Raw genomic sequence first — 71886 nt, 5'->3', positions numbered from 1 at the left:
TCTACCCCTCCCACCTCCCCTAGAAACAAGTAGACTGCTCATCCAGCACTGTACCACAGCCCATTCAGTGCCGGCCTTGTCCACGGCACCGGATCTGCTTCGCCGGTACTCTCGTCAACCGCCACGCATCTGTAGCGGCTCATTCATACTCCCCACCGGAGACGCTTCGTCCACACCCCTCGGAGCCGCCCCACCAACGCCCCCGTCGACAGCCTCTGATCCTCTTCGCCGACATCTTCCTCAACCCTACCGGAGCCGCTTCGCCGACACCTTCCTCAACCCTACCGGAGTAGCTTCGCCTATACCATTCACAACCCTACCGGGGCCGCTTTGCCAACTCACAAGTCCATGGCCTCAGATCCGCTTCCTCGCACCCTCATCCAACCTACCAGAGCAGCTTCTGACGCCCCATCCACGGCCGCAGATCTGCATCGTCGACACCACCCTTAACCCAACCAACGGAGCAGCTTCTGACGCCCCGTCCACGGCCATAGATCCGCATCGTCGACACCATCCTTAACCCAACCACCGGAGTAGCTTCACCTACGCCCTTGTCCACGGCCATAGATCCGCTTTGCCCACACCGTATTCCACCCTACCGGAGCCGCTCCACAAACACCCTACTCGACGGTTCTAGATCTCCTTACCGGACCCCGACAGCCAGCGCAGCGTCATCACCCTTGACATTTCTAACCAGATTCCCACGGTCTAGAGAGATCGGCCTAGGTACTTGTCACCTTTAAACCCATCCAACATCACCTGCCCGATGTACTTCATATATACTAACCGGTCGCTGGTACCTGTTATGCAGCTAGCAAAAACTACAAGGACGATGTTTCTTCTAGATCTAACAGCTTGGCCAACCAAGATCCTGGACTGAGGCATTGCTATGATCTTGTAAGCGCGTCTCTCTCTCTCTTGTATTGTTCTGTGCCTGCCGGCGTGCTTTGCTAGGATTTTCGACCAGTAATCCCTTTGTGTAGACAATGATTTCTACTACTGGCTGCTAAATTAGATATCTAGATGTCATACATGATACTACCTCGCACCTCTGTTCCTAAATATAAGTCTTTCTAGAGATTCCACTATAGGCTACATACGGAGCAAAATAAGTGAATCTACACTCGAAAATGCATCTATATACATCTGTATGTGGTCCATACTAGAATCTCTACAAAGACATATATTTAGGAACAGGGGCAGTACATTACACAAAATCGTAGGTGGCATGTAGGAATTTCAGTGCACTACATTAGGCTCCCTTAGTGTCGGTGAAAACGACACCTATGGGATCATAAGAATCCCTACTACGGTTAGCGGGGCGCGGGGTTGAGAGAAGAGCAGATCAAACAGATAGCACGCGGTTCGTTTATCCAGGTTCGGGCCGCGAGGATGCGTAAAACCCTACTCCTGCTTTGGTGGATGTATATTTGTGTTCTCGAACTAGTTATGGGGCGTGAGGAGCTCCAAAAAGGTGAATCCCTCTCCTGGTTGCCTCAGGCCTCCTTTTATAGGGTAAAGCGGTTGCCACAGTGGCACACGGGAGGTGGAAAGGGCACAGTGTTGTGACGTTATCCCTCACATTACAAGACAAGGCGCATTTAATGTGTCTGCTTAGGTCTCCTCTTGCTTTATCAGGGACGGGGGTGAAGTCCGTCCCGTCCGTCGCCGCTCCTCCTCGTGTTGACATGCGCCCTGGCCAGCGGTGCGTGCGATGCCATGTAGGCAGGCAGGTAGCTGTGGTGGTGCGGTGGTGGGGTCTTCATGAAGATCTGCATGCCGCCACGCAGGTGCCTGCCTAGTTGGTTGGGTCGGCAGCTGCATGTGAATGGCGGTGGAAACTTGGTCGGTGCGGGCCTGGCGGTGGCCCTGTAGATGTCCTCGGCAAGGGCCTTGCCGGGCCCCCGGCAAGGGTCTTGCCATGGCGCCCGCTGTGGTCCCCGGCAAGGTGCTTGCCGGGGCTCTCGTGGTTTTCCTTGGCTGGGATCCCGCCAAGGGTCGTCGTCTTCTAGTGCTCATCTGATCTTGAATGTTTCTTCACAAAGATCTGCATGCCACCACAGAGGTGTCTCCCGAGCCCTTGCCCCAACATAGTAGGCCATGGTGGGGGCTGTGGACTCAAGGGCGACTCGCACCATAGGCGTGGGGCGAGCTGCCGGGGCAAGGGTCTTGCCGGGGCTGCTAAGGCTGACCCCAGCAAGAATCTTGCCGGAGGGAGCCCGCTTCGTCCCTTTGCTCTTTGTGGTCTTGGCCTTGGCGTTGTTCCAGCTACCTTGGACTTCGGTCTTACCCTGGCTCACCTCCCTTGCCCTGCTTGGTGTGGTCGTGGGCGTGGCTCTGACTACCCGTGCACAGTCATAGGGGTACAAAAAGTATACCCCTCTTTTTGTACACCGACAGGAGCCCCCGTGCATGGGCCACACATAAGCGCAACGCGTCTTGGGCTAGGCCCAGAACGGTGCGCGGGCAGGCGGGGCATTTTTCACCGTGGTAAGATTTTTCGCGCGTTGCGCTTCCCATGACCCGCACGCGCGGCGCGGCGTGGAGGGGTGTGCGTGACGTGGGCGGCATGCGTGAGGTTGGTTTCCGCATGCATGCGTTATATTGTAGTAAAGAGGCGGCTCGCGCCTTCCCCGTAAACGGAGGGAGGCGTGGAGGCGCGGCCCATTTACTGAATGGGGCCGAGGTGCGGTCCTCAAGGCGTCCACTCCCCACGATCACGGGGTGGGGAGAGGTCGCCTCACTTGTCCCCCTGGTTCTGCACACCGACCACGCGTCTCCCATGCACTTGGGGTGGCAAACGGTGGAGCCGGGAAACCAGGCCGTCGCTGGTTGGGGCAGCAGGTCGGTCCTGGTTCCCTGCGCCTCCCGTGTCTTGATTGGCCGAGCGGGGCGGCCGATCCCCAACCCCGGTCCTTTATAAAGAGCGGGAAGGGGGGATGGCATCCCACATTCTTCCATCTTCTTCTTCCTTCTGCTTCTGCTCCTTTCTTCCATTCGTCATGGAGAAAGTAATCCCGGTCCTTCAACAGTGGCAGCGAGGGTCGCTGCTCGACAACGCGTCCCTCCTCCGCCTGCGCCCGCGGTGGCAGAGCCGGCCGCGAGGGGAAGGGGGAGGGGGCGAGACCGTGGGCGAGGCCGGGGCAGAGGCCGCAGCGCTCGGGGAAGAGGAGGACGGGGTGGCGCATCGGCCTCGCCCTCGCCAGCAGCTCCTCCTCTGATGGAGGGCCACGTTGGGGACGACCCCTGCGAGTTCTTCGTCAGGCTGCGCCACCCGCCGCGCTGTCGCCTTCGCCTCCCGACTCCATTCGCGCGGGAGATGGAGCTGGATCGGCCGCAGTTGTTGCGGCTGCACATGAGGGGTTGCAGGATCAGTGGCATGCGGGTCTGTGTCGACTTCCCTGCTCCTCACGTGATGTATCTCCGTCGGGGATGGAAAACGTTTGCTCGTATCCACAGCTTGACAGATGGGCTCACTCTCCACTTTAAGCTGATGGAGGGTGGCCTCCTCTCCGTCAAGGTCTTCAGGCACTTCGGGACTCGTGCAAGGTGCTGCGTGGAGAGCTCTTCTGATGACGAAGATTCCTCCTTGAGCGAGAGTGACGAGGAGGATAGCGACAGCGACGACGAGGGAGTTAGGCGGCAGGATGATGGGTCCGACTAGGCTTCGGGCGCCGCTCTGAGTGGTACCAGCGACCCCATCATCCGTGTTGCCGGCTCCTTGAACTTCTCGGGGCCGTCTTCTCGGCGGCTGGCGTTGGGAGGCTGCGGAAGAGGAAGAGGGCGGGGGGCAAGGCCGTCAAGTCGGAGTATGCGGGCACGAAGACGCGTGCTGACGTCCTGCCGCCTCATCTTCGAGCTCTGCTTCCGGCATCACCATGCCACCTAGCCTTTGGACGGCCACCAAGATGTCCTCTTGGTGTCTTCTGTCTCTCGTAGCTCGCCTAGGCGCCCCTTTTGCCCTTCTTGCCTCCTTGACCTGCCTCCTGAGGAGTGGGACAATAAAGGGATTACGGGCACCTTACCTCTTTTTAGTTTGTAAGCCTTCGGGCCTTTGTTGAATTTAAAACTTGTAATCCCCTTGTTCATGTTTTTCATTCCCTACGGACTGTACCTGAACGGGATGTTTTTTTAATGAAAAAGGGATGTTTGCCGGGTTATCTGTTTGCGGGTGGAACCCACGACAAGGAATAAATCCTTGATATCTCTAAGATAAACATTTTCTCACCCGGCAACAGGCCTTGCCGTCCCCCCACTTCGCTCGGCCTTTCTCACGCCTTTGGCAGAGGCAGGGATGAAGTGGGTTTAGGCTCCTTGTTTCACCCTTTCGCTGCCGCGCCTACGACCAAACTCGGTCCCAGGAACGAGCCCTAGGGCCTAGAGTTAGGGGAGCACGGTAGCCTAAGGATAAAACAAGGTTTCACATACCTCAATCCATAAGGGAATGCATGATAAGGGATGGAAAACTTATTTGAATCTGCAGCCCCCGGCAACCTCGGTTAGCCGTGGGTGAATCTTTGCTCTTGCAGTCCCCAGTAATACTGGCTTGCCGGGGACCGGATGCTGGTCTGCCCCTTTTTCTTCCCAAGCGGCTCGGCAAGGATATTTGTGTGTCGTGCGAACCAAAGAAGACAAAGAAGGACAAAGAGACGCACACTCGACCTCTAAGCTAGGGGTTAGCCGCTGCTAAGCACTATCAACCCTAACCAAGGACGAGACTCGACCTAGCATGCATGCTATAACTTAGGGTGCCAGTGCTTCATTTATTTATGCCCAGGGTCTGCGCCTGGCTTTGTACAAAGGGTTACATGCCTTACCGGCAAGGCTTTACAAAAGTTGGCTTGTCGGGGGGGCCGGCAAACCGCGCCTTATGGGTAAAACTTGCGAAGATGCTCAATGTTCCAGGAATTGCTCACTGGAATGGCATCTTCGGTCTCCAGGCGGACTGCGCCGGGCCTGGTGATTCGTATTACCCGATAAGGGCCTTCCCACTTTGGCGTCAACTTGTTGGTATTCTTGGTCGATTGAACGCGCCGAAGAACAAGGTCGCCTTCCTCAAAGCTTCGGGCATGGACCTTGCGGCTATGGTAGCGGCGCAAGGCTTGCTGGTAGCGTGCTGCTCTCACAGCCGCCCGAAGACGATCTTCCTCAAGGAGCGTTGCGTCATCTTGCCGCAGTCACTCTTGCTCAAGCTCATCATAAGCGAGCACTCGAGGTGACCCGTATATGAGTTATGTGGGGAGAAATGCTTCTGCCCCATATACCAGGGCAAAGGGTGTCTGACCGGTGGCTCGATTTGGTGTAGTTCTGATTGACCAAAGAACCGTCGGCAACTCGTCAATCCAGCGCCTTCCACTCTTGTGCAGCCTGTCAAAGGTCTTTGTCCTCAGGCCTCGCAGCACTTCAGCATTTGCCCTCTCAGCTTGATCATTGCTTCGTAGGTGAGCAACGGAAGCGAAGCAGACTTTGCTGCCGAGGTCTTGGATGTATTGCATGAAGGTGCGGCTTGTGAACTGTGTGCCATTGTCGGTGATGACCCTGTTGGGTACACCAAAATGGCATACTAGCCCCTTGAGGAATTTGACGGCTGACTAGGCTGTAACTTTCCTCACTGCTTCCACCTCTGGATACTAACTTGTCGATTGCGACGTACAAGTACTCAAAGCCCTCGACAGCGCGGGGGAAGGGGCCCAGTATGTTGGGCTACTTTTTCCGCTTCTTCCTGCTCCTCAGGAAGTTCCCCTGTTTGGAGGAATCGGACGGTAGGCTGCGCCCATGCCGGAGCCTGAGGCTCGACGGTGAGGACCAAAGGAATTTCTTACATCATAAGGGTGGTTGTCTCTACGGCAAGAGCTTGACGCTCTGCCGGAGCTGATCGCCCTACGACGGGCTCAGCGTCTTCGACAACATCTTCGCTGGTAGCTCCGGGGAGCTCGGCGGGAAAGTACTTGCCGGGCCCTGATTTCCTTCTCTTGCTCTGCTCTGCTGATGGATCAACGGATGGCTGAGTTAGCTGAAGCACAAAGGTACCTGGTTCCACAGGCAGCTTGAGGGCAGCGCGCTTTGACAGGTAATCTGTGATGTCGTTCTCCGCTCAGGGAACGTGCTCTGCCTGTATACCGTCAAAATGCTCTTCCAGCTTTCTCACTTCATCTACGTAGGCCTTCATCAACGGGCTCTGGTAGTCTTTGTTGACTTGCTTGACGACAAGTTGTGAGTCGCCCCTGATGATGAGTTTCTTGATCCTGAGGTCTGCCGCGATCCTGAGACCAGCAAGCAGCCATTCGTACTCGGCAGTATTGTTTGTCGACGCCTCCCTGGGGAAGTGCATTTGGACCACGTACTTGAGGTGCTCTCCAGTGGGCGCGACAAGCAGTACGCCAGCCCCGGCGCCCTGTAAGGAGAAAGCTCCATCAAAGTACATGACCTAGTTGCAACTTGCCTCCTTGTCGGGGAGGACAGTCTCCTGAGCTTCTTCATCAGGCGTCACGGTCCATTCTGCAACGAACTCCGCCAGGACTCGACTTTGGATCATCGTGGTACTCTCAATTTGAGGCCAAAGCTGGACAGCTCCAGTGCCCACTCTACGATCCTTCCAGTCGCGTCTGGATTGTGCAATATCCGTTGTAGAGGGAGGCGAGTGACGACAGTTATTTCATGCGCCTGGAAGTAGTGACGCAGCTTCCTCGAGGCCATAAGAAGGGCGAAGAGCAGTTTCTACACACCGGAGTACCTTGATCTAGCCCCCTGCAGGAGGGAGCTAACAAAGTAGACCGGGTGCTGCATCATTTTCCTCCTCGGCAGCACTCCAACTGGCTGCGTCGTCTCTACACCAATGGCATCAGGCTCTGTTGCTGCTATCACCTCAGCGTCGACTTCTCTCTGCGCCACTAGTGCGGCGCTGACCACCTGGTTCGGTGCCGCCAAGTACAACAGCAACGGTTCTTGTGGTTTAGGCGCAACTAGTATTGGCGTAGAGGAGAGATACCTCTTCAAATCTTGTAATGCCGCTTCGGCTTCTGGTGTCCACTCCATCGGGCCCGCCTTTTTCAAAATCTTGAAAAAGGGGAGGGCGCGCTCGGCGGACTTGGAGATGAACTTGCTCATGGCGGCAACGCAACCAGCAAGGCGACGCACATCCTTTACCCGCTTGGGCGCCTCAATCTGCTCTATAGCCTTGATCTTGTCCGGATTGGCCTCTATCCCACGCGCGACACAAAGAACCCGAGAAGCTTCTCGGACGGGACACCAAAGACGCATTTCTCAGGGTTCAACTTGAGGTTGATCTTGCGTAGGTTTGCAAATGTCTCTTGTAAATCCGGTATGAGGGTCGCCCTATTCTTGGTTTTGACCATTATATCATCCATATAAGCTTCCATATTTCTGTGGAGCTGGGGTTCAAAACCAACCTGGACCGCCCTTGCAAATGTTGAGCCAGCACTCTTCAACCCGAAAGGCATCCGTATGAAACAATACGTACCACATGGGGTGATGAACGCTGTCTTCTCTTCATCTTCTCTCGTCATGAAGATCTGGTGGTAGCCGGAGTAGGCGTCGAGATGACAACAAGTCACATCCAGCCGTGGAGTCAACAATCTGGTTGATGCGCGGCAATGGGAAAGGGTCTTTGGGACAAGCCTTATTGATATCTGGGTAATCAATACACAGCCTCCACTTCCCATTTGCCTTGCGCACTACCACTGGATTGGCCAACCACGTTGGATGGAGCACTCCTCTTACCAAACCCGCTGCTTCCAGTTTCCGGATCTCCACTGTAATGAACTCTTGCCGTCCCAAAGCTTGCTTTCTGGCCTTCTGCTTCACGGGCCGCGCATGAGGACAGACAGCAAAGTGGTGTTCAATCACCTCCCTGGGAACGTCGGGAATGTCGGATGCTTGCCATGCAAATACATCGACATTCGCCCGCAGGAAGGTGACGAGCGCGTCTTCCTATTTGTCGTCAAGGGCGGAGCTTATGGTGAAAGCTCATCCCGTGCCGTTCTCCTTGACGGATACCTTCTTGGTCTCCGACGGCGTGGCCCTGGATTTCTTGTTCCTGCCGGTGGAGCTCTCTGGCATGTCCTCGACGGGAGCACTACACTCCGAAGAGGTGAGCTTGCCAGAGTGGGTGTCCGAGGTCTCACCGGTCTTCTTCTTCTTCCCTCTTGGGGCTCCAGTGGCAGGAGCAACTGCCTTATCGGCAGCGGCTGCTGCAACTGCTTCTTGGTAGAGTTGGTCAGTGCAAATCAACGCATCTTTCATGTCGGAGGGGATGGTGATGATCGTTATAGGCCCTGGCATCTTCAGGGTGTTGTAGGCGTAGTGTGACGCTGCCATGAACTTGGCCAGCGCTGGGCGGCCAAGGATCCCGTTGTAGGGCAAGGGGATCTTGGCAACATTGAACACGATCCTTTCCGTCCTGTAGTTCAGATCACTCCCAAAGGTCACAGGTAGCATGACCTTCCCCTTTGGTTGACTCCTTCCTGGGTTGATCCACTGGAACGTGCCCATTTCTTCAAGGTCTCCGTCGGCAGGCGAGATTAAGTTCAGACCGGCCCAGCCATCCACTAGCATCTTTGTCACCTTGAGGTTGCGTATTGTCGGCGAAACCAACAACGGCAAGCACCCGACCGCAGTAGTGCGATCAGGGTGATCCTCAGTGTCAAAAATGATAGGTGTGCTGGACCACTTCAGCGGCTTTTGGGCATCAAACGACGGCTCTGCTGCTGTAATCTCACGCGCCCACTGTTTAAGCTGGCGGTGAGAGGTATGGAATGAGGCGCCTCCATCGACGCACATGGCCTCTGTAGCTTTCTGAAACTCTTGGTCACCGGACTCGTCGTCCTCTTCGTGATCATCGTCTTCTGGCTTCTTGTCGCGGCCCCAGGTAGGCCTCTCTTGCTGTTTATCCTTACCGCGACGGCCTGCCTGGCCATCACGCTTCTTGCCAGACCCCTCAGCACCATCCTGGCCCTTCTCCTTGTCCCGCCTCTCATATTCAGCTTTTTGCTTCTTAGCAAGCAGCTCAACCTGTCGGCAGTTCTGGAGTTCATGGCCTTTTGTGCAATGGATCTTGCGGTATTGCTTGTCGGAGTTCCCTGGCTTCTCGGCAGCCGCCAAGGCCCGGCAGGTGACACATCCGGCAATTTCCTTGCCGGGGTCATCTGCCTTGGTTTTCTTGGCAGAGCCGGTGTCATCAGATTCCTCGACGGCAAGCACAGCTTTAACCTTGCGCTTCCTGTTGCGGCACCGTCCTTTCTTCGCCGGGGCGGCAATATCCTCGTCTGAAGAGTCGGTTTCCACGCCGGCATCTTCGCCGAGGTACTTCCTTCCTTCTTCAGCCTAGGCACATCTGTCGGCAAGAACATAGAGTTCCGCCACATCCTTCACCTTGTTCATTTCCAGCTCCTCGCGCATCTTGCGGTTGTGCATGTTCTGATGGAACGTGCTGATGATTGCGGCAGGATGAACATCAGGGATATTGTACTGTACCCGGCTGAATCTCTGTATGTACTTACGCAGACTCTCGCCTCCCTTCTGGGGGATGACGTGCAGGTCGCTCGCTTGGCCATGGGCTTGGTGGCCTCCAGTGAAGGCGCCAACAAACTCATGGCACAAATCCGACCAAGAGGAAGTAGAGTCTACCGGCAAGTGCATCAGCCATGACATGGTATTGGGTTTAAGAGCCAATGGAAAGTAATTCGCAAGCACCTTATCGTCGCAGGCTCCGGCAGCTTGCATCGTGATGGTGTAGATGATGAGGAACTCCGATGGGTGGGTCTTGCCGTTGTACTTCTCGCCCACGTCAGGTTTGAAAGTGCGGTGAGTGGGCCACTGGAACTGCCGCAGCTCACGGGTAAAAGCCGGATAGCCTACCTCGTAAGGTACACCTCCAGGGCTCTCCGGTGCTGGGTGGTTCACAGGAGGCTCTGCTCGCCTGTCTGACTGGTGGCGCGCTCCGCGCCGGCGCTCGATGGTGGTTCGAGCGTCTTAATGGGCTCGCTCTCGAAGAACTTGACGCTGGTCATAACTCGCTATGGAGATGTTGTCGCCCGTAATGTCGCGACGAGTCGACATCCTCTGGGGTGCCCCGCGCCGCCTGCGGAGGGCCTGGCTCCATTTTTAGATTTGGTGACGTGCGGCTCATCGCCAAGCACATGAACATCGCCATCTCCCAAGCTCCAGCTGCCGGGGTGGTGTTGGTGCTCACGAGCTGCGCCCCAGGTCCTCTCCGCGACCGGTCCGCTGCTCGCCCGCGTCGGGACGGGCCGACCATCACCGTTGTCTTCTTCTTGGGTGCCATGGGGATGAAGAAGCGCTGAACTAACTGCTAAAGCCAATTCTCACAACTGCAACCCCCTGCTTGGCGTGCCAAAGATGTCGGTGGAAATGACACCTATGGGATCACAAGAATCCCTACTACGGTTAGTGGGGCGCGGGGTTGAGAGAAGAGCGGATCAAACAGATAGCACGCGGTTCGTTTATCCAGGTTCGGGCCGCGAGGATGCGTAAAACCCTACTCCTGCTTTGGTGGATGTATATTTGTGTTCTCGAACTAGCTATGGGGCATGAGGAGCTCCAAAAAGCCGAATCCCTCTCCTCGTCACCTCGGGCCTCCTTTTATAGGGAAAAGGGGTTGCCACAGTGGCACACAGGAGGTGGAAAGGGCACAGTGTTGCGAGGTTATCCCTCGCATTACAAGACAAGGCGCATTTAATGCATCTGCTTAGGTGTCCTATTGCTTTATCAGAGACGGGGGCGAAGTCCGTCCCGTCCGTCGTGGCTCCTCCTCGTGTTGACACGCGCCCTGGCCAGCGGTGCATGCGATGCCATGTAGGCAGGCTGGCAGCTGTGGTGGCGTGGTGGTGGGGTCTTCACGAAGATCTACATGCCGCCACGCAGGTGCCTGCCCAATTGGTTGGGTCGGCAGCTGCATGTGAATGGCGGTGGAGACTTGGTCGGTGCGGGCCTGGCGGTGGCCCTGTAGATGTCCTCGGCAAGGGCCTTGCCGGTCCCTCGGCAAGGGCCTTGCCGGGCCCCCGGCAAGGGTCTTGCCGTGGCGCCCGCTGTCGTCCCCGGCAAGGCGCTTGCCGGGGCTCTCGTGGTTTTCCTTGGCTGGGATCCCGCCAAGGGTCGTCGTCTTCTAGTGCTCATCTGATCTTGAATGTTTCTTCACAAAGATCTGCATGCCACCACAGAGGTGTCTCCCGAGCCCTTGCACCAACATAGTGGACCATGGTGGGGGCTGTGGACTCAAGGGCGACTCGCTCCGTAGGCGTGGGGCGAGCTGCCACGGCAAGGGTCTTGCCGGGGCTGCTAAGGCTAACCCTGGCAAGGATCTTGCCGGGGGGAGCCACTTCATCCCTTTGCTCTTCGTGGTCTTGGCCTTGGCGTTGTTCCAGCTACCTTGGACTTCGGTCTTACCCTGGCTCGCCTCCCTTGCCCTGCTTGGTGTGGTTGCGGGCGTGGCTCTGACTGCCTGTGCACAGTCATTGGGGTACAAAAAGTATACCCCTCTTTTTGTATACCGACACTTAGAGTGCCTGCTAGTCCAGCATACAGAGTCATGGCTAGTTTATGGTACGCACACAATCGTTAATTGGTGGTTTAAATATGCGCAAGGGATATGCAATGTAGTATCATGTAGAGATGTCTGAAATTAGCCGTGTCAACTCGCAGATAGGGTTACACAATGAAAAAGTACAAGATGTATGTGGTAATTTCATGAAACATCGCAAAAAAGGAGAGGCAGCTGTGAGCCTATACAGTGTGCTATGGTACGTCACTCCTCCATTGCAATCATTGTGACATGTTATTTGTATGCCAGTTCTATTAGCCAAGTTTCTTAGGGACTGTTATTACGAGTTATCCTAAGAAAATAAGCACCTGTGAATATAAGCTCCATGTAATAAGCCAACCAGTTCTTTTCATTGCGTTTTCAGCTTATCTTTGGTATGATCAATGGAAAGTCTAGATTGCATTATATTTTTTTTCATTTTGTTGCCCATATGGAAATTAATTTGACTTGCAAACATCACAAATTGAACCCAGTGCAGTAATTAATATGATAGGAAAACAGACCATCACTATTTGCTCAAAATGCAAATACAAAGATACCATCTATTTGGCACAATCTACTTTGGTCAATGTTTTCCATAGAGATCCCATTCCTAATTTAAATGAAGAACGCATGACCCACATTTAAATGAAGAACAGTTATTTATTGAAATTCGATGGTCCAAGTGGCTGGTTATTATCGTATAGCAGCACCACCTGAAAGCATCATATAGCAGCAGCAGCTCATAGCAACTCATCATACAGCAGCAGCAGTCTGCAATTCATCATATACCAGCAGCAGCTCATAGCAATTCATCATATAGCAGCAGCAGCAGCTCATAGCAATTCATCATATAGCAGCAGCAGGAGCAGCTCATAGCAATTCATCATATAGGAGCAGCAGGAGCAGCTTGTAGCAACTCATCATATAGCAATAGCAGGAGCAGCTTGTATCAACTCATCATATAGCAGCAGCAGTAGCTCATAGCAACTCATCATACAACAGCAGCAGCTCATAGCAATTCATCATATAGCAGCAGCAGGAGCAGCTCATAGCAATGCATCATATAGCAGCAGCAGAAGCAGCTCATAGCAATTCACCGTATAGTGGATCAGAATGAAAATTTGGCAGAAAATCAGAGGAGATCCTCACCTTGTTGGATGAGCTCATCCTTTAACAGCACCTCAAGGCCATGGCCTGGGAGGAGGGGAGGGGGAATAAGGTGCTTCTACCGCAGTGTGGCATCAGCCGTAGTTGTGCAGCGCCCGCTGGAGTAGTGCGTTGGACGAACCACAGTGGAGCAGCTGCTGGAGACCATGAGAATGAGGGGCGGCGCCAGAGGGAGGAGAAGCCAGGGAGATTTGCCCCTACCTGCCGGCCATGTAGCCTAGCTGGACATAGCATCGTCGAGGACAAGGCCAGATGGGACCAGTGGCGACGGCTCGCTGGAGGAACCCTAGTGCTGCAGGCAGGGGATCGAGGTAGAGGGAAAGGGGAGATGAGATGCAAGCGGGCAGGGCAATGAATGCTTGCGTGTTTGTTTTTACTTGAGGGTCAGGTGTGACACGGGCGTTAGCAGTTGCATTTTGAGTGTAATATAGGCAGACAACAGAGTCATTTCACTATTCCCCTTCCCTTCAATTTTTAGTGAGGTTCTACCCGAAACACCCCCCCCCCTCCAAAGCGAAATTAGTTAAGCCCAAGCCCATAAGTCAAAAATGACTTCTTTACATCTTCTATGGCTTATTTTGACAATATGCCCTGAAAAGGCGGAATCGAACTGGCCCTTAACCTGCAATTCAATTGTGCGTGCAATGATGAATCACTCATGCCTGCTATCTGTACATTTAGGCATCATCATACATGGCATAACCTAATACATGTGCATTCCATTGTAGAATCTGGAATATGCAATGTTTATGTTAGTTCATACGTTGCACATGATGTTTAAATGCCCCTTAAATCCTTCTTTGCTTCTTTTCTTCATATGTAAGATTTGCTCACACTTCTGTTCAATTGCTTATTTGCATCAGCCAGCCATACTAGGACTGTTTTCTTTGATTACTTGTTGTTCTTGACCTAACACTCTAACAGAGCTTGTCAACGATTTAAACACTAAGGGCTGTTATAGTGGGGCCTTGTCTAACTCATAGGTGACATAAAGGTTTGGCTGTACACTACAGTAGGCTCTCCAAGAGTACTTGGAGATCCAGTTCGAAGGTATGCCTAGTTTTTACATAGTGCAGACATAGTAAATGCTCATTTCATTGTGTGCAAGTGCAAGATATGCGGCATGTTTCATTATGTGGTGTTGTTTTGTTATAATCTCATCCTTTTGTATTCACAGACTGGAAAGTATGCATATTTATCTTCCAAGGAGACGAGTAACTAGTTTGTGTCACCTTGCAGAGGGGATGCAATGAAGATAAGATTGAGGATTTCCATGTACAAGATGTTAGGAAGGAGCCTTGCAAGAGAAGTAGGAGCTGCGCTGAGCCTCTTCAACCTGCTAAGGTAAGTCACTTTATGCAACTCAATAGTTCAATTCCTTGTTTGTTTCAGGCATAGTTAATTTTCTCTTTTCAACTGCTTTATTTGTCCTTAGTTAATGAGATGCCCAAATAATCATGCCTGACGTTCGGTACTTGTATCACTATTAGTTGACATAATTAAAGGCCTTACCATTTAATTACTCTGCCGAAGTGTGCCTGAAGCTTTGAAGTCTATTAACCTACTATTATTGCATGAGGCTCACAATTTAGTTTATAATATGCTAATGATTGCATAGTTTTGCCTGTTGTAGTATGTTTGTATGAAACCCTCTGCTGTTCATTTGCTCCCTAAGACTTTAATTGAGGCACAGAATGGCTAATTGCTTGCTTACTTATACGCAACGTGTTGTCTAAATTTGTAACTTGTCTGTGTTTTCGATTGGGCCCCAATAGCATGCTCCTCTGGTGAGCTAAGAGGGATTTCTGTATGCAGGCTGCACAGACTATCTTTTTTATAATTTTTAAAATATCACCTGCTTATGCTTCATGACGTGTAACATTTTTTTAAAGTGACGTGTAACATTATTGTTAGTCCTGTTTTGCCATGTAGTACAAAATAGTGTCTTGTTCACTTCACTGTTGTAACTATATTTTTGCCCTAGTCATGTGTACTTATAGAAACATTTCAGGATGAAGTGACATCAACACAAAGATCTGCGAGCAGTGCGGCATGGTCGTTACCGAATGATTATGGATTGGAATTGGAATGTGCCGATGTTCTCGAGCATCAACTAGAGGTGGCAAGACAACGTGTACATGATTGTCAACGTATAATCAACAAGTTGAGACTGGACATGCAGGTATTAGATGCAGGAGTCAAAAAATGAAACAAGACACTGAGGTAACCATGAAGGAATTGGAGATTTTGCAGACTGAAATTTGTGTTATCTGAATCTGGCCAATCTGAAGAGATTATAGTTGAAATGGAGTTAAGTTGATGCGCGTCCATGATGTATGAGTTGTATTTGCCCAGTGTATGTAATTTGTTGTTTATGTATGCTTTATTATCACCTATGTCGAACCATAATGCCCAGTGGGTAGAATCGACTCTAATTTCTTTATTGTATAGTGTAGGATTATTCTACCTTTCTATGCCTTGATCTCTTTGTTGTAATAGTGTAGGCTTTTTAGAGGTGATAGTATTGAGTAGGATAATTCTTTGAATATGCTATATCGTTCAAACGGGGGCCAATTCGCCCGACCATGGCCCTTCACGGGCCGTCGGATCCATGGGCCTTCTACGTGTCGTAGGATCCATGGGCCTTCTACGTCTCGTAGGATCCATGGGCCTTCTACATCTCATAGGATCCATGGGCCTTGTATGTCTCGTAGGATCCATGGGCCGCCGACTCATTTATGGGTCTTGTACGGGCCTTTAATGGGCCGTAGACGGGCGTTTAAGGGAAATCGTATGTTTTATGGGCTGACCATAACGGGCAGTTAATAGGCCGTATTTGGTGATGCTATGAAATTGGCCCAACAGACTAACGGTCCACAAACGGGCCGACTGTAACGACGGGCTGAATTTGGCCCACAAGCAGAAAATGACAGTAACAGGCCGTAAGTAACCGAATGTTGCAAATAAGCCCAAGTATAAATGGTCCCTCAGAAGGCCGAAAGTTAACTTGGGCTGGAAACGGCACAATGGAATAACGGGCCGTTAATGGGTATAAAGTGATACACTGTTCATTACGGGTCAGTTTCACCACGGGCCGTTAATGGGTGTAAAGTAATACACTGTTCATTACAGGCCAGTTTCAGCACGGGCCGCTAATGGGCCAAGAGTTACAAAGGGCCTCATATGGGCCGAAAGACGTCATGGGCTATACATGGGCCAGAAGTGAAAACGGGCTGGTATCATATTGGACGGCCCAGATGACGCTACTGGGCCTAATTCGGATTGGGCATAACGGGCCTTGGATTAGCGGGCGGCAAATGGGCTATATGAGAACAGGCCATTAACAGGCTTTCCATGGGCCGGCCCGCCAGCTTTTGACCAAGTCAAACGGGCCGGCCTTTTCACAGGAATGGGCAACTGTTGGGCCGTGCCACATGTCGACGTATCATAGGCGCCTTCTGTCCAGTGAGTGGATGACATCTGTCCCAACAATGAGCCGACATGTTTTTCCTCTAGCCAATGATGATTTTACACTTGGAAAATCCCCATTGGTCGGGGCTGTTAATGGGTTATCGGATCCAAAACCCGACCCGATAGCTTAATGGTGTTCCGTTACGGTGGATGCCACGTGTCGGTCACCCTTGACGAAAGCACTTCTGTGACGCGCGATTTATTGTCATGGAATTGGACACTTCCGTGATGATAATTTTGGTAATGTCATGGAACACTTCTACGACAGCACAGGTATGACTATCTTGATTCTGTCATAAATTTTTCATGGATGTACATGCATGACAAAAAAGCGACCTACTGTGATAAACACGTATCATCACGGAAGTGTATTTTTTTTTGTAGTGCAGTTTTGCAGCAAGCTGGCCCAGATAAGACTCCAACTCGCCATTCTTGGCCTTGATACTCCCAAGTTCGTCGGTCAGTTTCTCCTTGTCCTTCTTCAGTTGCTCGACCTCCCGATTGGCGTCAGAAACAGCAGTCTTTAGCTTGGAGTTTTCTTCTTCTAACTTGCCTACTGAAGCAAGCTTCTTGTCAGCAAGCGTTGTTTTCTCGCGCGCCTCCTTCTGTGCTGCAGCAAGATCCTGATCCTTCTTCTCCAAAGCCTGCTTCATTTTCTTTAAATAAATAACATTCTTCAGACGGGCTTGGAGTTGGCGGTTTTCACTACATACATCTGTTCGAGTGGAGCCACTCGGTTCAAAAAATGGAAAGGAAAAATGCCAGCAGTGGTATATACAGTTGGCAATTGGTTACCTCCCATGGCAGCTACTTCGTCACGGGTGGTCTTGAGATTCTTCTTGGCCAATTCCAGATCAAGGTTGAGGCTGATTTGCTATTTGTTCATTGCAGAAAGCTAAGCCCCAAGATCACGAGATTTCTGCACTTAAAGCCATATCAGTCGACGGAGATAAAATACATCACAATGATAGCTACTCTAAGACTACCACCGAATCAAACATTCAACACCAGTCTTGGAGACTACACCCAGTGGGTGCACTTAGCGTGCCCCCACTGATTTTGTAAGAGAGAGAGGTTCAGATTCTCAGACCACAGTCGACTGCCCGCAGTCACCTATGGTCTCGGGGACTACACCCAATGGGTGCACTCAGCGTGCCCCCACTGGTTTTGGTTCCACTCGGCGTGGTCTGCCCAGCTCGAGTGGAACCAAAAAAAAAGTTCCTAATCTCAGACCACAGTCAACTTCCCGCAGTCAACTATGGTCTCGGGGACTACACCCAGTGGGTGCACTCAGCGTACCCCCACTAGTGCAAAGATTCAGCTCGAATCGACACAAAGAGACATAAAATTTCAAAACAACCACTCCCTAGTGGGTGATCAGACAAGAAATACGGTCGATCAGAAGTCAACTAACCTGGACATTGGCTTGCAGAGCAGCTCCGGCGTTGAAGGCTGCCTGACTAGCCTCATGCACCACATTCATTTTCCCCATCACAAGATTCAACTGATGAAGAGCTTCCTTAGCAGCAGCCGGTGGATCGTCCGGAGTTTGATATGCAGTAAAAAGTGATGAAGGCAGAGCAATCGAAGCAGCCACCAGATCCGACGCAGGGAGTTGTATCGGCGCAGCAGAAGTCTGAGCAGCTGATCCTGAGGGGCAGTCAGTCGACAGCGGAACAGTGAAGGTGACGTTGGTTCGAGCCGGATATGTCGATCGCTCAACCGTCGTCCCAGGCATCATAGTCGACCGAGGAACCTGGACTTCAGGCGCCTTCCCGCCTACTTCCTTGTCCTTCCTCCTCCTCCCTCTCAACGGTACTTCTTCTTCATCGTCCGGGAGCACAACAATGTCTCGTGGAACTGCAACAAACAGAGAAAGCCATAAGGATAACCGACGAACCATCCAGTCGACCAAATGAATTCGAATCGGGCAGACTTACTGGCTTTGGAGGTGACGGCGTCGTCAGCTTCCTCGTCGGCTGGAGTCTTGTCAATATCACTAGTAGAAAAAGGGGCTTTTGTCCCGGTTGGTAAGGCCCCTTTAGTCCCGGTTTTCAAACCGGGACTAAAGGGTCGGTACTAATGCCTCTCCCCTTTAGTCCCGGTTCTTACATGAACCGGGACTAAAGGGCGCGGCCACGTGGAGCTCCACGTTTAGTCCCGGTTGGTGTTACCAACCGGGACTAAAGTAAATTTTATGATTTTTTTTGAAATTTTTTTCAAATTTTTTTATTTTCAAATTTCTGAATTATTTTAACCTCTAGTGTGTAATCACCACCCCTCACCACTGCTCAATTTATCCTCTAATCACCCCTCATCATTCCAAATCATCTAACTTCCCAAACGGTCACCCATCCTCCCACTCCCCCAGCCTGAGCACGCTTAACTTCCGGGTTCTATTCTCTCTCGTTTCCAAGTCTGCATTTGTTGTTTTCCTGACAATAGTAAGATGTCAATCCAATTAACCTTCATGAATTTTGCTTGAGCATGAAGTGACACATTTCACTGTTTGAGTTTGAAACTATTGTTTTAAAAACCAATAATTATTTAGTAGCACTAATATTTCTTGAATAATTAGTTTGACCACAGTTTGACCAGATTTGACCAAGATTCAAAATAACTGAAATAATTATTTAGTAACACTAATATTCTAGAATAATTAGTTTGACCATTGTTTGACGACAGTTTGACCACTGTTTGACCAGATTTGACTAGTAATTTTTTCGATTTTTTCCACTCTAGATCTTAAAAGCCCCGTAACTTTTTTTCTGTTAGGTTTTTGAGGATTCTGAAAATGTTTAACGTGGTTCCCCCTGTTAAATTCGGATGTAACTTTTTGAGTAGATGATTTTTCATATAAAAAAATTTAATCCGAGTTCGTATGCAAAAGTTATGCCCATTTTACAAATTCTAGAGAGATTTTGCAAATAAAGTCAAAATTCATATTTGTAAATTTTCCCAACAAGTAGACCACATATCACATGGGAAACTTATTTTTTTTGACATTTCCATCATTGTCTTTTGTTTTTTCTAAAACTGAAAAGGCAGTCCACGGGGCGGGGGAGAGTTTGAAAATGGGACCTTTAGTACCGGTTCGTGCCATGAACCGGTACTAATGCCTCAAAACCCATTAGTACCGGTTGGTGGCACCAACCGGTACTAAAGGTCTAACCTTTAGTCCCGGTTGGTGCCACCAACCGGGACTAATGGGCATCGCACCCTTTAGTCCCGGTTCGTGGCACGAACCGGGACTAAAGGGCCTAGGTGAACCGGGACTAATGCCTTAGCCGCATGAATTGGGATAAATGCTCATGTTAGTCCCGGTTCTTAACTGAACCGGGACTAATGTGAAAACTGCCCCGTGACCAAAGCCCTGTTTTCTACTAGTGTATCCATATCAGTCGCAGCTGAGGTCGGGCTATACAGGTTCATCACCCACTCGGTCAAAACAAGAAAACCGGTCGGAACAGGAAATTCGGTTGGAACAAGTAAATACGAGAAAAACGTTTACCCAGAAGAAACAGGGACGTCCATCTTGATTCTAGGCAAGGTCTTCCGAGCCTTCGAAGGATTAATTTTGGGCTGCTTGGTGACCTTATCAGTCAATTCTATAGTCGAGGACCGAGTGTGCTTGTGAGATGGAACACTCGACGCCACATCTTTGCCGCGCTTGCTCGCGGGGTCATGGCGCAGCTTGGATCGACGTTCAGAACGAGGAGGTGAGTCGGCCACTTCCTCATCGTCCGATTCATCGCTCTCGTCGTCATCATCGTCAGCTGGGGACTCCCACTCGCCGCTCTCCTCGGTGTTGTCCTCGCCCTCTTGGTCTTGCTCCATAGCTTGTTCACCATTGGGCATCGAATACATCTCCGTCTAGATCTGCAAAACAAGGGATCGATCATTAGTCAGTCGGATCAACAATCAGTCGGAAAATGCATTCAAAAATTCAGTTATGATGACCAGACCTTGCCTGGCAGGTTGCTGTCGCTGAAAGGGTCGACTCTCCTAGCGCCCCTGGGGTTGTCCTTGTTCCCGGTGATCCCCATCAACCACTCGGCCACTATCTTGGCCTCCACCTCCTTCGGATGAACCCGAGCGGTGTCACCAGACCCGGAGTACATCCACATGGAGTGGTCTCGAGCTTGGAGAGGTTGGATCCGCCGACTGAGGAACACCTCGAGCAGATCCATACCGGTGACACCTTGGTTAATCAGTTGGACTACTTTCTCAACTAGCAGTCACTTTCAATGAAGATGGAGTTTGAACACGGTCGAAAGAGAAAGGGGGATCCCGGTCGACTGGCCTGGGGTCGCGATGTCCTGGTAGTAGAACCAGGTCGACTGCCAGCCCCTGACCGACTCCGGAAGAGTCATCGGGGGGAAAGAACTCCTCTTCCTCTTCTGAATGCCCAGACCCCCACACATCTGAATAACGTGGGCCTTCTCGTCATTCGAGTTCGCTTTCTTTACATTTTGGGATTGGGTGGTAAAGATGTGCTTGAAAAGACCCCAGTGCGGTCGTAACCCCAGGAAATTCTCACACATGGAGATGAATGCGGCAAGATATGTGATGGTATTGGGGGTGAAATGGTGGAGTTGGGCACCAAAGAAATTCAGGAAACCTCGAAAGAAAGGATGTGGTGGAAGCGAGAAGCCGCGGTCGACATGGGTGGCGAGTAGAACACACTCACCTGGTCGCGGCTGTGGCTCTGTTTCCCCCCTCGGCAGACACGCAGACTTATGGACAATCAGCCCTAGCTCGGCCATATCATCCAAGTCATCCTGCCGAAGCGAAGATCGGATCCAGTCTCCTTGGATCCAACCCGACGGCAGCCCCGTGCATGATGAAGACCCCTGATTCATCTTATTGTTCTTCGCCGCCCCCGTCGCCTTCTTCGCAGGCTCTAGCTCCGCCGTTTTGTCCTTCCCCATGGCGGCGGAGCAGCGGCGTGGAGAGTGGATATGCTGGACAAAGTGGAGATGCGAGCGGAAGAAGAAGGGAAATGGACGCGCACAGTACAAACGCCTCGGCCTCGCCGCTTTTAAAGGCCTGCTTCCGAGTGGCTGACGCGTGGGCCCGAGCGCTCCTGTCAAATCCACCCCAACAGTCGCACATGGGATACGTGGCGAAAAAGGTGGCGTGGAAATCGGAAAGTCCTATTTATCTACTCCACTTACCGCGGGGCGCTCCGCCTGGCGCGCTTCCACCAAAAATTTGAATCCCGTGAAATCCGGGATCCTACACAATCGATCACGCCAAAGATCTCATGTCAAAGATATCACTCGACGGATGATATCGTTTAAACCAGTCGGCAATTATTGAATCAATCAAGGCAACTGAAGCAAAGCTGAAGTTCTAACAACTGGCATCCACTTGGAGATAAAGACAAGTCAAAGCAAGAGTAAAAGCAAGGTCAACTTCATCCTTCTTTTTCACTCAAACCTCGATCCATTCGAGGGCCGCGAAACCCCACCCTCCTCCGTCCGCCACGTCACCGCTGCCCAGCCGGAGCCTCTTCCCCGACGATGTCGTCCACTGCAATAGATCGACATCCCTCGTCCACCTCCCCAGATGAGGATCCGTCGTCCATCTCGCCGTCTCGCCGGTTCAGCCGCCCCGTCCTCCACCTCCAAGGAGCTGCTCCGATGATGGCCTCGTCTATCTCGGCTGCTCCATCCCCACAGCGCTGCCTTAACCTGCTCCACCGGAACCGCAGCATCCTCACCGACTCCTCGGACGAAGTCGAGGCCTACTCGGCGCCACCAAAGAGGTTGTACACTTATGGCATCGCACATTCTCCTTAACTCAACCTCCCGGCGCCAACAGTGCTCCATCCAGCACCCCCATGGAGCGGCTACCTTGAAGTCGGGGCCACGGGCGACATCTCCACGGCGGCTCTCCCCCAGTGTGAGGCCCCTTCGGCGGCGGTGTCCATACCAGCCGGATCTGCTGCTGCTGCTCCGACTCTCGCTCGATCGCTCGCTCGCCCAGCTGCTGCTGCTGCTCTCCCCCTCGCTCATGCTGCTGCTCTCCTCCAATTAAGCCACACTTCAGTCGACTGAATCGACTTTTGGGTCAGTCGATTTTCAGGGATTGGGGGGGCTCGCTGGAGTTAAGAAAGAACCACCCACAGTGGGGATGGGGGCTCGCCGGAGTGGTACCCCACTATCTATCTTAGGGTTCAGGGTGGGGGGCTAGAGGGCTGGACGGGGCGGCGGTGGTGAGTTGTTTTGGGGCGGCGAGGCGGCACTGGGGCCGGCGGTTCGGCCGGTGGTGGCTGGCGGCTCAGGGGGTGCAGGTTGAAGATGAACTGCAGGCCCTCCCTAAACTACATGTCAAGTGCCTCTCTGCTACCATTGCGTTCAGTTTCGATAATAGCATTCAGATTCCACAGTAAATTTCAGTTTCGACAGTTAAGTTCAGAGTCAACAGTTTTTACCTCATCTATTGTAGTCAGGTGGTTTTTTGTGATGTTAATTTTACATCCATTTTACATCATCTATTGGAGATGCTATTAGAATCCCACTTGAGATTGATGATGTCTGTCTTGTGCTGCTTCAGCCTTGACGTCTTACGGCTCACCGGAGCTGCTCCAACGATAGAACGATCCATCACAACAGAGCAGTGCCCTGGATGCCGTCTATAGATTCCTCAGATATTCCTCCACACCTCCGATAGCCACCTCTGCCTCAACTGCTTCAGCGACCAACCCAATGATGCTGAGGTCGACACGGCTACGGCAAAGAGGTTGTACACTTGTTGCATCACTTATTACATTCACGTCGATCCATTAGGGCTATTTTGGTTCAATGGAAAAACATCGATCCACTGGTTGTTACCATCACTCTAAATTTCTGCATGCTCTTCTTACATAATCTCACCATATTTTTTTCATATGCATGTCAGATATTGTACACAATCATGCTGAACATGTAGAGAAAAAGGAAGAGTTTTGCGCGGCAATACAATGTCATGCAGACATCGCTCCATGGTGGGTTCAATGGCAAACCCTCCCCACCCCTCTCCAGATTGTAATCCAGAGAAAGATATCTGTTCTGAGGCGGATTCGGACACCGCTGACCACTCCTATTTACCCCCCAAGGTGTTTGCTCTACCTTGGCATGATGATGTTAGTCATATCATGCATATGTTGTCTTGCAGTGCCTACTTTTGACATCATATATGTCATCTGCTTAGTTTAGACATGTTCTGTAATGTCACCTGTTTAGTTTCTATATCATATATGGGAATTATGCAGTCTCATGTCTTTTAGCCAGCCATAATATATGTGAAATGTGCAATGCCATCATGTTTAACCAGGCATCATATATTTGAATGATATCTTGCCCATCCTTTTCTTCATTATATTTCCATTTGTCGACAATGTTTGTACATTAAACTACTCTTCCTGTGAATCAGCCATTTGGGTGGGAGATGGAAAAATCTGGAGTGAAAACAAGGCATTCAGAGCAGATAGTGCTACCTGTCGAAGCAGATCTCTTGTTGTGTCCCGATAGCTCCTCGGAGATGGATTCAGAGACAGATGACCAGTCCTATTCCCCCACTGAGGTGTATGCTCTAACTTGGCACGGTTATATTGCTCATATCATGCATACGGTGTCTTGCATTGCATAGTTTAGATATCATATACACAATATTTAACACCATGTTCTTAGTTCAGACATCATATCGAATGCCCTCTGTTTAGCATATAAATCACATATGTGAATTAAATGATGCGATCCTGATTACTTAGATAACATGTACGTGAATTATGTCATGCGATCCTGTTTAGTTATTCATCATATCTTTGAATTATGTTATGCTATGCTATCCAGTTTAGATAGACATCATATATGTAAAATTATGTCATGCTATCCGTTTTAGTTAAACAACTAGCACAAATGCCCGTGCGTTGTGCCGGAAGCAAATTTTGAATTATAAAATGTGGCTCATTTTACAAATCTGCTCGGCGCGCCACGTCTTATATCCAACTCCAACAAATTGTATATGAATAGTTCACTGCATATTTTGTCCTATTCCTCTTTCCTCGAGTAGCGGGTATTACTCGCATTTGTAGTGATATAGTATAAAAATAATGTTATTGCCATCATGTCCACCAGAGTTTAAGTAAAAGAACAAAAAGAAAAATAGCTAGAATGAAGAATGGAGGGAAAAACTTGTGGAACTCACAAATTTTTGTTAATTCCCTCACTTCAGAACTGTTTAATTAAGTTTAAAAAAAGGTGTTGTTCTATTAACACGCTCGATTTTCTGTTTAGAATAAGATTAGTAACAGAAATTTAAATAAAATAACACAGCAGAATGATTAATTTTCCGCAATCCCGTTAAAGTAGGAATCATTTTTTTTGCGCAATGAGCCATGAAATTAACTCTGCCACAATTCCGCTTTAGTTTGGAGTTTTTTTGCGGCCGTTCAATCTAGTTTTCCACATTCCTGCTTTCAATTATACCATGAAATATCCCACAATCCTAGGATGCAGCGTGCAATCAGGCCATGAAATCAACTGTCCCACACAATCCCGCTTTAATCACAGTCCTGAAATTGATCACTCAATTCCTTCCGTTTATCATAATATACTCGAGCATCATGAAGCATGCATGTGCATCTTAGAAGCTTATCTGCTCTCACGTTAACCTTTCTTAGGCAACTTGCTGATCATATAGGAGAAATTCTGGTATATAAAGGGCTACGAATTGATCTAAACGAACGATGTGTGGCTAATCTGGCATAAAATATGGATGCTCACCTGAGTTCGGTCACTCCGCGCTATCTATTTTCCACGCGGCTTGCGGCCAGCAAAGGCCTAGCACTCTATTTGGGTAGGCCAAGCGGTGCAATTTTTCAAGCCTAGCGATGCAGCTCAGCGGCAGGAATATTTCATTAGTACAAATGGCCCGCTATAAACATCATTAACGCTAGTTCAATTGGTTGCACCCGTGGGCACTGAGCTCAGACGGACGGACGAACAACTATTAGTACCACCTCATTTATATTATGATTTTGTCTATATGAATCGTAAAAGCGTATTACGACAGGGCGGAAGCGTATTATGACGGTGAACCCACGGAGTCAATCCGTGCTTTATTATTAGGGAAAATTATGTTATATTATATTATATTATATTATTAGGGAAAGATTAGGGAAATATTTTTTGCAAAATACTATGCATATATAGTACGTACAAATGCGTGTGCGTTGCAATGTGCGAATTTTCTTGAACATGCTCCACATAGCATTACACAACACTTTTTATATCCTAATGGCATTTGTCAGGACCTAATTCCCGTGCGTTGCAACATGCAAAAATATCGTAAAAGCGGCCGTGGGATGGCACGTGCCATTTCTTACAAACAATTCTGATAAACATCATTAATAAGTTTATACTGTTATAGCTTTTCGAAGTATGAAGTGTGGACGTAAAGAAGAGCCACGCTAACATGTTTTAAAATAATTAAAATATTTGGAAATTTTAATCTTTTTTATTAGAATTGAAACATGTTTTGGAAATGAACTTTTCTTAACATATGTTTTTAAAGAGAATTTTTCAATTTTTTTGATCAATTTTAATGTTTTTTTTAAGTTAGAACATTTTTTAGGAATTTTGAGCATTTTTAAAAAGTGTTAATATATTTAAAAGCATTAACTTCTGAAGCAAGAAGATTTGAAACACTCCTATCTCAAATAAAAACACACGCTACGTGTCTGCAATTACAAAAAAGATTGTTGGTGTCCATACCATGTAGTATAAAGTTGAGAAAGTCGTAGGGTTAATAGTGGTGCTTGAGCTTAGCACTATCATCAGGTGGAAGAGCTATGGCGTAATTGTTCATAGCAGGATATACAAACGATGGAATTGTTGTATACTATTTGAGAATTTAATAACTAATCCACAAGTTTTTCTTAGAATTTTCAAAAGACATGCAAAGTAATCATTTTGGATTAGAGTGTAGTGGTGTATTGAAGTGTGATTGTTTATATACAATTTTTCTCTTATATTCGAAATCAAACATGGTTTACTATGTTAGTTATTTTTTAGAAAATGTTGATTATTTGATTTGCAAGATTATATTTCGTTTCTTTTCTTTTGCACTACATTTTTTTTCCAGTATTTCACTCATTTTAAATTATTGTATTTGATAATGTATTTATAAGATGTGGTAGGCATGGAATGGCAGTAACAACAAACAATAGCACTTCCAAGTAATTAGAAGGACATTTTTGCAATGGAAGCGAGCACGCATAGTTCCAGTGGCTTCTCGTCGGTTCACCCATTAAAAAAAGACATCAAAAATCCCCACCGAGCAGCTTCTGTGGACCTTATCCACATCGCCATTCCTTTCTGGCAGCACCGCTTCTCCTTTGTCTTCTCTCTATCCATCCAGCGGCTCTGCTCTCCTTCCTCTCTCTCTCTCTCCGTGCTGCAGCCACACACACGCCCACGGCCCGGCATTCACCTCTCTCTTCTTCCTCCACAATGAACCAAGCACCACTATCTGCTAGACCGTGGCGGCAGAATCGAGCACGGGTGCGCGCGGTTAGCTTCTCCCTCACCGCCCCTGATCCCCTCTTCCTTTGGCGTTCATTCCGTTGACCCCATCTCTCTCGTTCAATTTCCTAGGCCGTCTCACCCGTGACCGGTGGCTGCTTCGCGTTCGTCGACAGATTGCGATGCTGCTGCTGCTCGTATGGGCTCCCGGTGACCAGGCCAGCATGCGCTGGGGCTGCCTGGGCTCCCAGCAGCCGGCCTCCCCGCCGCCTCCAACATCGCCTGGAGAGGAGCTCCTCTGTGCTTCCGAGCCGCCTCCTCGAGCAGGGCAGCCAGAGGTGCCGCCCCTCTCTTTCTCTCTATAATCTCCCCTTCTCCTTCTTCGTCTCTGTCTAATCTCTGTTTTCTCCAGGGAAGGGAGTCAGCACATGGAACACAACTGGAACGCCCCGCCTTGGAGCTCGCTGCCTCCGGCAACCTCTTTGTCGGCCTCGTGCTCCTCTGTCTCGAGCACCCCCTCCTGGCCGCCGTCCATCTCTTGGTGGTGCCTGTTAGGCAGGCGTTGATGCTTATCCTCGGCTCTCTCTCTCTCTGTCAGTTGTCTCCTTCAGGCCGAGGAGGATGAGTGGGGCTCTCGCAGCTGGGCCACTGCGGCCGCGTTGACTGAGGATGAGCGCGCGTGTCCGGCGCATATGGCCCGTCCTCCGCGCCTCCGCTCCTGCTCCTCCTCTCGCCCGGGCAACGTCCCGCTCACGCCCTTCATGTGCTCGCCGCCGTCGTTCTGCGCCCGATCGGATCGGGAGCACCGCAGCTCGATACAGCCCAAAAAGATCTTGAACCGTTTTTTCTTTAACTCACCGAGGACTGCGGGTTGAATAGCCGAAATAGTAGGGGGTTTTCTGCAAACATTCTGACGTACGACCAGAAGCACTCCATGCTTTATTAGTAGGGAAAAGATATACATGTCAACTATTTCATGCCCTCTTTTTTCCACACTATCTATTGCATCTGTCTCTCATACAATGTCTGTACATTCAATTATGTTTCCTGTTTATCAGCCATTTGAAATGGAGCGGGTGATGCCAGTATCTAGCGGACTAAAAACACGGTCTTCAAATAAAACAGTGCTACCTATTGGTGGAGATAGCACCCTAGTTGTACATGTACAAGAACCAGCGCTACCACACATAACTCAAACTCTCGCAGATTGTACCCCTACTACGATGGACAGAGAACCAGCTTCACCCAATCTAACCCCAACCCCAGCCGATAGTAACCTAGTTCTTGTTGACACAGCACCATCTCCACCACAGAGCTCCCAAACAAGAGCAGTTAGTAAGGCAGCTCCAGTGCCCAAAGGGCCAGTACTATCACGGCGAACCCCAACTCCACCAGTTAGTACGCCTATTCCTGTGAGGAAGCACAACCAGCTAGTCGTAGTTTAGCATCTATCGCATTTGATGTTGTTAAATCATATGTGCGTATCTTTACATCTTGGAAATATTATACTAAAGATGAAGGAAAATGCCAGTTGCAGGTGTTTGTCCAGGAGTTATGTGTAAGTAATTTTTTTCATGGCAATTACTTTGCTTCGTCCCATACATCCTACCTCCATGATGGTTATAATACAATAAATTTTCCCATTTTTCTCTATAGAGAAGGACCGATTTGGAAACTCAGGATGAGGTAACTGTGCTAATACCTCTGCTATCTTCAAGAATGCTTGGTGGCAGTATCGGAATTACCTGAAAAAACGTACTTCACCGGCAAAGAAACTCATCAAATTTCCTTACGTTCTCCTGAGACACATTTACTGGACGATGACTGGGAACGCCTTGTTCTGTACTGGTCCCGAACAAGGAATGTGGTAAGGTCTATGAGCTCATTTTCTATTTTTAAGTATTATATTCTTGCGTCTTACTCTACTCTTTTCATGTAGAACAAGTGCCTAAATCTGAAGAACAACTGTTCTAATTTAAGATTCCATTGCTACCATAGGACATAGATATATGTTTGTTTGATGCTTTTATTATGTACTAGTACTTGGCAATAGAAGACTTGATAGTTTAATCCTGTCCACCTTACTAATGAAGTGGTTCACCGAAATGAGTTTCATATACTAGTACATGCTAAACTTGTTATGTGTCTGCTTGTTTCTTCTTTTAGAATGCTGACAGAATATTGGGGAAGAGTGCCTTATTAAGCAACGGTAAAGGAAGTAATGAAGATAAGGTTCAGGATAGTGACACATCCTGTCTTGGTTTAGTGGAGTTATTGGCCACTACCGCTTGCATAAGCTATTCAAACTTACTGTCTGGATCAGTTCGATTTCTTGAGTCTCAACTACAAGCTGAAAGACATCGATCAGCTGGGCTGCGACAAGAAGTGGAAGGACTGCGGAAGCCCCTGGAACATTCAGATGCATACTTTCTGGTGTAATAGCAAGCGTTGGAGGATTTTAGCGCCAAACAGGACAAAGCTAATCAGCTTTTTAAGCTTATTGCCAGCATGGTGGATACCCAGGATAACGTTTCTTGAGCTCTTCTGAAGTTGTTTCAGTTATGCTCTTGTTTTGCTGTCGCGTTTATTTGCACTGGTGGCCAATTTTGACGGCCAGTGTATATGATATGCTGCTTTGTTCCCTATATTTGCACTGGTGGTGAACTTTGGTGCCCAGTGGATGTAATATGTGTAATAGCCATGATAGCCTAGCGTTAGTTGCTTGCTTATTTATTTCCTTGTTGTCTTATTTATTTGTTTGCTTGTAGTCATTGCAGTTCTTTTTCCGTGGTTAACTAGTGTCTGCAATAATCTATTTTTTAAAACTAGGCCACAATAACCATGGGCTAATATTTACTATAGTGACACTGGGCCTCCTACGGGCCGTAGAAACAGTGGGCCTTCTACGGGCCGTAGAAACAGTAGGCCTTCTAAGGGCCGTAGAAACAATGGGCCTTCTACGGGCCGTATCATCAATGGGCCTTATACGGGCCGTATGATCGATTGGCCAAACATGGGCCAATAACAGGCTGCATTATGGCCGTAAACAGGCTAGAGTTGGAATCATCCGTTCATGGGCCGACCATAACGGACCATCGTTAATAGGCCGTATTTGATGACGCTATGAAAACGGCCCAACGAATTAATGGACCACAAACGGGCCGACTGTAACCGCGGGCTGAATTTGGCCCACAAGCAAAAAATAATAGTAACGGGCCGTAAGTAAACGAATGCTGGAAATGAGCCCAAGAATAAATGGGCTCTGAGAAGGCCGAAAGATAACATGGGCTGGAAACGGCCCAACGGAACAACGGGCCGTTAATGGGTATAAAGTGATACACAGTTCATTACGGGCCAGTTTCACCACGGGCCGTTAATGGGTGTAAAGTGGTAAACTGTTCATTACGGGCCAGTTTCACCACGGGTCATTAGTAGGCCAAGAGTTACATAGGGCCTCATATGGGCCGAAAGACGTCATGGGCCATACATGGGCCAGAAGTGAAAACGGGCTGGAATCATATTAGATGGCCCAGATGACGCTACTGGGCCTAATTCGGATAGGGCGTAACGGGCCTTGGGTTAGCGGGCTATAAATGGGCTATACGCGAACAGGCCGTTAACAGGCTTTCCATGGGCCAGCCCGACACCTTTTGACCAAGTCAAACGGGCCGGCCTTTTCACATGAATGGGCCTCTGTTGGGACGTGCCACGTGTCGACATATCATAGGCGCCTATCTGACCGACTGACGAGCTGACACGTGTTTTGTCCGGCCAATAAGAATTTTACACATGGAAATTTCCCATTGGTCGGGGCTGTTAACGGGTTATCGGATTCAAAACCCGACCCGATAGCTTAACGGCGTTCCGTTACGGTGGATGCCACGTGTCGATCACCCTTGACGAAAGCACTTCTGTGACGCGCGATTTATCGTCATGGAAGTGGACACTTCTGTGATGATAATTTTGGTAATGTCATGGAACACTTCTACGACAGCACAGGTATGACTATCTTGATTATGTCATAAATTTGTCATGGATGTACATGCATGACAAAAAAAGCGACCTACTGTGACAAACACGTATCATCACGGAAGTGTATTTTTTTAGTGTATATATACTCCATTCGTTCCTAAATATTTGTCTTTTTCAGATTTCAAATGGACTACCACATACGGATGTGTATGTAGACATATTTTAGAGTGTAGATTCACTCATTTTGCTCCGTATGTCTTTTCAGGAAGGGGTCAGATTTGTCCTTGATTTATTTATGAGGTATCCAGATGGCACTGCACCGCCAAGAAAAGAGGGTAACATCAAAATTATGGACTACTTTTTTGAATATGTTGGTAAGGTCCGGTCATAGTCACTTGTTGAAATCTCTACAAAGACAAATACTCCCTCCGTCCAGAAATACTTGTCATCAAAATGGATAAAAGGAAATGTATCTAAACGTATTTTAGTTTTAGATACATCTCTTTTATCCATTTTGATGACTAGTATTTTCGAACGGAGGGAGTAGAAAAAGTGTTGGTGATGATGGTGTGTGTGCCATCCTGCAATATAGGCCGTCGGATTTATATCTAATGGATAGGAAAGAAACTATGGCAATTTGCAAAAATATACCCACACGTCTCTCCACGTTCGCAAATAAGGCCTTCCCTCGTTCAACCTTTTCTCTCACAAGATAAACTACTCATACAAATGCATCTTGATGTTCCGTGCAACGTACGGGCAGCTAGCTAATTTCTTCTAAAATAGTTGCTGCGATAATTGGGTTGAAGTGATATATTTTATGTCTGCCCCGAATGATTGATTCACTAGTAGTAACAAAGAAAAGGTTGCCTTGTTAATTAACAGAAAATAGGGTGAAAACTATCACATGAGGCCGGTAAAAACAAGGCACACTGGGTTCAGCGTCATCGTCACTACAGTTGTGCGCGCGCGAGAAGTCTACATATTGAGGGGGCTACCGAGCGAGGCACCGAGATACAATGTTTGAGAGAGAAACCAATTGACAGATTATGATCAGATCGAGTTGTCACCCTTCTGCTGTCATTGTTGGGGGGAGAGAAAGACGTATTGAGAGTGTGCGCGGTAGGCACAAAGGCACAACTAGCGAGTGTGTGTGTGTGTGTGTGTGTTTGAAAGAGGAGTAGATAGATTATTATCAAGATCGATGTGCCACCCTACTCCTTCGGTGCCGGGTAGTGTGTGTGTGTATGTTTGAGAGAGAAGCCAGTCGATAGATTAGTATCAAAATTGAGGTGTCACCCTACTCCTTCAGTGTTGGGAAGTGTGGGTGTGTGTGGGGGGGGGGGGCAGTGACACTCACATATATCTCTACTCTTATAAAAAACAGAGTTGGTGATGATGGTGTTCCTGCCATCCTGCAATATAGGCCATCCGATTTATATCCGACGGATAGGAAGGAAACTATGGCAATTTTGCAAAAAGATACCCACACCCCTCTCCGCATTTGCAAATAAGGCATTCCCTCGTTCATCCTTTTCTCCCACAAGATAAACTTCTCATACAAATGCATCATCATGTTCCGTGCAACACATGGGCATCTTGCTAGTAGGGAGAAGGAGTTTGTGTAACACATATCTAGCTATATTAAGGGATAAGTAGATAGCATATGTGTGAGAGACATTAGTGGCTGTGGGTGGGCGGAATTAAAGGGGTGGGCATGTTAGACATAGAGAGCGTGTGTGTTTCTGTGTGAGAGACTTGTAGGATGGGGTAGAAAGACGAATTTAACCCTGGCGGAGGGAGAGAAATACACGAAGTGCGCGTGTGTGATTGCGATGCCCACAGGGAAATGAGATATGTATGTGTGTGAGAGAGATTGCACAATTCATTCACGTATCACTATCTAGCGATCATGGACGTGCATCGCTTGAACATAAGTCAATATCTACTTCGTATCGTGGCCAAAGGTACAATATCGATTCAACGCTATAAAGATTGGACACTCACATATCACATTTTTTCCATTTAAATAAGCCTTTTTAGTTGTGCATGCCAAAGTTACAGTGATGTTTCTTCAAACAACCAATGTAGCTATCATGAACATGCACCATTGTTACTCTTGCATTCAAATTCATTAGTCTTGGATGATTTAAGTTTCTATTTTGAAGTAATATATGTAATATTCATATATGAATTCAACGGGTACGCAATTTATGAAATGGAGGCTATGTAATCATATGAGGTAACACTTTTAAGTAGTTGACTACAATACCCATTTTTTTTGTGCGCCTCTACACTAACACGTCAATGCATTATGTTTACAGTAAATAACCAATGGCACTAAATTATCTATTTACACGAGAAATACATAGGCTGAGCGTTTGATCCCTTTTTTGTGAACGCGCCACTACACCCGTACGATTGGCCGTGCCCGTGTGAACGTCCAAGTTATCGGCGCATCATCTCGAGTTATTGTCTTTTTTCTGGGGTGAACTTCACACCAGTTATTAACTGCTGACGCGTGCCCCATGTACATAGTCTAGCATGACCTTCCCGCTAGCACGGTCCAAAACTAGTTGAAACTGGATAGGAACGATCCCGCGAGCGGCAAAATCTCCCGCCTCCTTCTAAAATTTCCGCCACCTTAGTCTTTAGCATGTGAAATCCCCCTTTTTTCTTTGGTGCACGGAGACCAACAGTTACAATACCGGCCTCATCTACATGATAGGTCGGGGATGCTTTGGTAACTTCCGGTTCCCCCACTACATGGCACCCCCATTTCCTCTCCCCCTCCCGCAAAAACGACTAACTCCACAGCACCAGAGCATCTTACATCACGCCGTCCGTACTTCATCGCCCTCCCCCCCCTCTCGAAACCCTAGACTCCTCATCCACCAGCGTACCATAGCCCATTCACTGCCAGCGGCGTCCACCTCACAGATCTGCTTCTGCGGCCGCATCTACCCCTCCCACCTCCCCTAGAAACAAGTAGACTGCTCATCCACCACTGTACCACAGCCCATTCAGTGCCGGCCTTGTCCACGGCACTCGATCTGCTTCGCCGGTACTCTCGTCAACCGCCGCGCATCTGCAGCGGCTCATTCGTACTCCCCACTGGAGACGCTTCGTCCACACCCCCCGGAGTAGCCCCACCGACGCCCCCATCGACGGCCTTTGATCCTCTTTGCCGACACCTTCCTCAACCCTACCGGAGCCGCTTCGCCGACACCTTCCTCAACCCTACCGGAGTAGCTTCACCTATACCATTCTCAATCCTACCGAGGCCGCTTTGCCAACTCACAAGTCCACGGCCTCAGATCCGCTTCCTCGCACCCTCATCCAACCTACCGGAGCAGCTTCTGACGCCCCATCCACGGCCGCAGATCTACATCGTCGGCACCACCCTTAACCCAACCACCGGAGCAGCTTCTGACGCCCCGTCCACGGCCGTAGATCCGCATCGTCGACACCATCCTTAACCCAACCACCGGAGCAGCTTCACCTATGCCCTCGTCCACGGCCATAGATCCGCTTCGTCCACACCAGTCCACCCTACCGGAGCCGCTCCACAAACACCCTACTCGACGGTTCTAGATCTCCTTACCGGACCCCGACAGCCAGCGCAGCGTCATCACCCTCGACATTTCTAACCTGATTCCCACTGTCTAGAGAGATTCCAAGCACCCGCCACAGCCTAGGTACTTGTCACCTTTAAACCCGTCCAGCATCACCTGCCCGATGTACTTCAAATATACTAACCAGTCGCTGTTACCTGTTATGCAGCTGGCAAAAACTACAAGGACGATGTTTCTTCTGGATCTAACAGCTTGGCCAACCAAGATCCTGGACTGAGGCATTGCTATGATCTTGTAAGCGTGTCTCTCTCTCTCTCTTGTATTGTTCTGTGCCTGCAAGCGTGCTTTGCTAGGATTTTCGACCAGTAATCCCTTTGTGCAGACAATGATTTCTACTACTGGCTGCTAAATTAGATATGTAGATGTCATACATGATACTACCTCGTACCTCTGTTCCTAAATATAAGTCTTTCAAGAGATTCCACTATAGGCTACATACGGAGCAAAATAAGTGAATCTACACTCGAAAATGCATCTATATACATCTGTATGTGGTCCATACTGGAATCTCTACAAATACATATATTTAGGAACAGGGTCAGTACATTACACAAAATCATAGGTGGCATGTAGGAATTCCAGTGCACTACATTAGGCCCCCTTAGTGTCGATGGAAACGACACCTATGGGATCACAAGAATCCCTACTACGGTTAGCAGGGCGCGGGGTTGAGATAAGAGCGGATCAAACAGATAGCACGTGGTTCGTTTATCCACGTTCGGGCGCGAGGATGCGTAAAACCCTACTGCTGCTTTGGTGGATGTATATTTGTGTTCTCGAACTAGCTATGAGGCGTGAGGAGCTCCAAAAAGGCGAATCCCTCTCCTGGTCGCCTCGAACCTCCTTTTATAGGGTAAAGGGGTTGCCACAGTGGCACACAGGAGGTGGAAAGGGCACAGTGTTGTGAGGTTATCCCTCACATTACAAGACAAGGCGCATTTAATGTGTCTGCTTAGGTCTCCTCTTGCTTTATCAGGGATGGGGGTGAAGTCCGTCCCGTCCGTCGCTGCTCCTCCTCATGTTGACATGCGCCCTGGCCAGCGGTGCGTGTGATGCCATGTAGGCAGGCAGGTAGCTGTGGTGGTGCGATGGTGGGGTCTTCACGAAGATCTGCATGCCACCACGCAGGTGCCTGCCCAGTTGGTTGGGTCAGCAGCTGCATGTGAACGGCAGTGGAAACTTGGTCGGTGCGGGCCTGGCGGTGGCCCTGTAGATGTCCTCGGCAAGGGCCTTGTCGGGCCCCCGGCAAGGGTCTTGCCATGGCGCCCGCTGTCGTCCCCGGCAAGGCGCTTGCCGGGGCTCTCGTGGTTTTCCTTGGCTCGGATCCCGCCAAGGGTCGTCGTCTTCTAGTGCTCATCTGATCTTGAATGTTTCTTCACAAAGATCTGCATGCCACCACAGAGGTGTCTCCCGAGCCCTTGCCCCAACATAGTGGACCATGGTGGGGGTTGTGGACTCAAGGGCGACTCGCTCCGTAGGCGTGGGGCGAGCTGCCGCGGCAAGGGTCTTGCCGGGGCTGCTAAGGCTGACCCCGGCAAGAATCTTGCCGGGGGGAGCCCGCTTCGTCCCTTTGCTCTTTGTGGTCTTGGCCTTGGTGTTGTTCCAGCTACCTTGGACTTCGGTCTTACCCTAGCTCACCTCCCTTGCCCTGCTTGGTGTGGTCGCGGGCGTGGCTCTGACTGCCCGTGCACAGTCATAGGGGTACAAAAAGTATACCCCTCTTTTTTTACACCGACAGGAGCCCCCGGGCGTGGGCCACACATAAGCGCAACGCGTTGTTAGGCTAGGCCCAGAACGGTGCGCGGGCAGGTGGGGCGGTTTTCACCATGGTAAGATTTTTCGCGCGCTGTGCTTCCCATGACCCGCGCGCGCGGCGCGGCGTGGAGGGGTGTGCGTGACGTGGGCGGCATGCGTGAGGTTGGTTTCCGCATGCATGCGTTATATCGCAGTAAAGAGGCGGCTCGCGCCTTCCCCGTAAACGGAGGGAGGCGTGAAGGCGCGGCGCATTTACTGAATGGGGCCGAGGCGCGGTCCTCATGGCGTCCACTCCCCACGATCACGGGGTGGGGAGAGGTCGCCTCACTTGTCCCCCTGGTTCTGCACACCGGCCACGCGTCAGGCCGTCGCTGGTTGGGGCAGCGGGTCGGTCCTGGTTCCCTGCGCCTCCCGTGTCTTGATTGGCCGAGCGGGGCGGCCGATCCCCAACCCCGGTCCTTTATAAAGAATGGGAAGGGGGGATGGCATCCCGCATTCTTCCATCTTCTTCTTCCTTCTGTTTCTGCTCCTTTCTTCCATTCGTCATGGAGAAAGTAATCCCGGTCCTTCGACAGTGGCGGCGAGGGTCGCCGCTCGACAACGCGTCCCTCCTCCTCCTGCGCCCGCGGTGGCAGAGCCGGCCGCGAGGGGAAGGGGGAGGGGGCGAGGCCGTGGGCGAGGCCGGGGCAGAGGCCGCAGCGCTCACGGAAGAGGTGGACGGGGTGGCGCATCGGCCTCGCCCTCGCCAGCAGCTCCTCCTCTGATGGAGGGCCACGTTGGGGACGACCCCTGCGAGTTCTTCGTCAGGCTGCGCCGCCCACCGCGCCATCGCCGTCGCCTCCCGACTCCATTCGCGCGGGAGATGGAGCTGGATCGGCCGCAGTTGTTGCGGCTGCACATGAGGGGTTGCAGGATCAGTGGCATGCGGGTCCGTGTCGACTTCCCTGCTCCTCACGTGATGTATCTCCATCGGGGATGGAAAACGTTTGCTCATATCCACAGCTTGACGGATGGGCTCACTCTCCACTTTAAGCTGATGGAGGGTGGCCTCCTCTCCGTCAAGGTCTTCGAGCTCTTCTGATGATGAAGATTCCTCCTCGAGCGAGAGTGACGAGGAGGACAGCGACAGCGACGACGAGGGTGGTAGGTGGCAGGATGATAGGTCCGACTAGGTGTCGGGCGCCGCTCTGAGTGGTACCGGCGACCCCATCATCCGTGTTGCCGGCTCCTTGAACTTCTCAGGGCCGTCTTCTCGGCGGCTGGCGTTGGGAGGCTGCGGAAGAGGAAGAGGGTGGGGGGCAAGGCCGTCAAGTCGGAGTATGCGGGCACCGGCGTCTTCGATGCGTGCTGACGTCCTACCGCCTCGTCTTCGAGCTCTGCTTCGGGCGTCGCCACGCCACCTAGCCTTTGGACGGCCACCAAGATGTCCTCTTGGTGTCTTCTGTCACTCGTAGCTCACCTAGGCGCCCCTTTTGCCCTTCTTGCCTCCTTGACCTGCCTCCTGGGGAGTGGGACAATAAAGGGATTACGGGCATCTTACCTCTTTTTAGTTTGTAAGCCTTCGGGCCTTTATTGAATTTAAAACTTGTAATCCCCTTGTTCATGTTTTTCATTCCCTACGGACTGTACCTGAACGGGATGTCTTTTTAATGAAAAAGGGATGTTTGCCGGGTTATTTGTTTGCGGGTGGAACCCACGACAAGGAATAAATCCTTGATATCTCTAAGATAAACATTTTCTCACCCGGCAACAGGCCTTGCCGTCCCCCACTTCGCTCGGCCTTTCTCACAACTTTGGCGGAGGCAGGGATGAAGTGGGTTTAGGCTCCTTGTTTCACCCTTTCGCTGCCGCGACTACGACCAAACTCGGTCCCAGGAACGAGCCCTAGGGTCTAGAGTTAGGGGAGCATGGTAGCCTAAGGATAAAACGAGGTTTCACATACCTTAGTCCATAAGGGAATGCATGATAAGGGATGGAAAACTTATTTGAATCTGCAGCCCCCGGCAACCTCGGTTTGCCGTGGGTGAATCTTTGCTCTTGCAGTCCCCGGTAATACTGGCTTGCCGGGGACCGGATGGTGGTTTGCCCCTTTTTCTTCCCAAGCGGCTCGGCAAGGATATTTGTGTGTCGTGCGAACCAAAGAAGACAAAGAAGGACAAAAAGACGCACACTCGACCTCTAAGCTAGGGGTTAGCCACTGCTAAGCACTATCAACCCTAACCAAGGACAAGACTCGACCTAGCATGCATGCTATAACTTAGGGTGCCAGCGCTTCATTTATTTATGCTCAGGGTCTGTGCCTGGCTTTGTACAAAGGGTTACATGCCTTATCGGCAAGGCTTGTACAAAAGATGGCTTGCCGGGGGGCCCGGCAAACCACGCCTTATGGGTAAAACTTGCGAAGATGCTCAATGTTCCAGGAATTGCTCACTGGAATGCCATCTTCGGTCTCCAGGCGGACTGCGCCGGGCCTGGTGATTCATATTACCCGATAAGGGCCTTCCCACTTTGGCGTCAACTTGTTGGTATTCTTGGCCGATTAAACGCGCCGAAGAACAAGGTCGCCTTCCTCAAAGCTTCGGGCATGGACCTTGCGGCTATGGTAGCGGCGCAAGGTTTGCTGGTAGCATGCTGCTCTCACAGCCGCCTGAAGACGATCTTCCTCAAGGAGCGTTGCGTCATCTTGCCGCAGTCGCTCTTGCTCAAGCTCATCATAAGCGAGCACTCGAGGTGACCCGTATATGAGTTCTGTGGGAGAAATGCTTCTGCCCCATATACTAGGGCAAAGGGTGTCTGGCCGGTGGCTCGATTTGGTGTCGTTCTGATTGACCAAAGAACTGTCGGCAACTCGTCAATCCAGCGCCTTCCACTCTTGTGCAGCCTATCAAAGGTCTTTGTCCTCAGGCCTCGCAGCACTTCAGTGTTTGCCCTCTCAGCTTGACCATTGCTTAGTGGGTGAGCAACGGAAGCGAAACAGACTTTGTTGCTGAGGTCTTGGATGTATTGCATGAAGGTGCGGCTTGTGAACTGCGTGTCGTTGTCGGTGATGACCCTGTTGGGTACACCAAAACAGCATACTAGCCCCTTGAGGAATTTGACGGCTGACTAGGCTGTAACTTTCCTCACTGCTTCCACCTCTGGATACTAACTTGTCGATTGCGACGTACAAGTACTCAAAGCCCCCGATGGCGCGGGGGAAGGGGCCCAGTATGTCGAGCCCCCAGACTGAGAAGGGCCAGGAGAGATGAATGGTTTGAAAGGCTTGAGCTGGCTGATGAAGCTTCTTTGAATGGAACTGACATGCTTCACACTTGGTGACTAGCGTCATCGCATCCTGGAGGGCAGTGGGCCAGAAGAAGCCCTGCCGAAATGCCTTGCCGGCAAGGGCTCTCGACCCTATGTGGGATCCACATATGCCTCCATCTATCTCCGCCAACAGCCCCAGTCCTTCCTCTCGAGGGATACACTTCAATTTCACACCGTTCGGCCTTTTCCTATACAGGACGTCATTGACGAGCTGATACATAGCAGACCGGCGGGCTACTTTTTCCGCTTCTTCCTGCTCCTCAGGAAGTTCCCCTGTTTGGAGGAATCGGATGGTAGGCTGCGCCCATGCTGGAGCCTGAGGCTCAACAGTGAGGACCAAAGGCATTTCTTCCATCATAAGGGCGGACGTCTCTACGGCAAGAGCTTGACGCTCTGCCGGAGCTGATCCCCCTACGACGGGCTCAGCGTCTCCGGCAACATCTTCGCCGGCGGCTTCGGGGAGCTCGGCGGGAAAGTGCTTTCCGGGCCCTGATTTCCTTCTCTTGCTCTGCTCTGCTGATGGATCAACGGATGGCTGAGTTAGCTGAAGCACAAAGGTACCTGGTTCCACAGGCAGCTTGAGGGCAGCGCGCTTTGACAGGTAATCTGCGATGTCGTTCTCCGCTCAGGGAACATGCTCTACCTGTATACCGTCAAAGCGCTCTTCCAGCTTTCTCACTTCATCTACGTAGGCCTTCATCAACGGGCTCTGGTAGTCTTTGTTGACTTGCTTGACGACAAGTTGTGAGTCGCCCCTGACGATGAGTTTCTTGATCCCGAGGTCTGCCGCGATCCTAAGACCAGCAAGCAGCCATTCGTACTCGGCAGTATTGTTTGTCGACGCCTCCCTGGGGAAGTGCATTTGGACCATGTACTTGAGGTGCTCTCCAGTGGGCGCGACAAGCAGTACGCCAGCCCCGACGCCCTGTAAGGAGAAAGCTCCACCAAAGTACATGACCCAGTTGCAACTTGCCTCCTTGCCGGGGAGGACAGTCTCCTGAGCTTCTTCATCAGGCGTCGCGGTCCATTCTGCAACGAACTCTGCCAGGACTTGACTTTGGATCATCGAGGAACTCTCAAATTTGAGGCCAAAGCTGGACAGCTCCAGTGCCCACTCTATGATCCTTCCAGTCGCGTCTGGATTGTGCAATATCCGTTGTAGAGGGAGGCGAGTGACGATAGTTATTTCGTGCGCCTGGAGGTAGTGACGCAGCTTCCTCGAGGCCATAAGAAGGGCGAAGAGCAGTTTCTGCACATCGGAGTACCTTGATCTAGCCCCCTGCAGGAGGGAGCTAACAAAGTAGACCGGGTGCTGCATCATTTTCCTCCTCGGCAGCACTCCAACTGGCTGCGTCGTCTCTACACCAATGGCATCAGGCTCTGTTGCTGCTATCACCTCAGTGTCAACTTCTCTCTGCGCCACTAGTGCAGCGTTGACCACCTGGTTCGGTGCCGCCAAGTACAGCAGCAACGGTTCTTGTGGTTTAGGCGCAACTAGTACTGGCGTAGAGGAGAGATACCTCTTCAAATCTTGTAATGCCACTTCGGCTTCTGGTGTCCACTCCATCGGGCCCACCTTTTTCAAAATCTTGAAAAAGGGGAGGGCGCGCTCGACGGACTTGGAGATGAACCTGCTCATGGTGGCAACGCAACCAGCAAGGCGACGCACATCCTTGACCCGCTTGGGCGCCTCAATCTGCTCAATAGCCTTGATCTTGTCCGGATTGGCCTCTATCCCACGCTGCGACACAAAGAACCCGAGAAGCTTGCCGGACGGGACGCCAAAGACGCATTTCTCAGGGTTCAACTTGAGGTTGATCTTGCGTAGGTTTGCAAATGTCTCTTGTAAATCCGGTATGAGGGTCGCCCTATTCTTGGTTTTGACCACTATATCATCCATATAAGCTTCCATATTTCTATGGAGCTAGGGTTCAAAACCAATCTGCTCCGCCCTTGCAAATGTTGAGCCAGCACTCTTCAACCCGAAAGGCATCCGTATGAAACAATATGTACCACATGGGGTGATGAATGTTTTCTTCTCTTCGTCTTCTCTCGTCATGAAGATCTGGTGGTAGCCGGAGTAGGCGTCGAGGAATGACAACAAGTCACATCCAGCCATGGAGTCAACAATCTGGTTGATGCGCGGCAATGGGAAAGGGTCCTTGGGACAAGCCTTATTGATATCTGTGTAATCAATACACAGCCTCCACTGCCCATTTGCCTTGCGCACTACCACTGGATTGGCCAACCACGTTGGATGGAGCACTCCTCTTACCAAACCCGCTGCTTCCAGTTTCCGGATCTCCTCTGTAATGAACTCTTGCCGTTCCAAAGCTTGCTTTCTGACCTTCTGCTTGACGGGCCGCGCATGAGGACAGATAGCAAAGTGGTGCTCAATCACCTCCTTGGGAACGTCAGGGATGTCGGATGCTTGCCATGCAAATACATAGACATTCGCCCGTAGGAAGGTGACGAGCGCGTCTTCCTATTTGTCGTCAAGGGCGGAGCTTATGGTGAAAGCTCCTCCCGTGCCGTTCTCCTTGACGGATACCTTCTTGGTCTCCGGCGGCGTGGCCCTGGATTTCTTGTTCCTGCCGGTGGAGCTCTCTGGCACGTCCTCGATGGGAGCACTACACTCCGAAGAGGTGAGCTTGCCAGAGTGGGTGTCCAAGATCTCACCGGTCTTCTTCTTATTCCCTCTCGGGGCTCCAGTGGCAGGAGCAACTGCCTTAGCGGCAACGGCTGCTGCAACTACTTCTTGGTAGAGTTGGTCAGCGCAAATCAGCGCATCTTTCTTGTCGGAGGGGATGGTGATGATCGTTACAGGCCCTGGCATCTTCAGGGTGTTGTAGGCGTAGTGTGACACTGCCATGAACTTGGCCAGCGCTGGGCGGCCAAGGATCCCGTTGTAGGGCAAGGGGATCTTGGCAACATTGAACACGATCCTTTCCGTCCTGTAGTTCAGATCACTCCCGAAGGTCACAGGCAGCGTGACCTTCCCCTTTGGTTGACTCCTTCCTGGGTTGATCCCCTGGAACGTGCCCGTTTCTTCGAGGTCTCCGTCGGCAATCTGCAGCATCTTGATCACGGCAGGCGAGATTAAGTTCAGACCGGCACCGCCATCCACTAGCATCTTTGTCACCTTGAGGTTGCGTATTGTCGGCGAAACCAACAACGGCAAGCACCCGACCGTAGTAGTGCGATCAGGGTGATCCTCAGTGTCAAAAATGATAGGTGTGCTGGACCACTTCAGCGGCTTTTGGGCATCAAACAACGGCTCTGCTGCTGTAATATCACGCGCCCACTGTTTAAGCTGGCGGTGAGAGGTATGGAGTGAGGCGCCGCCATCGACGCACATGGCCTCTGTAGCTTTCTGAAACTCTTGGTCATCGGACTCGTCATCCTCTTCGTGATCATCGTCTTCTGGCTTCTTGTCGCGGCCCCGGGCGGGCCTCTCTTGCTGTTTATCCTTACTGCGACGGCCTGCCTGGCCATCACGCTTCTTGCCGGACCCCTCAGCACCGTCCTGGCCCTTCTCCTTGTCCCACCTCTCATATTCAGCTTTTTGCTTCTCAGCAAGCAGCTCAACCTGTCGGCAGTTTTGGAGTTCATGGCCTTTGGTGCGATGGATCTTGCAGTATTGCTTGTCGGAGTTCCCTGGCTTCTCAGCAGCCGCCAAGGCCCGGCAAGCGACACATCCAGCAATTTCCTTGCCGGGGTCATCTGCCTTGGTTTTCTTGGCGGAGCCGGCGTCATCAGATTCCTTGACGGCAAGCACAGCTTTACCCTTGCGCTTCCTATTGCGGCGCCGACCTTTCTTCGCCGGGGCGGCAATATCCTCGTCTGAAGAGTCGGTTTCCACGCTGGCATCTTCGTCGGGGTACTTCCTTCCTTCTTCAGCCCGGACACATCTGTCGGCAAGAACGTAGAGTTCCGCCACATCCTTCACCTTGTTCATTGCTAGCTCTTCGCGCATCTTGCGGTTGCGCATGTTCTGATGGAACGCACTGATGATTGTGGCAGGATGAACATCAGGGATATTGTACTGTACCCGGCTGAATCTCTGTATGTACTTACGTAGACTCTCGCCTCCCTTCTGGGGGATGACGTGCAGGTCGCTCGCTTGGCCATGGGCTTGGTGGCCTCCAGTGAAGGCGCCAACAAACTCATGGCACAAATCCGACCAAGAGGAAATAGAGTCTACCGGCAAGTGCATCAACCATGAAATTGCGTTGGGTCTAAGAGCCAATGGAAAGTAATTCGCAAGCACCTTATCATCGCGGGCTCCGGCAGCTTGCATCGCGATGGTGTAGATGATGAGGACTTCGACGGGTGGGTCTTGCCGTTGTACTTCTCGCCCATGTCAGGTTTGAAAGTGCGGTGAGTGGGCCACTGGAACTGGCGCAGCTCACGGGTAAAAGCCGGACAGCCTACCTCGTAAGGTACACCTCCAGGGCTCTCCGGTGCTGGGTGGTTCATAGCAGGCTCTGCTCACCTATCTGACTGGTGGCGCGCTCCGTGCCGGCGCTCGATGGTGGTTCAAGCGTCTTAATGGGCTCGCTCCCGAAGAACTTGACGCTGGTCACAATGGGTCCGTGGGTCAGACGATGCTATGGAGATGTCGTCACCCGTAATGTCACGACGAGTCGACATCCGCGGTACCGGGCGAGGAGGGGGGGATGCACCGTGGCCGCGGCGCCGCCGGTCCTCCCGCCGCTGGTGCGTGGAACTCCATCGGAGTGTCGACCCGGGGGCCACATTGGACTTGGTTCGTCCTTGTTGGCGACGGCAACAAGGCTTCGGATGGTAGTCTCCATTCGTCGAGTTTCCTCGTAGCGGGAGGAAAGTCGAGGAGCAACTGCGCGCGCGCCAGGGCCTCTGCTGGCGTCAGCGGCAGTGAAACCTGCACGGACCGCGACGCGCTTCGACTTCTAACCATGTCAGAAGAAGCTCGATCATGGTCCCGCGGTCGCATGCCATTTTCGCCAGTGCTTCAGCAAGCGCGCAGGTCTTCTGCGTCCCGGGAGTGGTGCTCGGGGCTCTTCCCGTGGCGGCGTCCGGGATCTTCGGCTTGACGACGCCGTTCGTCGCGCGCAGCTTGAGAGGAGTGCACCGTGGGCGCCAGCGTGGGAGTCTTCGAGGCCACCGCGCCGCCTTCGGGCGGTGCGACGGCGCCTCTGGGGTGCCCCGCGCTGCCTGCGGAGGGCCTGGCTCCATTTTTAGATTTGGCGATGTGCGGCTCATCACCAAGCACGCGAACGTCGCCATCTCCCAAGCTCCGGCTGCCGGGGTGGTGTTGGTGCTCGCGAGCTGCGCCCCGGGTCCTCTCCACGACCGGTCCGCTGCTCGCCTGCGTCGGGACGGGCCGACCATCACCGTTGTCTTCTTCTTGGGCGCCATGGCGATGAATAAGCGCTGAACTAACTGCTAAAGCCGATTCTAACAACTGCAACCCCCTGCCTGGCGCGCCAAAGATGTCGGTGGAAACGACACCTATGGGACCACAAGAATCCCTACTACGGTTAGCGGGGCGCGGGGTTGAGAGAAGAGCGGATCAAATAGATAGCACGCGGTTCGTTTATCCAGGTTTGGGCCGCGAGGATGCGTAAAACCCTACTCCTGCTTTGGTGGATGTATATTTGTGTTCTCGAACTAGCTATGGGGCGTGACGAGCTCCAAAAAGCCGAATCCCTCTCCTGGTCGCCTCGGGCCTCCTTTTATAGGGAAAAGGGGTTGCCACATTGGCACACAGGAGGCGGAAAGGGCACAGTGTTGCGAGGTTATCCCTCGCATTACAAGACAAGGCGCATTTAATGCATCTGCTTAGGTGTCCTGTTGCTTTATCGGGGACGGGGGCGAAGTCCGTCCCGTCCGTCGTCGCTCCTCCTCGTGTTGACACGCGCCCTGGCCAGCGGTGCATGCGATGCCATGTAGGCAGGCAGGCAGCTGTGGTGGCGCGGTGGTGGGGTCTTCACGAAGATCTGCATGCCGCCACGCAGGTGCCTGCCCAGTTGGTTGGGTCGGCAGCTGCATGTGAACGGCGGTGGAGACTTGGTCGGTGCGGGCCTGGCGGTGGCCCTTTAGATGTCCTCGGCAAGGGCCTTGCCGGGCCCCCGGCAAGGGTCTTGCCGTGGCGCCCGCTGTCGTCCCCGGCAAGGCGCTTGCCGGGGCTCTCGTGGTTTTCCTTGGCTGGGATCCCGCCAAGGATCATCGTCTTCTAGTGCTCATCTGATCTTGAATGTTTCTTCACAAAGATCCGCATGCCACCACAGAGGTGTCTCCCGAGCCCTTGCCCCAACATAGTGGACCATGGTGGGGGCTGTGGACTCAAGGGCGACTCGCTCCGTAGGCGTGGGGCGAGCTGCCGCGGCAAGGGTCTTGCCGGGGCTGCTAAGGCTGACCCCGGCAAGGATCTTGCTGGGGGGAGCTGCTTCGTCCCTTTGCTCTTCGTGGTCTTGGCCTTGGCGTTGTTCCAGCTACCTTGGACTTTGGTCTTACCCTGGCTCACCTCCCTTGCCCTGCTTGGTGTGGTCGCGGGCGTGGCTCTGACTGCCCGTGCACAGTCATAGGGGTACAAAAAGTATACCCCTCTTTTTGTATACCGACACTTAGAGTGCCTGCTAGTCCAGCATACAGAGTCATGGCTAGTTTATGGTATGCACATAATCGTTAATTGGTGGTTTAAATATGCGCAAGGGATATGCAATGTAGTATCATGTAGAGATATCTGAAATTAGCCGTGTCAACTTGCAGATAGGGTTACACAATGAAAAAGTACAAGATGTATGTGGCAATTTCATGGAACATCGCAAAAAAAAGGAGAGGCAGCGGTGGGCCTATACAGTGTGCTATGGTACGTCACTCCTCCATTGCAATCATTGTGACATGTTATTTGTATGCCAGTTCTATTAGCCAAGTTTCTTAGGGACAGTTATTACGAGTTATCCTAAGAAAATAAGCACCTGTGAATATAAGCTCCATGTAATAAGCCAACCAGTTCTTTTCATTGCGTTTTCAGCTTATCTTTGGTATGATCAGTGGAAAGTCTAGATTGCATTATATTTTTTTTCATTTTGTTGCCCATATGGAAATTAATTTGACTTGCAAACATCACAAATTGAACCCAGTGCAGTAATTAATATGATAGGAAAACAGACCATCACTATTTGCTCAAAATGCAAATACAAAGATACCATCTATTTGGCACAATCTACTTTGGTCAATGTTTTCCATAGAGATCCCATTCCTAATTTAAATGAAGAACGCATGACCCACATTTAAATGAAGAACAGTTATTTATTGAAATTCGATGGTCCAAGTGGCTGGTTATTATCGTATAGCAGCACCACCTGAAAGCATCATATAGCAGCAGCAGCAGCTCATAGCAACTCATCATACATCAGCAGCAGTCTGCAATTCATCATATACCAGTAGCAGCTCATAGCAATTCATCACATAGCAGCAGCAGGAGCAGCTCATAGCAATTCATCATATAGCAGCAGCAGGAGCAGCTCATAGCATTTCATCATATAGCAGCAGCAGGAGCAGCTTGTAGCAACTCATCATATAGCAGCAGCAGGAGCAGCTTGTAGCAACTCATCATATAGCAACAGCAGCGGCTCATAGCAATTCATCATATAGCAGTAGCAGCAACTCATAGCAACTCATCATACAGCAGCAGCAGCTCATAGCAATTCATCATATAGCAGCAGCAGGAGCAGCTCATAGCAATGCATCATATAGCAGCAGCAGAAGCAGCTCATAGCAATTCATCGTATAGTGGATCAGAATGAAAATTTGGCAAAAAATTAGAGGAGATCCTCACCTTATTGGATGAGCTCATCCTTCAACAGCACCTCAAGGCCATGGCCTGGGAGGAGGGGAGGGGGAATAAGGTGCCTTCTGCCGCAGTGTGGCATCAGCTGTAGTTGTGCAGCGCCCGCTGGAGTAGTGCGTTGGACGAACCACAGTGGAGCAGCTGCTGGAGACCATGAGAATGAGGGGCGGCGCCAGAGGGAGGAGAAGCCAGGGAGATTTGCCCCTACCCGCCGGCCATGTAGCCTAGCTGGACATAGCATCGTCGAGGACAAGGCCAGATGGGACCAGTGGCGACGGCTCGCTGGAGGAACCCTAGTGCTGCAGGCAGGGGATCGAGGTAGAGGGAAAGGGGAGAGGAGATGAAAGCGGGCAGGGCAATGAATGCTTGCGTGTTTGTTTTTACTTGAGGGTCAGGTGTGACACGGGCGTCAGCAGTTGCATTTTGAGTGTAATATAGGCAGACAACAGAGTCATTTCACTATTCCCCTTCCCTTCAATTTTTAGTGAGGTTCTACCCGAAACACCCCCCCCTCCAAAGCGAAATTAGTTAAGCCCAAGCCCATAACTCAAAAATGACTTCTTTACATCTTTTATGGCTTATTTTGACAATATGCCCTGAAAAGGCGGAATCGAACTGGCCCTTAACCTGCAATTCAATTGTGCGTGCAATGATGAATCACTCCTGCCTGCTATCTGTACATTTAGGCATCATCATACATGGCATAACCTAATACATGTGCATTCCATTGTAGAATCTGGAATATGCAATGTTTATGTTAGTTCATACGTTGCACATGATGTTTAAATGCCCCTTAAATCTGGTCAGTCAAGTGATGGTCTTTAAGCCTCCTTCTTTGCTTCTTTTCTTGATATGTAAGATTTGCTCACACATCTGTTCAATTGCTTGTTTGCATCAGCCAGCCATACTAGGACTGTTTGCTTTGATTACTTGTTGTTCTTGACCTAACACTCTAACAGAGCTTGTCAACGATTTAAACACTAAGGGCTGCTGTAGTGGGGCCTTGTCTAACTCATAGGTGACATAAAGGTTTGGCTGTACACTACAGTAGGCTCTCCAAGAGTACCTGGAGATCCAGTTCGAAGGTATGCCTAGTTTTTACATAGTGCAGACATAGTAAATGCTCATTTCATTGTGTGCAAGTGCAAGAGATGCGGCATGTTTCATTATGTGGTGTTGTTTTGTTATAATCTCATCCTTTTGTGTTCACAGACTGGAAAGTATGCATATTTATCTTCCAAGGAGACGAGTAACTAGTTTGTGTCACCTTGCAGAGGGGGTGCAATGAAGATAAGATTGAGGATTTCCAAGTACAAGATGTTAGGAAGGAGCCTTGCAAGAGAAGTAGGAGCTGCGCTGAGCCTCTTCAACCTGCTAAGGTAAGTCACTGTATGCAACTCAACAGTTCAATTCCTTGTTTGTTTCAGGCATAGTTAATTTTCTCTTTTCAATTGCTTTATTTGTCCTCAGTTAATGAGATGCCCAAATAATCATGCCTGATGTTCGGTACTTGTATCACTATTAGTTGACATAATTAAAGGCCTTACCATTTAATTACTCTGCCGAAGTGTGCCTGAAGCTTTGAAGTCTATTAACCAACTATTATTGCATGAGGCTCACAATCTAGTTTATACTACGCTAATGATTGCATAGTTTTGCCTGCTGTAGTATGTTTGTATGAAACCCTCTGCTGTTCATTATGCTCCCTAAGACTTTAATTGAGGCACAGAATGGCCAACTGCTTGCTTACTTATACGCAACGTGCTGTCTAAATTTGTAACTTGTCTGTGTTTTCGATTGGGCCCCAACATCATGCTCCTCTGGTGAGCTAAGAGGGATTTCTGTATGCAGGCTGCACAGACTATCTTTTTTATAATTTTTAAAATATCACCTGCTTATGCTTCATGACGTGTAACATTTTTTTAAAGTGACGTGTAACATTATTGTTAGTCCTGTTTTGCCATGTAGTACAAAATAGTGTCTTGTTCGCTTCACTGTTGTAACTATATTTTTGCCCTAGTCATGTGTACTTACAGAAACATTTCAGGATGAAGTGACATCAACACAAAGATCTGCGAGCAGTGCGGCATGGCCGTTACCGAATGATTATGGATTGGAATTGGAATGTGCTGATGTTCTCGAGCATCAACTAGAGGTGGCAAGACAACATGTACATGATTGTCAACGTATAATCAACAAGTTGAGACTGGACATGCAGGTATTAGATGCAGGAGTCAAAAAATGAAACAAGACACTGAGGTAACCATGAAGGAATTGGAGATTTTGCAGACTGAAATTTGTGCTATCTGAATCCGGCCAATCCTATTTTCTGAAGAGATTATAGTTCAAATGGAGTTAAGTTGATGCGCGTCCATGATGTATGAGCTGTATTTGCCCAGTGTATGTAATTTGTTGTTTGTGTATGCTTTATTATCACCTGTGCCGAACCATAATGCCCAGTGGGTAGAATCGGCTGTAATTTCTTTATTGTATAGTGTAGGATTATTCTACCTTTCTATGCCTTGATCTCTTTGTTGTAATAGTGTAGGCTTTTTAGAGGTGATAGTATTGAGTAGGATAATTCTTTGAATATGCTATATCGTTCAAACGGGGGCCAATTCACGCGATCATGGCCCTTCACGGGCCGTCGGATCCATGGGCCTTCTATGTGTCGTAGGATCCATGGGCCTTCTACGTCTCGTAGGATCCATGGGCCTTCTACATCTCGTAGGATCCATGGGCCTTGTACGTCTCGTAGGATCCATGGGCCGTCGGCTCATTTATGGGTCTTGTACGGGCGTTTAATGGGCCGTAGACGGGCGTTTAAGGGAAATCGTACGTTTTATGGGCTGACCATAATGGGTCATTAATAGGCCGTATTTGGTGATGCTATGAAATTGTCCCAACAGACTAACGGTCCACAAACGGGCCGACTGTAACGACGGGCTGAATTTGACCCACAAGCAGAAAATGACAGTAACGGGCCGTAAGTAACCTAATGCTGCAAATGAGCCCAAGTATAAATGGGCCCTCAGAAGGCCGAAAGTTAACTTGGGCTGGAAACGGCCCAACGGAATAACGGGCTGTTAATGGGTATAAAGTGATACACTATTCATTACGGGTCAGTTTCACCACGGGCCGTTGATGGGTGTAAAGTAATACACTGTTCATTACGGGCCAGTTTCAGCACGGGCCGCTAATGGGCCAAGAGTTACAAAGGGCCTCATATGGGCCGAAAGACGTCCTGGGCTATACATGGGCCAGAAGTGAAAACGGGCTGGTATCATATTGGATGGCCCAGATGACGCTACTGGGCCTAATTCGGATTGGGCGTAACGGGCCTTGGGTTAGCGGGCTGCAAATGGGCTATATGAGAACAGGCCGTTAACAGGCTTTCCATGGGCCGGCCCGCCAGCTTTTGACCAAGTCAAACGGGCCAGCCTTTTCACAGGAATGGGCAACTGTTGGGCCGTGCCACGTGTCGACGTATCATAGGCGCCTTCTGTCCAGTGAGTGGATGACATCTGTCCCAAGGATGAGCCGACACGTGTTTCCTCTAGCCAATGATGATTTTACACATGGAAAATCCCCATTGGTCGGGGCTGTTAACGGGTTATCGAATCCAAAACCCGACCCGATAGCTTAACGGCATTCCGTTACGGTGGATGCCACGTGTCGGTCACCCTTGACGAAAGCACTTCTGTGACGCGTGATTTATTGTCATGGAAGTGGACACTTCCGTGATGATAATTTTGGTAATGTCATGGAACACTTCTACAACAGCACATGTATGACTATCTTGATTCTGTCATAAATTTGTCATGGATGTACATGCATGACAAAAAAGCGACCTACTGTGACAAACACGTATCATCATGGAAGTGTATTTTTTTGTAGTGCAGTTTTGCAGCAAGCTGGCCCAGATAAGACTCCAGCTCGCCATTCTTGGCCTTGATACTCCCAAGTTCGTTGGTCAGTTTCTCCTTGTCCTTCTTCAGTTGCTCGACCTCCCGATTGGCGTCAGAAACAGCAGTCTTTAGCTTGGAGTTTTCTTCTTCTAACTTGCCGACTGAAGCAAGCTTCTTGTCAGCAAGCGTTGTTTTCTCGCGCGCCTCCTTCTGTGTTGCAGCAAGATCCTGATCCTTCTTCTCCAAAGCCTGCTTCATTTTCTTTAAAGAAATAACATTCTTCAGACGGGCTTGGAGTTGGCGGTTTTCACTACATATATCTGTTCGAGTGGAGTCACTCGGTTCAAAAAATGGAAAGGAAAATGCCAACAGTGGTATATACAGTTGGCAATTGGTTACCTCCCATGGCAGCTACTTCGTCATGGGCGGTCTTGAGATTCTTCTTGGCCAATTCCAGATCAAGGTTGAGGCTGATTTGCTGTTTGATCATTGCAGAAAGCTGAGCCCCAAGATCACAAGATTTCTGCAATTAAAGCCATATCAGTCGACAGAGATAAAATACATCACAATGATAGCTACTCTAAGACTACCACCGAATCAAACATTCAACGGCAGTCTCGGGGACTACACCCAGTGGGTGCACTTAGTGTGCCCCCACTGATTTTGTAAGAGAGAGAGAGGTTCAGATTCTCAGACCACAGTCGACTGCCCGCAGTCACCTATGGTCTCAGGGACTACACCCAGTGGGTGCACTTAGCGTGCCCCCACTGGTTTTGATTCCACTCGGCGTGGTCTGCCCAGCTCGAGTGGAACCAAAAAAAAGTTCCTAATCTCAGACCACAGTCGACTTCCCGCAGTCAACTATGGTCTCGGGGACTACACCCAGTGGGTGCACTCAGCGTGCCCCCACTAGTGCAAAGATTCAGCTCGAATCGACACAGAGACATACAATTTCAAAACAGCCACTCCCCAGTGGGTGATCAGACAAGAAATACGGTCGATCAGAAGTCAACTAACCTGGACATTGGCTTGCAGAGCAGCTCCGGCGTTGAAGGCTACCTGGCTAGCCTCATGCACCACATTCATTTGCCCCATCACAAGATTCAACTGACGAAGAGCTTCCTTGGCAGCAGCCGGTGGATCGTCCAGAGTTTGATATGCAGTAAAAAGTGATGAAGGCAGAGCAATCGAAGCAGCCACCAGATCCGACGCAGGGAGTTGTATCGGTGCAGCAGAAGTCTGAGTAACTGATCCTGAGGGGCAGTCAGTCGACAGCGGAACAGTGAAGGTGATGTTGGTTCGAGCCGGATATGTCGATCGCTCAACCGCCGTCCCAGGCGTCATAGTCGACCGAGGAACCTGGACTTCAGGCGCCTTCCCACCTAGTTCCTTGTCCTTCCTCCTCCTCCCTATCAGCGGTACTTCTTCTTCATCGTCCGGGAGCACAACAATGTCTCGTGGAACTGCAACAAACAGAGAAAGCCATAAGGATAACCGATGAACCATCTAGTTGACCAAATGAATTCGAATCGAGCGGACTTACTGGCTTTGGAGGTGACGGCGTCGTCAGCTTCCTCGTCGGCTGGAGTCTTGTCAATATCCATATCAGTCGCAGCTGAGGTCGGGCTATACAGGTTCATCACCCACTCGGTCAGAACAAGAAAACCGGTCGGAACAGGAAATTCGGTTGGAACAAGTAAATACGAGAAAAACGTTTACCCAGAAGCAACAGGGACGTCCATCTTGATTCTAGGCAAGGTCTTCCGAGCCTTCGAAGGATTAATTTTGGGCTGCTTGGTGACCTTCTCAGTCAATTCTGGAGTCAAGGACCGAGCGCGCTTGTGAGATGGAACACCCGACGCCACAGCTTTGCCGCGCTTGCTCGCGGGGTCATGGCGCAGCTTGGATCGACGTTCAGAACGAGGCGGTGAGTCGGCCACTTCCTCATCGTCCGATTCATCGCTCTCATCGTCATCATCGTCAGCTGGGGACTCCCACTCGCCGCTCTCCTCGGTGTTGTCCTCGCCCTCTTGGTCTTGCTCCATAGCTTGTTCACCATTGGGCATCAAATACATCTCCGTGTAGATCTGCAAAACAAGGGATCGATCATTAGTCAGTCGGACCAACAATCAGTCGGAAAATGCGTTCAAAAATTCAGTTATGATGACCAGACCTTGTCTGGCAGGTTGCTGTCGCTGAAAGGGTCGACTCTCCTAGCGCCCCTGGGGTTGTCCTTGTTCTCGGTGATCCCCATCAACCACTCGGCCACTGTCTTGGCCTCCACCTCCTCCGGATGAACCCGAGCGGTGTCACCAGCCCCGGAGTACATCCACATGGAGTGGTCTCGAGCTTGGAGAGGTTGGATCTGCCGACTGAGGAACACCTCGAGCAGATCCATACCGGTGACACCTTGGTTAATTAGTTGGACTACTTTCTCAACTAGCGGTCACTTTCAATGAAGATGGAGTTTGAACACAGTCGAAAGAGAAAGGGGGGATCCCGGTCGACTGGCCTGGGGTCGCGATGTCCTGGAAGTAGAACCAGGTCGACTGCCAGCCCCTGACCGACTCCGGAAGAGTCATCGGGGGGAAAGAACTCCTCTTCCTCTTCTGAATGCCCAGACCCCCACACATCTGAATAACGTGGGCCTTCTCGTCGTTTGATTTCGCTTTCTTCACATTTTGGGATCGGATGGTAAAGATGTGCTTGAAAAGACCCCAGTGCGGTCGGCACCCCAGGAAATTCTCACACATGGAAACGAATGCGGCAAGATATGTTATGGTATTGGGGGTGAAATGGTGGAGTTGGGCACCAAAGAAATTCAGGAAACCTCGAAAGAAAGGATGTGGTGGAAGCGAGAAGCCGCGGTCGACATGGGTGGCGAGCAGGACACACTCACCCGGTCGCGGCTGTGGCTTCGTTTCCCCCCTCGACAGACGCGCAGGCTTATGGACGATCAGCCCTAGCTCGGCCATATCATCCAAGTCTTCCTGCCGAAGCGAAGATAGGATCCAGTCTCCTTGGATCCAACCCGACGGCAGCCCCGAGCGCGATGAAGACCCCCGATTCATCTTCTTGTTCTTCGCCGCCCCGTCGCCTTCTTCGCAGGCTCTAGCGCCGCCGTTTTGTCCTTCCCCATGGCGGCAGAGCAGCGGCGTCGAGAGTGGATAGGCTGGATGAAGTGGAGATGTGAGGGGAAGAAGAAGGGAAATGGACGTGCACAGTACAAACGCCTCGGCCTCGCCGCTTTGAAAGGCCTGCTTCCGAGTGGCTGACGCGTGGGCCCGAACACTCCTGTCAAATCCCCCCCAACAGTCGCACATGGGATATGTGGCGAAAAAGGTGGCGTGGAAATCGGAAAGTCCTATTTATCTACTCCACTTACCGCGGGGCGCTCCGCCTGGCGCGCTTCCACCAAAATTTTGAATCCCGTGAAATCCGGGATCCTACACAACCGATCACACCAAAGATCTCATGTTAGAGATATCACTCGACGGATGATATCATTTAAACCAGTCGGCAATTATTGAATCGATCAAGGCGACTGAAGCGAAGCTGAAGTTCTAACAACTGGCATCCACTTGGAGATAAAGACAAGTCAAAGCAAGAGTAAAAGCAAGGTCAACTTCATCCTTCTTTTTCACTCAAACCTCGATCCATTCGGGGGCTAATGATGAGGACATAAACCTGGGGTAGGGTCATAGGCCTGACCTATACGTCCTACCTAAGGTCCTTGTCCTAAGAACAAAGAAGTTCAAGAATCAGAAGAAGGGATCCAGCAAAGGTGTCGAGTGAAGTCCAATCGACCTACCATCCACTCGGAGACCCCACTTTATCCAGGTCACTCGACCATCAAACCACTCGACAATAAGAAGACCTAAAGCCGCTCTGTGCGGCAATGGTCGGGCATTTACTCGTGTATTAAATGATCATTTGTAGCACTTCAATACAGGCGTTACCTGTAACGCCACCTCTTTATGTACATTGAATCCTATGTAACGGAGGGGGGTGGGGTCCTGGCGCACTCTATGTAAGCCACCCCCTCCTCTAGGACAAGGGTTCACACCCCATGTAACTCACACGCTTATAATCCAGTCAACCGCCTCCGGGCTCCGAGACGTAGGGCTATTACTTCCTCCGAGAAGGGCCAGAACTCTTAAAAGTTGCGTGTACAACTCCTCCATAGCTAGGATCTTGCCTTTACATTCCTACCCCCCTATTCTACTGTCAGACTTAGAACCAGGACACCTCCGGCAGCAGCCGCGTCGGTAAAGGAGTCTGTTGTGGATGGAGGCCCGCAGGATCTGGCCATCGCGGCATTGGACAATGACAAGGAGACAGTCGCTGATGGAAGCTTGGACAGCAACGACAACGATGCAGAGCAGGATGCAGCTATGGATGCTCTAGTCCTCGAGATTTTCGCCTTCTCCAATGATAGGAGCGAGGACGAGGAGGGAGAGGAACATTTGGCGAAGGGGGTCGAAGTCTGCTAAGCGGGAGCCGAGGAGTCAAAGTCCATCGAGCGGGAGAGACGGAGAGGTAGTAGATAGCAGAAGCCTAGGAGAGAAGGACCGGAGATGCTTGCCTCTGATACCAAGTTAGGCTATGCAAACACAGACAATGATGTATTCTATGTATCCGGCTGTACATAGTGTTACATGAAAATGAGAGAGAGAGAGAGGGAGAGGGAGAGAGCAAAGAGATCGTGTGTAGTTACAACGGCATGAGCTAGCTATCCCTGAAATGTATAGATGGATGCAAAAAGACATTGAGGCCCCGGAGAAGCAGTCTGCATGGTTAGCCACCTGGCCAGTGAAGTGTTGGTCCAACAGTCCAATCTCTTTCACTACCAGAATTTACCTAGTTGCCGACGGCCTCATCTATGCCGACAGCGCCCGACGGCATATGTATATCTATGCCGACGGGGGCGGTCGGCATAATACGACCGTGGGGACAGCTCGCGGTACGCCTACGGGGGCCGACGGCATAGACGAGGCCGTCGGCATAGAACGGGCCCACTACGACGACCGCTTGACGGCGTCGAAACTACGCCGACGAGGGCTAACGGCGGCCGTCGGCATAGATTTGCTGACATTACCGATCCGCGCCGTCGCCACATCATCGGCAACGAGGAAGGTCATACTTAGAGGAAAGTGTGGGGGAGGCCTATATCCACTCATATCATCTTCATCTTCATCATGGTCGAATAAACAAGCGTGGAGTGTCACCAAACCCTCTTCGGCAAAGTGGCACAGTCGTCTTGGTCATCCCTCTTCAGTCATAGTTAAGCATGTCATTAGCAAGAATAATCTTCCCTATGAGTCTAGTGTTGAGTCAATTTGTGATGCTTGTCAGCAAGCTAAGAGTCATCAGCTACCTTATCCCATATCTACAAGTGTGTCCACTGCTCCATTGCAGTTAGTTTTTTCAGATGTATGGGGACCAGCTCCCACATCAGTTGGCACATTTTCTTAGTATGTTAGTTTCATTGATGACTATAGCAAGTTCACTTGGATATATTTGCTAAAGAAACGATCTGATGTTTTCCAAGTGTTTCTTAATTTCCAAAACCTTGTTGAGCGCCAACTAGACTCAAAAATTCTTGCCATGCAAACAGACTGGGGTGGTGAGTATGAAAAATTAAACTCCTTCTTTCAAAAGATTGGAATCTCCCACCATGTTTCTTGTCCCCATGCTCATCAACAGAATGGGTCAGCTGAACGGAAACACCGTCATATTGTTGAGGTAGGACTAGCTCTGCTAGCCAATGCTTCCATGCCCTTAAAGTTCTGGGATGAAGCTTTTCTCACTGCCACATATCTCATAAATATTCGACCAAGCAAAGTCATCAAATTTGAGAGTCCTATCACACGTCTTTTTGGTACTAAACCAGACTTCAAATCTCTTCGAGTATTTGGTTGTGCATGTTGGCCCAACTTAAGACCATACAACACACGCAAACTTGCGTTTCGTTCCAAAAAATGTGTATTCTTGGGGTATAGCCCCATGCACAAAGGAGTAAAATGTCTAGATATTCCCACAGGTCGAGTTTATATATCTCGTGATGTTGTGTTTGATGAATCAGTCTTTCCATTTGGAACTCTTCATCCTAATGCTGGCGCTCTCCTTCGCCAAGAGATCCTACTTCTTCCATCTACACTTCGAGATTTTGATCACGGGGGAAACAATTGCAATAACCAACATGATGATAGTATTCCTACTGGAACCAGTCCTTGTCTTCCGTGTGTGCAGGTTCCTGAAGAAAATGGTGTTCAAAACGATCAAAATGATCAAAATCCCATTAAAAATGAAGTTGTATTTCATGTGGAAGAAGAGGACGAAGTTGGCGCGGCGAACGAGGAGGATCCGGCGGCGCCTGCGACTCCTACGCGCCGATCTGTCTCGGATCAGGCGCGGATCCGATCTGCCTCGGATCAGGCGCCGGTCGACCAGGCGCGGGCAGCGCCCGACACGTCCCCGCCAGGCCCACGCGGAGAATCTCCTTCGGCTGGCGTGCGCATGCAGCCAATCGCGAGGCGCGACTCGCGCGCGTGTCTGCCTGGTTCAGCTGGCGCGGGATCTTCTGCAGCAACAGGCAGTGAGGCACAAGGCGAAGAAGCCACATCCGTGGCCACTGGATCCGGTGCGGCATCTACTGATTCCTCTCCAGGATCTTCTGCAAACAACAATGCAGTGCGCCAGCGTGTACAGCAGCCTCTGCAAACCACTTCAAGAGTTGCAACTCGACTACAAAAAGGTATTAAGAACCCCAAAATCAGAACTGATGGCACTATTCGGTATGGCATGTTGTGTATTTCAGGCGAGCCAACAAAATTGGATGATGCACTTGGTGATAAAAAGTGGAAAAGGGCTATGGATGAGGAATACACGGCTTTGATGAGAAACAAGACATGGCATCTGGTGCCAAACAAGAAAGGTAAAAATGTTATTGATTGCAAATGGGTGTATAGGATCAAGAAAAAGGCAGATGGCTCCATTGACAGGTATAAAGCACGTCTCGTAGCTAAGGGTCTTAAGCAACGCTACGGTATTGATTATGAGGATACATTTAGCCCTGTGGTTAAAGCTGCAACAATCAGACTTGTACTTGCTATTGTCGTGTCTAAGGGATGGAGCCTAAGGCAGCTAGACGTACAGAATGCGTTTTTGCATGGTGTTCTGGAAGAGGAGGTCTATATGAGGCAACCACCAGGTTATGAAAACAAACAAAAACCTCATTATATATGCAAGCTTGACAAAGCTATTTATGGTTTGAAACAAGCACCTAGAGCATGGTATGCTAGGTTAAGTATGCAGTTAAAACGGCTTGGCTTCATTGCATCAAAGGCTGACACGTCACTTTTCATATATAACAAGGCAAACACTGTTATCTTTTTGCTCATATATGTGGATGACATTGTAGTTGCAAGCTCTTCTCAGAAAGCTACTGATGCCCTTCTGCATGATCTAAGCTCAGAGTTTGCTTTAAAGGATCTTGGTGATCTGAATTTCTTCTTGGGCATTGAAGTTAAAAAGGTTCAGGATGGTATAATATTGAAACAAGAAAAATATGCAAATGAACTCTTGGCTCGGATGGGAATGAAGGATTGTAAGGTATCACCTACACCGTTATCTTCATCAGAACAATTGTCAGCATATGAAGGGGAGCCACTTAAGGAAGAAGAAAGCACCAAATACAGAAGTGCTGTTGGTGCCTTGCAATACTTAACCTTAACACGACCAGATATCTCCTTTGTTGTTAACAAAGTATGTCAATACTTACATTCTCCCACTTCTGCTCGTTGGACAGCTGTCAAAAGAATTATACGGTATGTAAAGCATACTGTAGGTTTGGGACTTCAGTTCAGAAGGTCAAATTCTACACTTGTTAGTGCTTTTTCTGATGCGGACTGGGCAGGCTGCAGTGATGATAGAAAATCAACAGGTGGTTTTGCTGTTTTCTTTGGTTCTAATCTTATTTCATGGAGTGCCAGGAAACAAGCAACAGTGTCAAGGTCAAGTACTGAAGCTGAGTATAAATCTTTGGCCAATGCTACTGCTGAAATTATTTAGCTTGAATCTTTGCTTGAAGAATTGGGAGTAAAGCAACGTCGTGTTTCATGTTTATGGTGTGATAATCTGGGTGCTACTTATTTAAGTGCAAATCCTGTCTTCCATGCTAGGACCAAGCATATTGAGATAGACTTTCACTTTGTACGTGAAAGGGTTGCAGAGAAGAAGCTGAAGATCCGCTTCATTCCTTCAAGAGATCAAGTGGCTGATGGGTTTACTAAAGCTCTACCATACAAGCCATTTGAAGCATTCAAGAACAATCTTAATTTAGGTTAAGATAGTTCAGATTAAGGGAGGGTGTTAGAGTTAGAGATATTTACGTCATGTAATCTTAACTACCTCGTAATTCTATCTCTTCCTCTCTCCCGTGTAAATCTCTGGCTCCTCTCGCTGTATCCTTGCGATCGGCAAGTGCTTGTACTCCAAGGCAAGTTTCTGCCACAGATCAATAAATACCACGCGGCTCCTCTACGGAGGAGTAGGAACGCTTCCATCGATCCAATCTAACAGTTAGTTACTGTATCTAACTTCTACGTAATTTGTAAAGGAAATAGCAGTGCCATAAATTTCTTAGTGAAATAAACTATTTTTGTTTGCATGGCCAGCTTCCTTCTGCGAAACCTGCTTCAGGGCATTATCAAGATGGGAAGGCTTCTGCTTTGAGGGAAATCAAGAAGAAGAGAGAAGAGTTGTTTGATCTGATTGCTGACACAGAAAGGCGATACGACACCCGGCTTACCAAGGAAGGCTGTCAAAACACACGCATGCTCCAGCAGCTTGCGGTGCAAATCGAGCCTAGACCCAATGACCCCTTGTGGTATCTACTCAGAACATATCCTGTCCTTTTCATGTTCCCTTTTCCTTGGAATAATCTGTTAACAAATTTTATTACATCTCTGAACTTGCAGGCGGTTGAAACGGTTTTCGAAGAGACTCAATGATTTTCTGGGGCTAGCCGGGGCTGTTATATCATCCTATATGCTTACGCGGAAGTGGCTTCACTTGGACCAAGAGGCAGATCCAAAAGGGGAGAAGACCTAACCAGCAATAATGGCTTCAGTTGGAGAACGAGGCAGAAGATCTAACTAGCTGTCTGGGAATCGAAGTGTAGTTTCACTAGTATAGAAATGCTCGAGGATGAAGTTATTAGTGCTCTTTTTGGGCATTCCTCAGCTTTTGTACCAGCAACTGTGAAAAATAGTAATGCATTTTTATATGGTTCTGGCTTCAGTTTCCTTTGACCTGACGTGCGATCACTATTTATGGCAAACTGTTTATGCCAATCACACCAGTATGATTTAGGGGAAGCTTGTAGTATTATGTATGCCAGCTCGTGTGTTTTATACAGGGATGAAAACGCTCTCTCTCCGCGTTTACCCAATGGAATCAGTTTCCACTGCTAACAGGCTGCCGCGGTGCTGCTCTGCTGGTTTCGTGAGCCAGCACCTTGCCGGCAGCGGATCCACAGCGCTCGCCGGTGGTGCCATGACGGGGCCTCCGGACGGTGTAGGGTGTGCTCGACGCCGCATCGGTCATCGGAGTCTGAAGTGCTGCTCCATCGGGTGTTGGGTCAAGCTGAAATCTTAAGAAAAAGTATTGCTCCACTGAAGAAAGGCAGCTACAGATATGCAGTCATTTGTATTGCTTTGTGTTCTACTCCAAATGTACTATAATACGTTTGGGCAAGTTCAATTATATATTTTTGCAACTTTTTTGCGGAAAAAATTCAAATATATTACAAAAGTTCATCAGAAGTACAAAACACCTCAAACATAACAAAATTTTCATCAGTGTCTCTAGACCTCCGAGTGACCACTACCGAAGTTAGAACGAGCCACCGACGCACTATTGTGGCCCTATCAAAGCTGACTTGACCTTGTCGTTGACAGCTGGAAAGTCTTCATACACGTGCCCTTAAGGACCAGTACCCTGTAACGTCGTCGTACACGCATGACGAGAAACCCTGACCTCGCCACCCCAAGGAGACGGCAAAAATCTACGCCGGAGGTCCGTCAACTACGTCCAGATGGACAAACTCGAGGAGAATCGAAGTCCAAAAAACAAACTCTAAGAAGAAGCGCTACCATAAGCCCGAACGCCGTACCTGCGAGAACTAAAAAAAAATCTAACCTAATAAATTGCTAGTCGGAACAAAAGGCACCGGGATTCTCCTCCATGCGACCGACCGCTAAAGCGGCAGACAGAGGGAAGGCGAATCCACGAGTTCGCGGGAAGTTTGGAAGGAAGAAAAACTTTGATCAAAGACGGATCATTTTGATAGTTTCACTCAAATACATGGCAAAACAACAGCAGTGTTTCTAGATAACATATCCAACCTCGTGGAAACAAACATGAGTTCATATCACATTATTTGGGCAACGAAATATCACTTCAAAATCCCAATACCTACGCTAGTGAGCCATGGGAGGCTTAACGCTTTTTGTGTCCGGCTGTATATTGCTCATGGCGAGCAAGAAGCGTTGTGTCACTCGCGTGCCTCAAGTCGGCAACTGCTGCATGAGCCCGACCCATGTGCAAGAGTCTCCTTCAGCGAGCGAGCGTAGGTCAGCCTTTTCTGATTTGTTTCATTTTTTCAACTAATAAAAGGTATGTATTTGAAAACAGTTTCACCAATTTAAAAAATGTTCTTGAATACAAAAAAGTATATCAAAAATGTTCACGATTTAGAAATACTGTTCACCAATTCAAGAAATGCTCAAGAATTCAAAACATGTTCCAGAATTCAAGAAATGTCTGCGAACAATTATTAAAAACGTGGACAATTCTTGAAATACCAAAGAATGTTATGAAATGTGAATATATTTGAAATTTATGAATATTTGTTGAATTATGAAGATTTTGGAAATTCTAAAAAATGAAGTTGTGAGCAATCTTTTAAATTTATTTTATTTCCAAACAATTGAAATTTTCGAGAATATGAACAACTCTTTAAGATTTTTCAAAAATATGATATTTTTTAAAAAGAAAAAGGAGAAAAGAAACAAAAAAACAAGGACCCTGATAAGTGCGAGCCGTGTGGCACGGACACATGGAAGCATTTTTTATATCAAGTTTAGTGAGGCGTGACAATTTCCTTTTTGGATGGCAAGTTTTGGTCTTTTTTTGTTTGGTTTTTCTTTCCGAATGACATTTTTAGTTGTAAAAAACGTTAGACCCTGTGCTTCACACATGTCGCCCTTATCATTTGGAGAAAAAAAAGGAAAACCAAATAGAACATTACAAGGTACTCCAAAACAAGTCACAAATCTTTGGAGAAGATTCCTAAAACCACTCGTAATGATTCGCTCACTTGCTTTCCTAATGGACCGGCGTATGTCCAACGCTGGAACGTGATCGCTCCCTTAACGCTCACAGTAAGCACGCGACAACTATATCTTGCTCAAAGCGAGATATATGTTGCCCTCGCCGGATATGTTTTTTCCCACACATAGCCATTCGGCCGGCCCAGTTTGGTCTATTTTTTTCGTTCCATCAGGTTTCGATTGAGACGGGGCTGTATTCACTCTGATTTCTTCGATTATTTTCTTTCTTTTTTACTTTTGTTTTCTTTTGTTTCTTCGGTTTTTTTGTTGTTCTATATGTTCAATAGATTTTCTTTGTTTCTTCTCTGTTTTACTTTTTTTCTCTTTTTGTTTCCTTTCTAGGTTTTCTTCGGGTTTGTTGCTTCCTTTTATTTTTGGCACCTCATTTTTTTTGGATTTCTTGTTTTATTTTTTTTGTTGGTTTTCTTTTATTTCTCACCCAGGTTTTTTATTTTTCCTCGTTATACTTCTGTTTTCTATGCTTTTCTAATCTGTCTTTTTTGTCTTATTTATGTTTCTTTGTCAGTATTTATAATTTTTTCTTTTACTTTTTCTAACTTTTTTTATGTCTGCGTTCAGATTTTTTTCCATTTTTTGTGGTTTTCTTATTCTTCTTTGGTTTTCTTTTTTTTTGTCCTTGGACTTTGGTTTTTATTTTTTATTTCGTTTTTACTTGGTTTCTCTTTTGTTTCTTTCATGGTTTTCATCTCTTTTTCTTTTCTTTCTCATTTTTTCCTTTTTTGTTTCTTTCTTGGTTTCCAATGGGTTTATTTTCTTTGTTTCTTTATCGGTTTTCACTGTATTTCATTCCTTTTGCATTTGTTTCTTTGGTGTTCTTTTTTGTTTCCTCTTCTTTGGTTTCTATTGTTTCTTTTTTGGTTTTTGTTAGTTTTTTTATTTTTCTTTGCTTCTTTTGCTTTTCATTCAATATTTCTTGTATACATCAATAATATTTTTCTTGTACGTGTTTAGCATTTTTAAATAAAATTTACATTTTCAATTTAGGAGGACGCTAGCGGGTAACAGGTGGGACGCCTGGCTCCATCTTGTGAGACGTTTGATGGATGTTCAGTTGTCTCAACAGTTTGATCAGTTGTGCTAGAAGTTAACTAAGAATGAAGAGTTCTCGGTTAAATCCATGTATCTGGATATTATCAACTCTAGCGTTGTTCCTCGTTCGAAACATGTTTGAAAAGTCAAAGTTCCTTTGAAATCAAAGTGTTTATGTGGTTTGTGCATAAACAACTCATTTTAACTAAGTATAATTTGGCAAAACGCAACTGGACAGGATCTACAAGATGTAGTTTCTGCTACCATGATGAATCCATCAAACACCTCTTTCTTGATTGCCCTTTGGCAAAAAATTTGTGGTGGACGGTTCACATAGAATTTAATATTACTCCTCCGAATACTATCAACACGTTATTTGGGACGTGGTTACATGGGATAGACTCTGAGACATCGAGACATATTCGTGTAGGAGTATGTGCTTTATTATGGGCAGTCTAGAACTGCAGAAATGATTTGGTCTTTAACAGAACAACAAATATTCATTTTTTGCAGGTTATTTTATGAGCCACTACGTTGATCCGTATGTGGTCGCTACTCACTCCGACGGAGGCCAGGGAGCGTATGGTTACTGGATCTACCCGATGGGAGATGGTAGCACGGGCTATTTTCAACCGGTTTGGATGGCGGTCATGTAATAGGATAGGCAATTAGTTTTCCTATCTCTTATTGCCAGCCGGTTGTGGCTTCTCTTTTACTTTTTTGGCTCTTTGTGAGCCTTTTTCGTTGTTTGTTTGAGACATGAAGACTTTGTGTTGCACACTTTGCTCATTAATAATTATGGCCGTATGCATCGTTCTGATGCAGAGGCCGGGGATAACCCTCATTTCAAAAAAACAAATATAACATTTTTATTCGAAGTTCAACATTTTTCTATGCACATTTCTAGTAGTTTTAAATGCTTGGTTACCATCTTTTTAATTACTAGATTAACATTTGTTGAATACATGGTCGACATTTTCTCTATACATACTTCAACATTTGCAAATGCTTAATTAATATTTTTCATTTATAAGATTAACATCTTTTAACACATTGCTTTCTTTCTGTAAACACTTTCCATATACATGAGGAAACATTTTCTTCATACTCATTTACCATTTTTGCAAATGCTTTGTTAACAATGAATCAATCTGTGATTGAATGGTTAGGAGGAAAGTGGTATCCCCAACCCACCAAGATTCAAATCCTTGTGCTCGCATTTTCCTTGGCGAAACAAAAAATTTCCAAGGACATCATTAAGCATATACACCTATTCTCCATTCAAATGTCCGTGCACGTGTTCGTGGACACGCCCATACACACTCCTACTAGTCCGCTAAAAATGTCGGGCATGTATGGTTGGTGGCTAACTTTGCCAATAGTTTCCCACACCATTTTTTCAAACTTGCATTACTTTAGGTGGTCAAATTCTTAGCCACAATTGATAGACCTTGCGGATCGAGTAGGTCAGATAATCCGTGGTCCTACCTTCTGCTTGTGGCTGGAGGAGCTCCCGGTGCCGGCCATGGTGCCGGTGATGGCAGAGAGTAGTGGTGGCGGTGTTTCCCGTCAGCAATGCACTAACCCTAGATCGGTAGGGGATTAGGTGGGGTGTACGGCGTTGCGACAAACCTAATGTTGCGAGCCGCCGGCCACCACCTCTTTATATAGTGCAGGTGATAGGGGCCCGTCACCCATAGTGGGCTGAGCGCCCCTGATCAGGGCGCGGGGTGGGCCGTTGGGCCCACACGGTGGAGATCATCCTAACATTCTCCTCCTTGATCTCAACTTTTACTTTACTTGTTTTGTTGGAAATATGCCCTAGAGGCAATAATAAAAATATTATTATTATATTTCCCTGTTCATGATAACTGTCTTTTATTCATGCTATAACTGTATTATCCGGAAATCGTAATACACGTGTGAATACATAGACCACAATATGTCCCTAGTGAGCCTCTAGTTGACTAGCTCGTTGTGATCAACAGATGGTCATGGTTTCCTGACTATGGACATTGGATGTCGTTGATAACGGGATCACATCATTAGGAGAATGATGTGATGGACAAGACCCAATCCTAAGACTAGCACAAAAGATCGAGTAGTTCATTTGCTAGAGCTTTGCGAATGTCAAGTATCTCTTCCTTTGACCATGAGATCGTATAACTCCTGGATACCGTAGGAGTGCTTTGGGTGTATCAAACGTCACAACGTAACTGGGTGACTATAAAGGTGCACTACAGGTATCTCCGAAAGTATCTATTGTTTTATGCGGATCGAGACTGGGATTTGTCACTCCGTGTAAACGGAGAGGTATCTCTGGGCCCACTCGGTAGGACATCATCATATGCGCAATGTGACCAAGGATTTGATCACGGGATGATGTGTTACGGAACGAGTAAAGTGACTTGCCGGTAACGAGATTGAACAAGGTATTGGATACCGACGATCGAATCTCGGGCAAGTAACATACCGATAGACAAAGGGAATTGAATACGGGATTGATTAAGTCCTTGACATCGTGGTTCATCCGATGAGATCATCGTGGAACATGTGGGAGCCATCATGGGTATCCAGATCCCGCTGTTGGTTATTGACCAGAGAACATCTCGGTCATGTCTACATGTCTCCCGAACCCGTAGGGTCTACACACTTAAGGTTCGATGACGCTAGGGTTATAAAGGAAGCTTGTATGTGGTTACCGAATGTTGTTCGGAGTCCCGGATGAGATCCCGGACGTCACGAGGAGTTCCGGAATGGTCCGGAGGTAAAGATTTATATATGGGAAGTCCTGTTTTGGTCACCGGAAAAGTTTCGGGCGATATCGGTATTGTACCGGGACCACCGGGAGGGTCCCGGGATCCACCAAGTGGGGCCACCTGCCCCAGAAGGCTGCGTGGGCCAAGTGTGGGAGGGGACCAGCCCCTAGGAGGGCTGGTGCGCCCCCCACAAGGAGTCCAAGGCGCAAGAGAGAGTGGGAGGGGGCAAACCCTAGTCCAGATGGGCCTTAAGGCCCGTATTGGTGCGCCTCCCTCTCCTCTCCCCCCTTGGCCGCCTCCCCTTTGCCATCTAGGGCTGGCCGCACCCCTTGGGGGTGGGAAACCCTAAAGGGGGCGCAGCCCCCCCCCCCTTCCCCCTATATATAGATGAGTTTTGGGGCTGCCATACACATGAGTTCTCTCCCTCTTGGTGCAGCCCTACCTCTCTCCCAACTCCTCCTCTCCCATGGTGCTTGGCGAAGCCCTGCGGGATTGCCACGCTCCTCCACCACCACCACGCCGTTGTGCTGCTGTTGGATGGAGTCTTCCTCAACCTCTCCCTCTCTCCTTGCTGGATCAAGGCGTGGGAGACGTCACCGGGCTGTACGTGTGTTGAACGCGGAGGTGCCGTGCGTTCGGCACTTGATCATCGGTGATTTGAATCACGACGAGTACGACTCCATCAACCCCGTTCACTTGAACGCTTCCGCTTAGCGATCTACAAGGGTATGTAGATGCACTCCCTTTCTACTCGTAGCTGGTCTCTCCATAGATAGATCTTGGTGATACGCGTAGGAAAATTTTGAATTTTTGCTACGTTACCCGACAGTGGCATCATGAGCTAGGTCTATTGCGTAGATTCTTTGCACGAGTAGAACACAAAGTAGTTGTGGGCGTTGATGTTGTTCAATATGCTTACCGTTACTAGTCCAATCTTGTTTCGACGGTATTGTGGGATGAAGCGGCCCGGACCGACCTTACACGTACTCTTACGTGAGACAGGTTCCACCGATTGACATGCACTTGGTGCATAAGGTGGCTAGCGGGTGCCAGTCTCTCCCACTTTAGTCGGAACGGATTCGATGAAAAGGGTCCTTATGAAGGGTAAATAGCAATTGGCATATCACGTTGTGGTCTTGCGTAGGTAAGAAACGTTCTTGCTAGAAACCCATAGCAGCCACGTAAAACATGCAACAACAATTAGAGGACGTCTAACTTGTTTTTGCAGGGTGTGCTTTGTGATGTGATATGGCCAAGAAGAATGTGATGAATGATATGTGATGTATGAGATTGATCATGTTCTTGTAATAGGATTCACGACTTGCATGTCGATGAGTATGACAACCGGCAGGAGCCATAGGAGTTGTCTTTATTTATTGTATGACCTGCGTGTCATTGAAGAACGCCATGTAAACTACTTTACTTTATTGCTAAACGCGTTAGTCATAGAAGTAGAAGTAGTCGTTGGCGTGACAACTTCATGAAGACACGATGATGGAGATCATGATGATGGAGATCATGGTGTCGTGCCGGTGACGATGATGATCATGGAGCCCCGAAGATGAAGATCGAAAGGAGCAAAATGATATTGGCCATATCATGTCACTATTTGATTGCATGTGATGTTTATCATGTTTATGCATCTTGTTTACTTAGGACGACGGTAGTAAATAAGATGATCCCTTACAAAATTTCAAGAAGTGTTCTCCCCTAACTGTGCACCGTTGCTACAGTTCGTCACTTCTAAGCACCACGTGATGATCGGGTGTGATGGATTCTTACGTTCACATACAACGGGTGTAAGACAGTTTTACACAGCGAAAACACTTAGGGTTAACTTGACGAGCCTAGCATGTGCAGACATGGCCTCGGAACACGGAGACCGAAAGGTCGAGCATGAGTCGTATGGTAGATACGATCAACATGAAGATGTTCACCGATGATGACTAGTCCGTCTCACGTGATGATCGGACATGGCCTAGTTGACTCGGATCATGTGATCACTTAGATGACCAGAGGGATGTCTATCTAAGTGGGAGTTCATAAGATGAACTTAATTATCCTGAACATAGTCAAAAGACCTTTTGCAAATTATGTCGTAAGCTCGCGCTTTAGTTCCACTGTTTAGATATGTTCCTAGAGAAAATATAGTTGAAAGTTGATAGTAGTGATTATGCGATCAGTAGAAAGCTTATGTCCTTAATGCACCGCTCAGTGTGCTGAACCCCAACGTCGTTTGTCGATGCTGCGAACATCGGACATACACGTTTTGATAACTACGTGATAGTTCAATTAAATGGTTTAAGTAGAGGCACCAAAGACGTTTTCGAAACGTCGCGGAACATATGAGATGTTTCGAGGGCTGAAATTGGGATTTCAGGCTCGTGCCCACGTCAAGAGGTATAAGACCTCCGACGATTTTCTTAGCCTGCAAACTAAGGGAGAAAAGCTCAATCGTTGAGCTTGTGCTCAGATTGTCTGAGTGCAACAATCACTTGAATCGAGTGGGAGTTGATCTTCCAAATGAGATAGTGATGTTTCTCCAAAGTCATTGCCACCAAGCTGCTAGAGCTTCGTGATGAACTATAACATATCAGGGATAGATAAGATGATCCTTGAGGTATTCACGATGTTTGACACCGCGAAAGTAGAAATCAAGAAGGAGCATCAATTGTTGATGGTTGGTGAAACCACTAGTTTCAAGAAGGGCAAGGGCAAGAAGGGATACTTCATGAAACGGCAATTCAGCTGCTGCTCAAGTGAAGAAACCCAAGGTTGAATCCAAACCCGAGACTAAGTGCTTCTGTAATAAGGGGAACAACCACTGGAGCAGCATTACCCTAGATACTTGGTAGATGAGAAGGCTGGCAAGGTCGATAGAAGTATATTGGATATACATTATGTTAATGTGTACTTTACTAGTACTCCTAGTAGCACCAGGGTATTAGATACCGGTTCGGTTGCTGAGTATTAGTAACTCGAAATAAAAGCTACGGAATAAACGAAGACTAGCTAAAGGTGAGCTGACGATATATGTTGGAAGTGTTTCCAAGTTTGATGTGATCAAACATCGCACGCTCCCTCTACCATCAAGATTAGTATTAAACCTGAATGGTTTATTGAATCTCGATCGTAGTGATACACATTTTCATGCCAAAAGATATAAGATAGTAATGATAGTACCACTTACTTGTGGCACTGCCATGTAAGTCATAATGGTATAAAACGCATGAAGAAGCTCCATGTTGATGGATCTTTGGACTCACTCGTTTTTGAAAAGTTTGAGACATGCGAACCATGTCTATTGGTGTATATGCATGAAGAAACTCCATGCAAATGGACCGTTTAGACTCACTTGATTTTGAATCACTTGAGATATGCAAATCATACCACATGGGCAAGATGACTGAAAAGCCTCGTTTTAAGTAAGATGGAACAAGATAGCAACTTGTTGGAAGTAACACATTTTGATGTGTCCAATCCAATGAGTGCTGAGGCATGCAGTGAATATCGTTATGATCTTACTTCACAGATGATTCGAGTAGATGTTGAGAATATTTACTTGATGAAACACAAGTCTGAATTATTGAATGGTTCAAGTAATTTCAGAGTGAAGTAGCAGATCATTGTGACAAGAGGATAAAATGTCTATGATATGATCATAGAGATGAATATCTGAGTTACGAGTTTTGGCACACAATTAAGACATTGTGGAAATTGTTTCGCAATTAATACCGCCTGGAACACCATAGTGTGATGGTGTGTCCGAACATCATGGTTGCACCCTTTTGGATATGGTGCGTACCATGATGTCTCTTATCGAATTACCACTATCGTTCATGGGTTAGGCATTAGAGACAACCACATTCACTTTAAATAGGGCACCACGTAATTCCGATGAGATGACACCGTATGAATTATGGTTTAGAGAAACCTAAGTTGTCGTTTCTTAAAAGTTTGGGGCTGCGACGCTTATATGAAAAAGTTTCAGGATTGATAAGCTCGAACCCAAAGCGGATAAAATGCATCTTCATAGGACACCCAAAACAGTTGGGTATACCTCCTGTCTCAGATCCGAAAGCAATAAGGGATTGTTTCGAGAATCAGGTCCTTTCTCGAGGAAAAGTTTCTCTCGAAAGAATTGAGTGGGAGGATGGTGGAGACTTGATGAGGTTATTGAACCGTCTCTTCAACTAGTGTGTGGTAGGGCACAGGAAGTTGTTCCTGTGGCACCTACACCAATTGAAGTGGAAGCTTATGATAGTGATCATGAAGCTTCGGATCAAGTCACTACCGAACCTCGTAGGACGACAAGGACACGTACTACTTCGGAGTGGTAAGGTGATCCTGTCTTGAAGGTCATGTTGCTAGAAAACAATGAACCTACGAGCTATGGAGAAGCGATGGTGGGCCCGAATTCCGACAAATGGTTAGAAGCCATGAAATCCGAGATAGTATCCATATATCAGAACAAAGCATGGACTTTGATGGACTTGCCCGATGATCGGCAATCCATTGAGATAAATGGATCTTTTAAGAAGAAGACGGACGTGGATGGTAATGTCACCATCTATGAAGCTCGACTTGTGGCGAAGTGTTTTCCGACAAGTTCAAGGAGTTGACTACGATGAGATTTTCTCACTCGTAGCGATACTTAAAGTCCGTCGGAATCATGTTAGCATTAGCTTCATTTATGAAATCTGGCAGATGGATGTCAAGACAAGTTTCCTTACTAGTTTTCGTAAGGAAAGGTTGTATGCAATACAATCAGAAAAGTTTTGTCAATCCTGAGGATGCTAAAAGGTATGCTAGCTCCAGCGATCCTTCTAAGGACTGGAGTAAGCATCTCGGAGTTGGAATGTATGCTTTGATGATGATCAAAGATTTTGGGTTTGTACAAAGTTTATGAGAAACTTGTATTTCCAAAGAAGTGAGTGGGAGCACTATAGAATTTCTGATGAGTATATGTTGTTGACATATTGATGATCAGAGATGATATAGAATTTCTAGAAAGCATATAGGGTTATTTGAAATGTGTTTTTCAATAGAAAACCTGGATTAAGCTACTTGAGCATTGAGCATCAAGATCTATAAGGATAGATCAAAATGCTTAATAATACTTTCAAATGAGCACATACCTTGACATGATCTTGAAGGTGTTCAAGATGGACCAGTCAAAGAAGGAGTTCTTGCCTGAGTTGTAAGGTACGAAGTTAAGACTTAAAGCTCGACCACGGCAGAATAGAGAGAAAGGACGAAGGTCGTCCCCTATGCTTTAGACGTAGGCTCTACAGTATGCTATGCTGTGTACCGCACCGAAAGTGTGCCTTGCCATGAGTCAGTCAAGGGGTACAAGAGTGATCCAAGAATGGCTCACAGGACAGCGGTCAAAGTTATCCTTAGTAACTAGTGGACTAAGGAATTTTCTCGATTATGGAGGTGGTAAAAGAGTTCGTCGTAAAGGTTACGACGATGCAAGCTTGACACCTATCCGGATAGCTCTGAGTAGAGAGACCGGATACATATAATGGAGCAATAATTTTAGAATAGCTCCAAGTA

The 71886-nt window shown here is 48.8% G+C and overlaps 1 protein-coding gene and 1 long non-coding RNA gene across 3 annotated transcripts; both read left to right on the top strand.

Moving 5' to 3' along the window:
- Nucleotides 1-26558: 26558 nt before the first annotated feature.
- Nucleotides 26559-28141, top strand: LOC123188721 (uncharacterized). 2 transcript variants are annotated; one of them, XM_044600963.1, is made up of 3 exons: nt 26559-26748; nt 26842-27047; nt 27122-28141. In XM_044600963.1, the coding sequence occupies exons 1-3, from the start codon at nt 26698-26700 to the stop codon at nt 27273-27275; spliced, it is 411 nt and encodes a 136-aa protein (XP_044456898.1). In that variant the 5' UTR covers nt 26559-26697; the 3' UTR covers nt 27276-28141. The 2 variants fall into 2 exon arrangements, with proteins under 2 accessions (XP_044456898.1, XP_044456893.1); XM_044600958.1 differs by having other exon boundaries at nt 26566-26757; nt 27122-28139.
- A 31647-nt stretch (nt 28142-59788) lies between these two features.
- LOC123086612 (uncharacterized) lies at nt 59789-60409 on the top strand. The gene is made up of 2 exons (XR_006441024.1): nt 59789-60012; nt 60104-60409. It is a non-coding gene; the product is annotated as an uncharacterized lncRNA (long non-coding RNA).
- The last annotated feature ends 11477 nt before the right edge of the window (nt 60410-71886 follow it).

Source organism: Triticum aestivum, chromosome 1A (genome assembly GCF_018294505.1).
Source record: "Triticum aestivum cultivar Chinese Spring chromosome 1A, IWGSC CS RefSeq v2.1, whole genome shotgun sequence".
Classification (NCBI taxonomy): Eukaryota; Viridiplantae; Streptophyta; class Magnoliopsida; order Poales; family Poaceae; genus Triticum; species Triticum aestivum.
This window is presented reverse-complemented; position numbering and strand designations above follow the sequence as displayed.

What these genes read in the sequence shown, in the direction of transcription:
- LOC123188721 (XM_044600958.1), top strand. Translation starts at nt 26,698, where the DNA reads ATGAACCAAGCACCACTATCTGCTAGACCGTGGCGGCAGAATCGAGCA. An exon ending in ATCGAGCACGGGTGCGCGCG is followed by an intron (nt 26,758 to 26,841) that starts GTTAGCTTCTCC and finishes TCAATTTCCTAG; the next exon opens with GCCGTCTCACCCGTGACCGG. An exon ending in CTCGAGCAGGGCAGCCAGAG is followed by an intron (nt 27,048 to 27,121) that starts GTGCCGCCCCTC and finishes TGTTTTCTCCAG; the next exon opens with GGAAGGGAGTCAGCACATGG.